At 36.9% G+C, this 72,089-nt stretch overlaps 1 long non-coding RNA gene and 1 pseudogene across 2 annotated transcripts; both read right to left on the reverse strand.

Annotated features, from left to right (window-relative positions):
- Positions 1–24,729: 24,729 nt before the first annotated feature.
- On the reverse strand, positions 24,730–45,081 carry Gm38772. 2 transcript variants are annotated; one of them, XR_868817.2, is made up of 4 exons: positions 44,955–45,081; positions 35,199–35,410; positions 34,731–34,921; positions 24,730–25,074 (listed from the first exon to the last, which is right to left on the reverse strand). It is a non-coding gene; the product is annotated as a predicted gene, 38772 (long non-coding RNA). The 2 variants fall into 2 exon arrangements; XR_868816.1 differs by lacking the exon at positions 24,730–25,074 and adding an exon at positions 33,352–33,535.
- Positions 45,018–45,924, reverse strand: Gm19102 (predicted gene, 19102; annotated as a pseudogene).

A 72,089-nucleotide genomic window follows, 5' to 3' on the forward strand; every position in this document is an offset into this window, starting at 1 on the left:
TGGATATTAGCCCAGAAACTTAGTATACCTGAGATATAAGATAGAATTTGCGAAACACATGAAACTGAAGAAGAACAAAGACCAAAGTGTGCACACTTTGCCCCTTCTTAGAATTGGAAACAATCACCCATGGAAGGAGTTACAGAGACAAAGTTTGGAGCTGAGACAAAAGGATGGACCATCTAGAGGCTGCCATATCCAGGGATCCATCCCATAATTAGCCTCCAAACGATGACACCATCGCATACACTAGCAAGTGTTTGTTGCAAGGGCCATGATATAGTGGTCTCTTGTGAGACTAGGCCGGGGACTAGCAATCACATAAGTAGATGCTCACAATCAACTATTGGATGGATCACAGGGCCCCCCAATGGAGGAGCTAGAGAAAGTATCCAAGAAGCTAAAGAGATCTGCAACCCTGTAGGTGCAACATTATGAACTAACCAGTACCCTGGAGCTCTTGACTCTAGCTGCATATGTATCAATAGATGGCCTAGTCGGCCATCACTGGAAAGAGAGGCCCATTGGACAGGCAAACTTTATATGCCCCAGTACAGGGGAATGCCAGGGCCAAAAAATGGGAATGGGTGGGTAGGGGAGTGGGGGGGTGGGTGTGGGGTACTTTTGCAATAGCATTGGAAATGTAATTGAGGAAAATACGTAATAAAATAAAATATATAAAAAATAAAAGAAAAGTAAAGCCCAGAGCTAAATAAAGAATTTTCAACAGAGAACTCTCAAATGGCTAAAAAATGCTTAAAGAAATGTTCAACATCCTTAGTCATCAGGAAAATGCAAATCAAAAACACCCTGAGATTCTACCTTACACCAGTCAGAATGGCTAAGATCAAAAAGTGCAAGTAACAGCAGAAGCTGGCAAGGATGTGGAGAAAAAGGAGCACTCTTTCATTGCAGGTTAAACCACTTAAACCACTTTAGAAATTGGTCTGGTGGTTCCTGAGAAAATTGAAAATAGTTCTTTCCACATGAAGACCCAGCTATACAGCTCCTGGGTATATCCAAACAATACTGCAAACATATAACAAGGACACGTGCTTCACTGTTTTCATAATAGCCTCATATATAATAGCCAGGAGCTGGAAACAACCCAGATGTCTCTCAAGATAAGAATGGATTCAGAAAATGTGATACATATACACAATGGAATGCTATGCAGCAATTAAAAACAATGACTTCATGAAATTCTCAGGCAAATAGATGGAACTAGAAAATATCATCCTGAGTGAGGTAACCCAGACACAAAACAACAGGCATGATATGTACTCACTAATAAGTGGATACTAACCAAAAGCTAACAATGTCTATGATACAACCTACAGACCATATCAAGCACATAGAGGGAAGGAGGACCAGGGGGTGGACAAGAGAAGGAGAATGGAGGAAGAGGAAATAGAACACTGTTTCCATGGTCAAGAGGCATTTGTGGACAGGAACCAAGTATGGCAGTTCCTGGGGAGGTCCAGCCAGCAACTGGCCAATGCAGATGTGGATGCTTGAAGCCATCCATCAGACTGAACTCAGACAACCTGGTAGGGGAGCAGGTAGAAAGACTGGAGGAGTAGAGAGGTATTGCAACCCTATTGGGAGAACAACATAGGCTGGCCTGATCACTGAGTTCTCCCAGAGACTAGACCACTAAGCAAGGAGTGTTTCTAGAGGGATCCATGGCTCCAGATACATATGTAGCAGAAGATGGACTTGGCCAACAGCACCTGGAGGGGAGGCTCTTAGTTCCGGGGAGGTTTGATGACCCAGAGTATGGGGATGCTGGAGTGGTGGGGCTGGAGAGTATAGGTGGGGGGAGCACTCTCATACAGGCAAAAAAGAGGGGGAGGGCAGTTGGGGCATGGCAGAGGGGTAACTGGGAAGTGGGATAATATGGGATGGGGGGGTTGGTGGAGGGGGTAACTGGGAAGTGGGATATCATTTGAGGTGTAAACAAATGGAATGATCAATAATAATAAAAAAGAAAAAAAAGGAACTCTGCTTTCTACTTGGATTTCTTAGTAACCATAAGCATGCCTACCTCAGCTAATTATTGTGCTTTTCAGAAATACAGTTTAATAACTCACAAGAAAATTGAAAATTAGAGAGTTTTAGATTTTGAGAACTTTTTAAATGCAATATAAAGAGATATGCATTGGAGAAGAAGTTAAAGGGTTTCTCCTTTGGATATTATAGTGAGGTCATAATATCACCTTCAATTCACAGCAGCAACATCACTTTGAATGACAACTATAACTGTCTACTGAGGATATGTACCTACATTTCAGTTATAATTTCTAAAAGCATGGAGGCAAAGGGACTTACTGTACTGTGCCAAACTGATTCTCTGTAGAATGCCGGATGTAATCTTGATTACATGTGAATATGAGACTGGCTTCAGTCACTAGTTGGGGTATCATGTATGTTTAAATCCCAGTAGTTCTTAAAACACTAACAGTTCTAGGATCTTATTTATGTTGGGACAAAATATTTGGTTAATGTGGGACTGTGTTTGTCCTCCCTCCCAGAAGCCCATTTTAGAAACAAATAATTGGGATATACATCTATAATTAAATATGACTATAGGAAAATATGTAGATATGGCTGGATTAAAAATAATGTTATAAAAATAAATAATTACATATTTAGTTAGTCATAATTATATGTTTTGGGAGTAGTCAAGAAGAGGAAGATATTTAGGCCAGTATCTGTATCTTAATTCAAATCCCATATTTTTCTTATTTAAATTCTAATGTCCCTGTGAATCACATAACCATGCATCTAATCTAATTTGAAATGAATTTTGTATGTAAGAATAATTGAAGGTTCTAAATATAGAGCAGCAAAGTCTTCCCTCTTGAGTGAGGAGAACTAATGCCTAACATGGGCAGGCTTAACTTCTAACATATTGGCCACCAGTCTATGAAATTATATCATATCCATGGGATTGCTTTCTTTATTATGGATGCACTGAGCCTTTTTAGTTTAATTCATGATATGTAAATATGTATGTAAATATATAATATTAATTAAATAGTCTTTAAAAACACTTTGCCTCATTCCAACAAATAGAGCTGGCCAAAATAGTTCTGTTCATATTAATGACTTAAATATAAGTGATGTACTTTGCAGGGGCAATTTGTAGGATATATCTGTGTCTTCATGGTGTATGTTTTTAAACTTGATATAACTATCATCCAGGAATTGCATGACAGAGAATTTTTCTTTAGGTTTTTCTCTGATTCTATATTAATTTGCATGTGTCTAATATAAACTTTTAATATATCTATATATTACAAACATACATACATATAAACACACATATATGTATTAATTTCTCATGTTTGCTACTTATATTTTTTCTTCTAATAATATTCTCTTTGTACCTACTTCCTTTCTACTTTAGTGTTTTCACTTGTTCTTGTAACGAATAAATGATGTAGTTGGAGTTGATTACAGTGGCTATATGCCACTGAAGAAATCTCTCTCTCTCTCTCTCTCTCTCTGATTAACTTTCATAAATCATCATGGAGGTCTGTCCTCATGGGTTTCTTTCCAATCTATGTGAAAGGGCAGGCCAAATACTGTGCAGGTCTGGTGTAGCCAATCACAGCTGCTGATGTTTCAAAAGCGTAATAATCGCTTCAAGCCTGGAGTCATTGTCCCCAACACTCCAGCCCTTTCCCTGGCTCTTTCATAGCACTTAACCGTCCTTGCATTATGTTCCTTGAGACTTGGACAGAGTGGCATAGATGTCTTATTTGAGGCAGAATATTAAACAGTCCCTTAGTCTCAGCACGTTGGCCAGCTAGGAGTCTGCCACATACTATTCTAAGGAATGGGAGCATATGAGTGAACAGAAAGGAGAGGGATTTATTTTCATGAAAAGAATTTTTCATAAGAAAGGATTTATTTCATAAAAACAAACTTGAAAAATACTCAGTGTGTAAGAAACTGACAAAAGGAGAAATGTATTTGCTCTCTCCCACTCTAATGTATTTAGTATTCTTGAGAATTTATAGATAATATGAATTCACAGACAAAAAATGCAAATATAGGTGGAAACTGTGACCTTCTCACCGTAATTGCAGAGTATTGGGCTATACTGGGAATTACTGGCTTGCTGGATGATGCATATGACAGCAGTCTTTCAGTTAGTGAAATGCCAATTGAAGCTTAAAAGGGAGAATAAGACAAGGGGGGACTGAGTCCTTTTGTCTTCAAAAGAAGAAAAAAAAAAGCATTACAACACTATACTGAAGGGAACTGAATTCTCCACTTTTAACTCCATTAATCTCTTTTAGGAAAATCTATCTTATTGCAAAACATCTTGATAGCCACTGCAGGGGAATGTATTATGTCTTCAAATAGAAACCACCCCTTTCATTATCCTAAGGTTGTACTGATATGGTTTACCTTCACAGAATCACCAAGACCAGTCCACAAGGACGATCCCAAAATGGCACAGTTGCAAAAAGCAAAATTTTCTCCTTAAGCGGCACTTTCTCTTCATTCTTTCTTTTTTTTCTAAGAGTAGTAGTCCATAGAAGATTTAAACAGTAATTTTGAGAATTTTTGTACAGAAGTGCTTATTCCTGGGATGTAGATAAGTTCCTTAAATTGCTCCACTGAGTCTCTATGGTAGCTTGATCTTAAAGTTAGCATACATTTTGTGATGGCAAAACCTCAACAAAACCAGGACAAAAGGAAAATGCAATGAAAACTAACACCCCTCAAAGCAGTCAGTCAAATAATTTCCAGTCTTAGACCACAAAGCTTTCTATGTTTACAACAAGGCAAGAAAACAGCACATTCAACTCACCAAAGACTGCTTCTTCTGGAAAATATCCAAAATCCTGGAAGTCTTCACTCTTGTAGTATTAAAGCATAAAGCTATTAACACATAATTTCTTTTGATGTAGGGCATCATATGAATTGTGCATCTTTTTTTAAAATTAAATACCTCATTATCAGTCATTGATTTTCTATTGAAAACTCTTTAACAGATGACTTTTGATGATGGTGTATAGTTAATCAACTCATTATGGTGTTCTCTAAAAGGCAGATTATATTAGACGCCACCTTCAAAAAGCCTTGCTGACCTGTTATGGAAAATGGCTGTTTTCTTGTAGGTCAAGTATTTTCTGCCAGTCTCCTTTTCCACAGTGGGCTCATATCTGTGAGGTGTGTGGGAATGGATGTGGCTCAGTTTCATCACTTTAATGGTGAGGTTCACAGACAAAAGAGAACAAGATCTCTGATGCCAACAGCAAAGAGGGAGGCAGGCAGGGGGAACAGATGCTGCTGCTGGCCTAGTACTTTGTCTTAAAAGTGTAGTCCAGATTTCCTCAATTATGAATCACTTATGTATGAAAAAATAACTAAGAAATCCTGGTCACCAGTTGCCTCACATTGCCTTGAATTTGTTCAGATATATAAAAACACAAAATAGAAACTACACACATCTGATTTTAGATGGAAAAACAGAATTAAATGAAAAAATGGAGTCGGACATTAGTAAGAAGAAAATTTATAGTACTCAAATCTTAAATTTCTCCATGATTTTGCCTTTAGTAAGTATTCTGAGAGAAAGAACTGGCAGCAAGAATAATCCAGGATTTAGTTTCTTGGTGAGGCACCAAGAAATGAAGAACATTAATTATTAATTACAGAATTTTAATTACAAAGTCAAATGAATTTTTTGTTATGCTTTGTGGCCTTTTAAATCATGAATATGCAACTAACTCTACCATTGACCCACAGATTTCAGGACTTAAACTGGCTTTACACATGAATCAGATAAGTAACTTGCAAAAATATCTTCTTCTGTTATCTTGTCTTTTATTGACAATCAAATTTCAGGTGTCATATGGCTAGAGTTAGGGCCAATAACCCTCTCTAACAATGACAGATGTAAGCAAAGCAATAGCAACAAACACACTTCTTGAACTAATTCAAGAAAGAAATTTGCATTAATGAGCAGAAAATGTCACAAGTGAGATCTGTTCCCCTGGAGCTCAGAGATGGGAGTCCTGTCAGGCTCAAGAAAATATACTAAGTCTGACTCAATTGTAGTAATTACTCCTCTTCTTCTTCATCCTCCTCCTATTCATCTTCCTCCTTCTCCTTCACCTCCTTTTCCTTCTCTTCTCTCACCACCACCCCATTCTCTATGTATGACTTTTCTGTGATAGTGTTTTATTCTGTAGCCCAGACTGGCCTGGAACACAGTACCCTACTCATAGTCTGATCTCAAACTTTTGACAATCCACCTGCTTAGGCACCTGTGTGTTAGGATTCTGAACATACTTATTTCCCATTAATTAAAATTTACTTACTTATCACCCCCTTTCAAATCTTAAGCCAACCATTTCCCATAGATTTCCTAGAGAGGTTTAGGGGAAGGCACAACAAAAGAGATCTATGGGGTATGGAGTGGGGAGAGCAAATGCCAGTGGAGAGGACTCCGAGACAGGTTATATGGAGGGTAAGCTCAGATTCTTCTAGGGAAAAAGCTTCAGAGAAGGACTCATTCATAATCAATGATGTGCTCCCAACATAGTCTCATCCCAGCCCCAGGCCACCCACCCTAACTGTGGCAGTCCAATCGCAATGGAACTACTGCTATATTGATATTTCCTGAAATGATGCTGGCTTGGAAGTTAATGCTAGACACACATTGTCAGGGGACAGAGGACAGATGAGTTCCTATAGAGCTGTACTCATAACAAGTGACTTGTAAAATCAAGTTTGAATGATACAACACTTTGATATGTTTGAAATTCTCCAAAGAGGGGGAAAAAGACAAATTTTAAAAGAAAAGGAGAGAATATCCAGGATACAATCTACAGAACTCAAGAAGGTTAACAAGCCCAAGGACCCAAATAAAGTTGCTTCAATCCCACTTGGTGGGGGCAGGGGGGAGAAAAGGCAATCACAGTGGAGGAGGGGTGGAGAAGAAGGAAGGTACCTCTGTGGGAGAGGGGACAGGGAGGTGAAAGGTGAACATGATTGTATTGGGGGATGGGGACAGGAGTGAAGCCCGAGGGCCAGCTTAAAAAATGGAAACAGGCAACCTCAACCTCAGGAGGTGGGGGACCCTGTAGAATGTACCAGAGACTTGGGAGGTAAGAGACTCTAAGGACTCAAAGGGAGGGGCCTTAGATAAAATGCCCTATAGTGGGGTCCAGAAACTTGTAGAGCCTACCTCCAGCAGAAAGTCAGGGCATCAAGTGGAGGGATGGGGTTGCCATCCCACAGTCAAAAACTCTGACCCTGAATTGTTCCTGTCTAAAAGAACTGTAGGGACAAAAATGGAGAAGAGACTGAGGGAAAAGTAGTCCAGTGATTGACCCAAATTTAGATCCAGATCAAGGGGAGGCTCCAAGGCCTGACACTATTACTGATGCTACAGTGTGCTTATGGACAGGAGCCTAGCATGGCTGCCCTCTGAGAGGCCCAACAAGCAGCTGAAAGAGCTAGATACAGATACTTATACCCAACCAGTGAACAGAAGCTGGTGACCCCTGTACTTGAGTTAAGGAAAAGCAAGAAGAAACTGAGGAGGATGACCCTATAGGAAGAATAGCAGTCTCAACTGACCTGGACTGCCTGGATCTCTCAGACACTGAGCCACCAATCAGGCAGCAAACACCAGATGATTTGAGGCCCCCAACACATATGCAGCAGAGGAATGCCTGGTCTTGCATCAGTGAGAGAAGGTGCACCTAACCCTCAAGAGACCTGAGGCCCCAGGGATTGGAGAGGTCTGGTAGCATTGGGGGTAGAAGAGCATCCTCTTGGACATGGGGGAGGAGGAATGAGATGAGGAACTGTTGGAGGATGGACCAGGATAGGAATAACGACTGGACTGGAAAGAAAAAAAGAAGATTACAATAATAATAAACTCTACTAGCCAAAGAATGACTTTGGAAAATGCACTAGCATACTGACCACTGGAAAGAGGTCATAAAAAAGATAGGAGATATGTTCATTGAAATGTGACAAAGTAAATATAAGAAAAACAGAACAAAAAGGAAACTAATTTTCTCAATTTTGTTCCTCATCTCATATATGTCCAGGTTTGTGCCAAGTTGACAAAAAACAGCCCACATAGGAACATATTTACTTGCAGATTTCTAACTCAAAAATAGGCATTACTTCATCCATTTCAATGTACAATGTGTTATATAAATAATAAAGTGAGATTGACTACAAAACTCTATTTATGAGTATAAAAACACATTAAAATAATGAAAAACATGAAATATGACTGCATCATTAGTAAAATAAAATTCTTTGTTGAAAGATGACAGATTACAGATACATTATAAGAATGACCGGGCAGTTGTGTTTGAGAACGTTTAATAATAAAATTCAAGCATTATCAATAACGTACAGTTTTGTGAATAAGTGCAGAAATTAAATTTTCTGCATTTATTCACATGACTATATTATTGATATAAAAATTCCATGCTTGTCTCTGACCTCAGGACTCAGGTGAGATCACCATCTTGTATCCCAGGTCTCTCAGAGACCAGTACACACAGAGAGCACACAGGTCACAGAAGCAACAGAGCTTCTTGGACAGGGTCCATTCTGGACTTCATCCTCAGCCAGGAGGCAGAGCTGAGACCCAGACCTCTGGGCACCCTCCCTGCTAGGAGAGCTTGGCTGCAGAGAATGCTCTGACCACTGGAATTCAGGAGGGAGTTGGACTCCCAGGAGTGCTGACAGAGGCTAACAGAATCACAGGAGGAACAAACCCCAGCCAGAGAAAGCTAGAACATCAAACAACAGAGATTACCAGATGGCAAAAGGCAAATATAAGAATCTTACTAACAGAAACCAAGACCACTCAGCATCTTCAGAATCCAGGACTCTCACCACAGAGAGTCCTGGATAGCCCAACACACCTGAAAAGCAAGATTTGGATTTAAAATCATATCTCATGATGCTGGTAGAGGATTTTAAGAAGGGAATTAATAACTCACTTAAATAAATACAGGAGAACACTACTAAACAGGTAGAAGTCCTTAAAAAGGAAGCACAAAAACTTAAAGAATTACAGGAAAACACAACCAAACAGGTGATGGAATTGAGTAAAACCATCCAAGATCTAAAATTGGAAGTAGAAACAATAAAGAAAACCCAAAGGGAGACAACTCTGGAGATAGAAATCCTAGGAGAGAAATCAGGAACCATAGAAGCATCAACAACAGAATTCAAGAGATAGAAGAGAGAATCTCAGGTGTGGAAGATTCCATAGAAAACACTCAAAGAAAATGCAAAATGCAAAAAGATCCTAACTCAAAACTTTCAAGAAATCCAGGACACAATGAGAAAACCAAACCTACGGATAATAGGTATAGATGAGAATGAAGATTTTCAACTTAAAGGGCCAGTAATATCTTCAACAAAATTATAGAAGAAAACTTCCCTAACCTAAAGAAAGAGATTCTCATGACCATACAAGAAGCCTATAGAATTCTAAATAGACTGGTCCAGAAAAGAAATTCCTCCGGACACATAATAATCAAAACAAAAATTACACTAAATAAAGATAGAATATTAAAAGCAGAAGGGAAAAATATCAAGTAATATATAAAGGCAGACCTACCAGAGTTATACCAGACTTCTTACCAGAGATTATGAAAGTCAGACCATCCTGGACAAATGTTTTACAGACCCTAAGAGAACACAAATGCCAGCCAGGACACTATACCCAGCAAAACTCTCGATTACCATAATGGTGAAACGAAAGTATTCCATTACAAAACCAAATTCACACAATGTCTTTGCAGGAATCCAGCCCTTCAAAGGATAATAAAGGAAAAACTCCAATACAAGGAGGGAAACTACACCCTAGAAAAAAGCAAGAAAGTAATCCTTCAACAAACCTAAAAGAAGATAACCGCAAGAAAAGAACCCCAACTCTAACAACAAAAATAACAGGAAGCAACAATCATTTTCCTTAATATGTTGTAATATCAATGGACTCAATTCCCCAATAAAAAGACATAGACTAAAAGACTACATAGACTACATAAACAGGACCCAACATTTTGCTACATACAAGAAACCCACCTCAGGGGCAAAGACAGAAACTACCTCAAGAGTGAAAGGCTGGAAAACAATTTTCCAAGCAAATGGTTCAAAGAAACAAGCTGGAGTAGCCATTCTAATATCGAATAAAATTGACTTCCAACCCAAAGTTATCAAAAAGGACAAGGAGGGGCAATTCATACTCCTCAAAATTAAAATCTTCCAAGACGAACTCTCAATTCTGAATATCTATACTCCAAGTGCAATGGCATCCACATCATTAAAGAAACTTTAGTAAAGCTAAAAGCACACATTGCACCTCACATAATAATAGTGGGAGATTTCAACACCCCACTCTCACCAATGGCCAGATCCTGTAAACTGAAACTAAACAGAGACACAGTGAAACTAACAGAAGTTATGAAACAAATGGATTTAACAGATATCTACAAAACATTTTATCCTAAAACAAAAGGATATAACTTCTTCTTTACACCTCATGGTATCTTCTCAAAAATTGACCATATACTTGGTCACAAAAGAGGCCTTAACAGATACAAAAATATTGAAATTATCCCATTCATCCTACCAGGTCACCACAGATAAAAGCTGATCTTCAATAGCAACATAAATAATAGGAATCCAATATTCACATGGAAACTGAACAACACTCTATTCAATGATAACTTGATCAAGAAAGAAATAAAGAAATAAATTAAAGACTTTTTAGAGTTTAATAAAAATGAAGCCAAAACAAACCCAACTTATGGGACACAATAAAAGCAGTCCTAAGAGGAAAACTCATAGCTCTGAGTGCCACCAAAAAGAAACTAGAGAAAACATCCACTAGCAACTTGACAGCACACCTAAAAGCTCTAGAACAAAAGGAAGCAAATACACCCAAGAGGAGTAGATGGCAGGAAATAATCAAACTCAAGAATGAAATCAACCAAGTGGAAACAAGAAGAACTATACAAAAAATCAACCAAACCAGGAGCTGGTTCTTTGAGAAAATCAACAAGATAAATAAAACCTTAGGCAGTCTAACTAGCAGACACAGGGACAGTATCCAAATTAACAAAAATCAGAAATGAAAAGGGAGACATAACAACAGAAACTGAGGAATCCCAAAACTTAATCAGATTCTACTACAAAAGGCTATAATCAATAAAACTGGAAAACCTATATGAAATGGACAATTTTCTAGAAAAATACCAGGTACCAAAGTTAAATCAGGATCAGATTAATGATCTAAACAGTCCCATACCCCCCCCCCAAAAAATAAAATAGAAGCAGTCATTAATAGTCACCCAACCAGAAAAATGCCCAGGACAAGATGGGTTTAGTGCAGAGTTCTATCAGACCTTCAAAGAAGACCTAATTCCAATTCTCCTCAAACTATTCCATAAAATAGAAACAGAAGGTACTCTACCCAATTCATTCTATGAAGCCACAATTACTCTGATGCCTAAAGCCCATAGAAACCCAACAAAGAAAGAGAACTTCAGATCAATTTCCCTTATGAATATAGATGCAAAAACAGTCAATAAAATTATCCCAAAATGAGTCCAAGAACACATCAAAAAGATCATCTATCATGATCAAGTAGGCTTCATCCCAGAGATACAGGGATGGATTAACATATGGAAATCCATCAAAGTAATCCACTACATAAACAAACTCTATGACAAAAACCACAAGATCATTTCAATAGATGCTGAGAAAGCATTTGACAAAATCCAACACCCCTTCATGATAAAAGTCTTGGAAAGATCAGGAATTCAAGTCCCACACCTAAACATAATAAAAGCAATATACAGCAAACCAGTAGCCAACATCAAACTAAATGGAGAGAAACTTGAAGCAATCCCACAAAAATCAGGGACTAGACAAGGCTGCCCACTTTCTCCCTACCTATTCAATTAGTACTTGAAGTCCTAGCCAGAGTAATTAGACAACAAAATGAGATCAAATTGTAAAGGATACAAATTGGAAAGGAAAAATATCACTCTTTGTAGATGATATGATAGTATATATGTGACCCTAAAAAATCCACCAGAGAACTCCTAAGCCTGATAAACAGCTTCAGTGAAGTAACTGGATATAAAATTAACTCAAACAAATCAGTGGCCTTTCTCTACACAAAGGTTAAACAGAATGAGAAAGAAATTAGTGAAACAACACCCTTCACAATAGTCACAAATGATATAAAATACCTTGGTGTGACTCTAACTAAGGAAGTGAAAGATCTGTATGATAAGAACTTCAAACTCTGAAGAAAGAAATTGAAGAAGAACTCAGAAGATGGAAAGATCTACCATGCTCATGGATTGGCAGGATTAATATAGTTAGAAAGAAAGAAAGAAAGAAAGAAAGAAAGAAAGAAAGAAAGAAAGAAAGAAAGAAAGAAAGAAAGAAAGAAAGAGAGAAACAAAGAAACAAAGCTGTCTTGCTGAAAGCAATATACAGATTCAATGCAATTCCCATCAAAATTCAAACTCAATTCTTCACTGAGTTAGAAAGGGCAATTTGCAAATTCATCTGGAATAACGAAAAACCTAGGATAACAAAAACTCTTCTCAACAAGAAAAGAACCTCTGGTGGAATAACCATGCCTGACCTTAAGCTGTACTACAGAACAATTTTGATAAAAAAAAAAAAAAAAAAAAACCTGCATGGTATTGACCTATGGTCACTTGATCTTTGACAAGGGAGCTAAAACCATCCAGTGGAAAAAAGACAACATTTTCAACAAATGATGCTGGCACAACTGGCAGTTATCATATAGAAGAATGGAAATTGATCCATTCTTATCTTCTTGTACAAAGCTCAAGTCTAAGTAGATCACAGAACTCCACATAAAACCAGAGACACTGAAACTCATAGAGGAGAAAGTGGGGAAAAGTCTTGAAGATATCGGCACAGGGGAAAAATTCCTGAATAGAACAGCAATGGATGGTGCTGTATATTGATAATCAACAAATGGGACCTCATAAAATTGCAAAGCTTCTGTAATGCCAAAGACACTGTCAATAAGACAAAACGGGCACCATTGGGAAAGGATCTTTACTAACCCTAAATCTAATAGGGGACTAATATCCAATATATTCAAAGAACTCAAGAAGCTGGACTCCAGAAAATCAAATAACCCTATTAAAAATGGAGTACAGAGCTAAACAAAGAATTCTCAACTGAGGAATGCCGAATGGCTGAGAAGCACCTGAAAAAATGTTCAGCATCCTTAATCATCAGGAAAATGCAAATCAAAACAAACCTGAGATTCCACATCACACAAGTCAGAATGACTGAGATAAAAAATTCAGGTGACAACAGATGCTGGAGAGGATGTGGAGAAAGAAGAACACTCCGCCATTGTGGTTTCAATTGCAAGCTGGTACAACCACTCTGGAATTCAGTCTGGCAGTTCCTCAAAATTTGGACCAAGTACTACCTGAAGATCCAGCAGTACCTCTCCTGGGCATATACCCAGAAGGTGTTCCAACTTGTAATATGGACAAATGCCCCACCATGTTCATAGCAGCCTTATTTATAATAACCAGAAGCTGGAAAGAAACCAGATGTCCCTCAACAGAGGGTTGGATACAGAAAATGTGCTACATTTATACAATGGAGTACTATTCAGCAATTAAAAACAATGAATTTATGAAATTCTTAGGCAAATAGATGGATCTGGAGAATATCATCCTGAGTGAAGTAACCCAATCACAAAAGAACACACATGGTATGTACTCACTGATAAGTGGATAGCCGGAAACTTAGAATACCCAAAATACATGAACCTCAAGAAGAACCTCAAGAAGAAGGAAGACCAAAGTGTGGATACTTTGTTTCTTCTTTGAATGGGGAACAAAATATCAATGGAAGGAGTTACAGTGACAAAGTTTGGAGCAGAGATGGAAGGAAGGACCATCCAGAGACTACCCTACCCTGGGATCCATCCCATAAACAATCACCATACCCAGACAATATTGCATATGCCTGCAAGATTTTGCTGACAGGACCCTGATATAGCTGGCTCTTGTGAGGCTATGACAGTGCCTGGAAAATACTGAAGAGGATGCTCACAGTCACCTATTGGATGGAACAAAGGTCCCCCAATGGAGGAGCTAGAGAAAGTACCTAAGGAGCTAAAGGGGTCTGCAACCCTATAGGAGGAACAACAATATGAACTAATCAGTACCCCCAGAACTTGTGTCTCTAGTTGCATATGTAGCAGAGAATGGCCTAGTAGGCCATCAATGGGAGGAAAAGCCCTTGGTCTTGGGAAGATTATATGCCCCAATATAGGGGAATGTCAGGTCCAGGTAGTGGAAGTGGGTGCGTTCGGTAGTGGGGTAGTGGTGGTGTATAGGGAACTTTCGGGAGAGCGTTTGAAATGTAAGTTAAGAAATATCTAATAAAAAATTAACTTACTTTTTATACACTATATTCCATTCCCCACGTACCCACCCCCGATCTACCCTTTGGCTCCTCCACATCCCACACCTCCTCCACATAGCCCCTGTCTCCATGTGGATGCCCCTACCACCCACCCCACCTTACCTATAAACTCTCTGGGGCCTCCAGTCTCTTGTGAGTTAAGTGCATCATCCCTGAATGAACATAGACACAGAAGTCTTTTACTGTATGTTTGTTGGGGGCCTCATATTACCTGCTGTATGCTATCTGTTTGATAGTCCTGTGTTTCAGTGATCTTGGGCGTCCAGATTAATTGAGACTGTGAAAATGTTAAATATAAAACAATCCTGGTGTAAAACATCCTGGAAATCTGAGGAACTACAAAAGGAACAAATGTAAGGTAAATGGGAATATAGAAAGAATAAAACTGGTTAAAGACCTTTAAGGTACAAGATGTGTACAGTATACTAAGGAAACTGGATCAAAAAAAATCTCCTCAGCACATAATAATCAAATCCCTATATTTACAGAACAAGGAAAGATGATTAAAAGCTGAGAGAGAAAAGGATTAAGTCATGTATAAAGATAGACCTATAAGAATCACACCTGACATTTCAGATGGAAACTCTACTAGAAATGACTTGATGGAAACCTTACAAAGACTAAGAGTTCACAGTTGTTAGCCAAAAATACGATATCCAGTAAAACTCTCAATCTTCATACATAAGAAAAAAAATCCACAGTAATTCTGAATTTTGGCAGAAACTATCTCCAAATACAGTTGTACAGAATGTGGTAGAAAAACAAATAAACAAAACTTCATCCTGAAGAGTTTAACCACATTCACAAAACACAAGGCATATGTAATATCTGGGTAGTGAATGCAAAACGCCAGGAAAACCCACCCAAGAACAAAATAGTAGGAATAAACCCCAATACTTCTCACTAGTAACACTCCACATTAGTGAACTCAATTCTCCAATTAGGAGATCCAGAAAATGAAACGAATAAAAGAACAGAATCCATCCTTGTCCTGCCTATAAGAAACATAACATCAAGGACATACATCATCTCCTGGTAAAAATATGTAGAAAAGATAATTCAAGTACCTGAACCCAAGATGGAAGTCTGTGTACACATTTTAATGTCTGATAAAATAGATTTTAAACAAAAAAATTAAAAACTGATAGTGAAGGACACAATATATTTAGCAAAGAAAAATTTACCAAAATTATTTTACATTTCTAAACATCTTTGCAAAAAGCTCAAGTATACCCAAGTTCCTAAAACAAACAATACTACAGTTAAAAGTCTTGTATTGATCCTCATACAGTTAGAGTGCGTGATTTCCATACCCAATACTCAGTAATATACAGGTCATTTAGACAAAATCTAAATAGAGAAATGCAGGAGCAAACTGACATCATAAACCAAATAGACCTAACAGATACTTATGCAACATTTCAACCAAACACAAAAGAATATATCTTCTCCCCAGGACCTCATGGAACTTCCTCTGAAATCGATTACTTAAGTGGACAAAAAACAAGTCTTAGCAAGTACAAAAAATTAAAATAAAACCCTATACCCTGTCTGGCCACCCCCAATTAAAATTGGTTATAATCAACAGACATTTACCAACACATATAAGTCAATAAAACACAGGTCAAGAGAGAAATTAAAGAATTTCAGAGTTGAATGAAAATCAAAATGCAATATATACAAATTTGTATAACACAACAAAAAATAATTCCATGAGTAACAATTTACTACATGAAAAATATTGGAGAAATGTCACTTAAGTAACTTAATAACACACTTGAAACCTCTAGGAAAAGACCAAGAAAGAGGAGGCAGGGGAGGAAGAGGAGGAGGAGGAGGAAAAGGAAGTAGGGGAAGTGAAGGAGGAAGAGGAGGAGGAAGGGGAAGAGGATGAGGAGAAGAATCACAAGCATAGGAAAAGGAAGCATCTATAAAGAGTTCATGGGAAGATATGATCAGATGCAAGTCCAAAATCAATAAATTAGAAACAAACAAACAAAAACAATACAAAAAATCAATTAAATGAAGAATTGATTTAAGAAAATCAATAAGAATAATAAAAAAAAAAACAGAAAATGAAAGCCAGAGAGAAGTTACATAGTAACAAAAATGGAGATGAAAATGAAACTATAATAATAGACAACAAAGAACTCCAGAGAATTATAGGAACATACTTTAAAATTCCAGACCACAAAATTTGAAAAATTAATAGAAATGGTAATTTTCTCAATACATGCAATCTACCAAAGTCAAATAAAAATCAGAAAAGCAAATAAAACAGAACTATAACCTCTAGTGAAACAGAGGTAGTAATTTACAAGTCTCCCAACAAAAAAAGGCCAGGAGCAGATATAGGCAAAACAGAATTCTATTAGAATTTCAAAAACTTAATGCAAATACATTTCAAGTGAGTCCACAATATAGAAAAAACAAGGCACATTACCCAATTTTATTTATTTTACAAGGCCACAGTTACTCTGATACCTAAATTACATAAATACTCAACAAAGTAAAATCATAAACTAATATCCATTATGAACATAGATACAAATTTCTCAATAAAATTCTTCTAATCTAAATCCAAGGGCCCATCAAAAACCTCATCTACCATTATCAAGTACACTTCTTTCCAGTATTGCAATGATATTTGAACACACATAGGGTATACATAATCTTCCATTTAAAGAGACTGAAAGACAAAAACACGTGGCCATCTCATTAGATACAGAAAAGGCCTTTGACAAAATCTATTAGCACTTCATAGTAACATTCCTGGAGGGATTAAGGATACAAGATTAGGGATGTATTGAAGAACTGACATACTTCAATATAATAAAGGCAATTTGCAGCAGCCTACAGCCAACATCTAAATAAATGGAGAGAAAAATCATTTTCACTAAAATCAGAAACATGACAAGGTTGTCTACTCGCCATATTTACTCATTATAGTATTGAACTCTTAGCTGGAGGAGTGTCTTAGTTAGGACTTCTCTTGTTGCAATGAAACACCATGACCAAAGGAAAGTTGGAGTGGAAAGGGTTTATTTGACTTACATTTAAATATCACCTTTCATCATGGAATAAAGTTAGAACAATAATTTTAACAAGAGAGGAACCAGGAAGCAGGGGCTGAGGCAGGGACCATGGAGAAGTGCTGCTTACAGGTTTGCTTCCCATGGCTTGTTTGGCCTGCTGTCTTATAAAAACCAGGACCACCAGCCTAGGGATGGTACCATCAATAAAGGCCTAACACTGTCTGGAGAGACAGGAACCAAAGGCTCAATAGCCCAGAGACATGAAGTAATGATACTCTCTCTTGTTCTCTTAGTATGGAGCCTAGCAGAGACTGTCTCCAGACTGACAGTAGTAGATGACGCGACAAACAGCCAAATATTTGCTTGGTTGATCCTGTGGAAGAGGGAAAGGGAAGATTAAATGAGCCAGAGGGGTCAAAACACCACAAGAAAAAACACAGAATCAACTAACAGGGGCTCATAAGTGCTCACAGAGACTGAATCAATAATCAGGGAGTCTGCATGGGTCTGATCTAGGCCCTCTAAATATATGCTATTGTTGTGTAGCTTGGTCTTCTTGTGGGATTCCTAACAGTGGGTGCAGAGGCTATCTCTGACTCCTCTGCCTGCTTTTGGGACCCTTTCCTTCTACTGGGTTGCCTAGTCTAGTCTTAATACGAGGGGAGGTACGTAGTCTTAATGCAACTTGTTGTGCCATGTTTGGTAGAGATCCCTGGAATACTTGGACTTCTCTGAGAGTAAATGGAGGGAGAGTGGATCTGAGGAACAGAGGAGATAGGGAAGAAACTGGAAGAACAGGAGAGAAGGGAAAACTGCAGTCAAGGTGTAATATATGACAGAAGAATAAATATTTAAAAGGAAAAAGGAAATGTTCTACAGGTGTAGGGAGAAAGCACATCTGGAGTTGACTTTGGCCAGCTGGCTCTGGCATACAGGCTTTCCTGCAGCTTGAACTTCTAGAAGCATTTTCTTAGTTGAGGTGCCTTCTTCCCTGATGACTTAGTTCATGCCACATTGACATAAAACTATCCAACATAATCAGTAAGCACACTGAATAAGATCAAGGGGATACAAATAGGAAGGAAAAAGCAAATGCATTTTTACTTGAAGATTATATGGTAATATTCATACGTGACCCTAAAATTTCCACCAGGAAAATTCTACAGTAACAAACACAAAATAGCTGGATAAAATAAGACTACAAATATCAGTGGCACTCCTACATAAAAATGCAAACAGACTGAAAAAGAAATAATAGAAATGCCTTTCCACAATAGCTTGAAAAAGAATAAAAGGCTTTGGGGCAACTCTAACCAAGTGAGTAAAAACATGTCAAGTACAATCTTTAGGACATTGAAAAAGAAAACAGAAGGGACTCCAAAGGTCATGGATAGGTAGAATTATCATAGTAAAAATGTTTATCTTACTAAGAGCAATCTACAGATTAATGTAGTCCCCATCACAATTCCAACACATTTTTACCTAGATCTTGAAAGGACAATTTTCAGCTCCATATGAAAACATAAAATCCAGAATGGCCAAATTTCAAATTGTAATAGATAGATAGATAGATAGATAGATAGATAGATAGATAGATAGATAGATAGGTCATGATTTTGCTATCATGATTTTGGCACAAAAATAGACATGTTGATCAATGGAATCAACCTGAAGACCTAGACATAAGTCCACAAACCTATGAACAACTGATTTTTTTTATAATTAAGTCAGAAATATATACTGTATCTTCAACCAATGGTACCTGTTAAATTGAATGGTTGCATGTAGAATAATTCAAATAGACCCGTACTTATCACCCTGTACAAAGTTCAACTTCAAATTGCTCAGAGACATCAACATAAAATGTAGATACACTAAACCTGATAGAATAGAAGTTAAGGAATAGTCTGTAGTTATTGAAACAGGAAAAAACATTCTGAACAGAATATCATTAAGCAGTACCTTACAAAATTGACAAACTTCTGTAAGGCAAAGGACACCATCGATAAGACATACAGCAAGCTACAGAATGAGAAAGAAATTATTATTTTTTTTTACCGACTATATATCTGTAGAGGACTAATATCCAAAATATATAATTATTTCAATAAAATAACTATCAAGAAAACAACCTAATTTTTGAAATGGGGTACACATCTAAAGAATGAATTCATAGAAAAAGTAAGCACAAATGGTTAAAAGCCACTAGAGACATGTTCAACATCCGTAATCATAAAGGAAAGACAAATCAGGACTACAACGAACTTCACCTTACACCAGTGAGAATGGCCAAGATGAATAAGACAAGTGAAGGCACCTGTTGGTGAGGATGGAGAGTAAGAGGAAAGCTCCGCCATCATTGATGGGAGGATAATCTGTAGAGCTACCATGGAAATCAGTGTGGTGCTTTCTCAGGAACTTGGGAATCGACCTTACTCTAGATTCTGCTAATTCTCTCTTGGGCAAATGTAATCAAAGGGCTTTGCTTCCTTCTACAGAACCTGCCCAACCATGTTTATTGCTGTTTTATTCTTAATAAAAGAAATTGGAAACAGTCTAGACTCCATCAATGAATACATTTTTAAAATGTGGTGCATTTACAGAATAGGATACTAATCAGATGTTAAAAAACTAAATTTGTGTGTAAATAGATGTATCTAGATAAAATCGCCCTGAATGAGGTACCCGGACCCAAAGAGACCAATATGGCATGAATTCACTTATACATGGATGGCCACAGTGATGACCTATCATACTCTGTTTCACTGTCCTATTTTTACTTACAACCATATAATGGTTTTTGTTCTCTGAATGTTGGAAAGACAGCAAAGAGCTGTTTACTGACTACTTTATGTGTGAAGAAGAGACTACGTATTGAAATAATGTGTCATTGTTTTAATTTACAGAACAAATTATTTAGACAAATAGAAGAAATATATTTAAATGCTTGAAGTACAGTGTTCAGGAAATAATTACTACACTAACAACTTCATTAAAAATAAAAATGAGCTCATTTAATTGAATTACTTGTAACTGCTAATCAATTAAAAACACTTCCAGAAAGGTTATGGCATTCTTGGATTTCAAGTTAAATAACTCTCAGGGGACAGAAATCTCATTAACAGGTCCATATTTAAAAATAAAATAAATCAAGATCTAGGGTAGTAAAGATTCAGAGAATTTTGAGGGCATGGTGAAATAAAATATTATAGGGGAAATAGATCTTCTCTACAAACAGTGTGAGGATTATTGCAGTGCTTAAGTTTGGAGTTTAGTTTATATTCAAATCACGTGCCGCTGTGTAGTATAATTCCTAATAAAAACGTTACTTAACTTTTCTTCAGTGGATTTTTTTCTTTACAAGTTAGTCCCCAGAGTTCTTCACTTTAAGCTTTCTTTAACAAATTTGAGTCTATATGCATGTGTGTGTGTATGTGTCTCTCTGTGTGTTATGTTGTGTTATAGTGTGTCATACTAATTGTGTACATGCATATATTTAGATATGCTCACTAGTACATATGTTTGTGAAGTATCTTAATACTCCCTATGCCACTGTTCCTTCAATTAGTCAATTTTGAAAGAATAATTAAATGCTCTGTTTCACTGTTTTCTGGTCTATAAAATGAGATAATGCTAAATAGTTCTCAGTTGTTTGTCCAGAGAATTAAGTATTTGTTATATTATGTGTAAAGTCCCTAAAACAGTGAATGGAATTAATAATGTCCACTAAATTCTAGAGGACATTGCTGCTGTTGTACTAATAAGGAGAAACAGGCTTGCTACCATCATTGCCCACTTTGCACTCTCTGCTTGAAGATTTCCCTTTGGTTTATGTGTAGAATAATTCATCTTCTAAGGATCCAATAATAACATCCTTAATATTATTACTCGTACATCTCTGTAATGTGACTGCAACTTTTGGTGAACCTATATAATTATCTACAACTCTGATATGAAACCATCATGAACACCCTGCTGAGTTGTTTTGTTTGTTCATTTCTTTGTTTCCTTTCCTGCACCTACTTTCTCGTGCTTCACCTGCAGTGACTTATGGTATGTGAAGTTATGTCTAGAAGTTCCCCCAACACACACACACACACGCACACGCACACGCACACGCACACGCACACGCACACACACAAACACACACACACGCACGCACACACACACACACACACACACACACACACACTTCTTCTCTTTTGCTTCTTTCTTTCTCCATAAGGCGTTCTCTCTTCAGAATCACTACCTTTAGATGCATCTGAAAAATGGTTGTTTACTGAAAGGTCAATACTTTGTCTACACAGAAAAGAATCAGCAGTCAACGTAGGCTTGAGTACTTAGCTTCATGCCATCAATGATTGATTCTCTGACTCGTAGAGATCACGTGAGAAAAATATAAAATGTCTCACTACAATTTACCAGGAAACCTCTGTACAATGATTATAAAAGAAGCAGGACAGGGAGAGAGGAGAGAGGAGGCCATGAGCCAGAGGAACAGGAGACAAACACAGACCCTGAGACAGAGATATAATTTCCTGTAGAATGGTGAAAAGCTTTGTAAAGTCTTCAAAACAGAATATCAAGCCCTTGGAAATGTATGTGAATTCATATTAATAAACCAATTGAAATGAAAAAATAATTTGATTATTTTAAAATTTGGATGTCTGGGTAGATCTTTGGCACCAGGTTTCTGATATATAGATATAGATATGTATGAGTAGTAATAATATGGATATCATGGATAGAACTTGAATCCTTAGAGGATGAATTATCGAATTATTCTGCATACAAACCGTGTGTGTGTGTGTGTGTGTGTGTGTGTGTGTGCGGTAGAATATATATATATATTATGTATAGTACCTAAGTGCAAGACTCAAAAAGCTTGCATCTAATGATTCCTATAGTTGGAAACAACTTTCCTTATTGCAAGTATATTATGTCATTGTATAGGTGGTAAAGTACTTCAGGCATGAGTCCCTTCTGCAAAAACCTTATTGTGCTAATCAATCTATATTATAAAATCAATTTTTTGCTTGTTGGAGCAGCATTATTTTAAGCATCAGTTGTACATAGAAATCATTCTAAAATGCAAAGTGCCCTGAATTTCTTTAGCAAGGATTGACAGGTTAAAAATAAAGCAAAGTACCCTGCAATTCACTAATATCTACATTTTATCTGTTAGGGTATGCCAAACTAATATGCATTTTTTTTTCAGTCAATAGTATTTGAAAAAAGTACTTAAAATCCTAAGTTTTATTTAGAGCTTAAGACTAAAAGAAGACAATGTGAAGAGAATTATTATATTCAACCACATGTCTCAATCCTCAGAAACTATTATTTATATATATATATGCATATTTATGATAAATTTATTATAACAGAGTATAACTAAAAGGATGATTAAACTCAAAATGGGCAAAAATCAACTTTGAGGTGAAACTAGACCTGAGGTTAGATAAGTTCTCTGGGGACAGTCTGAAGCTAGAAAAATAATATTTTTTTTATTTTTTAATATTCCCATTTTCATTTGCCATTTTCATTCTCAGCATTCTGGTCAAAATATATGTAGACTATTTTATAGATTTCACAAGTTAAAAATAATGCTGTGTTTGTGTTTGCATAGAATATCTTTTCCCAAATGTTGACTTGGAACCCTAAAGTGAATGATAAAATACAGCAACATCAAATATAATGTGATTTAAAAAAGAAAACAACTTTTGGCAGAGAAAAAAAGATTTGAGCTAAGGATTGCATAGAATATTTTGAAATTATTCATTATTTTGTAACATTAGGTCATTTCTAAACATGTTGTTTTTATATGGAAGAGGAATTCATTTAGCAATACACTAATGGAACATTGTTCCAAATTAACTGCTCACAGGCAGCCACCATAAACTCTCTGTTTATAAATGTTGTTTAGGATACTTTATATATATGCAGACAAAAGGTAAAAATAACTTAGAGGTTTTCTACAGAATTAATGGTTTCTCTTTTATCATCATCTTCTTCTTCATTAATTAGAGAATATTATTAACTTAACTTTTCATTCTCTCTTAGTTATTTCCTAACATCTCGTGGTATAGGACATGGCTTACTATACTACAACCAATCACATTCCATGTCTTGGGTGCCTCCCTCCATTATGATAAACTATTGATTTTCTTTGCCTTTGATGACCATGACAACTCTGAGAAGCACTTGCTAGTATTTTATAGAATTTTCATGTGGTTGTATCTCTCTGGTATTTTCCTCATGATCAGAATAAGACTATGTCTGTAAAGAGGAAAATCACAGAGGTTACAATCAATTTTGTATTGTGTTATGCTACGGTCACATACCAGTAGCCCTCAATGCTAAAGTCTTGCTATTAGTTTCTTCCACTAAACCTTCCTTCTTTTCTCATTCCAATCCTTTGAGCAAGTCACCTTAAAAACAAAACAAAACAAAACAAACAAAACAAACAAACAAAAAACAACAAAAAAAAACCACTTAAAGAATCCCATTAAGCACAACCCAATATTAGAAAATTGAGGAATAGACAATGTATTTAATTCCAAAATATTTTTTCTAAAATAGTATAAAAGAAAGCACAGTCACAGAGATTGAACCACCACGCTGAGAGCATACATGGGACTAGCCCTAGGCCCTCTGCACATATGTAACAGTTGTGTAGCTGTTCTTCATGTGGGACTCATAACAGTGGAAGAAAGGGCTGTCTCTGACTATGTTGCCTGCCTTTAGGACCCTTCCCTAACTGGGCTGCCCAGTCTCCTCAATGAAAGAAGGTGCTCCTGGTATTACTGTGATCTGAACTTAACTTCACTACGCAGCCCTACACTGCAGCTAAGTAGCCTCTCCATCCTGACCTTGTGAGAGTTGAGTATATCCTATCTCTGACTCATTCTGTCAAATCTCTCTCAGATTTGTCACTTTCAAACATTGATGCTTCCTTCTGCAAACGTTACTTTCATTGTTTGGGATTAAAGGTGTATACTAAGGACATGTCTGTATTCTACACAGAGGGATTAAAGATGGGTACTGAAGCTTGATCTCACACACACCTAGAATGTTTTTGGGTGTGATCCCTTGTGAGAACAGCTGTGTTGTGGGATTAAAATTCCTGTATATCTTTCCCTTTTTCTGCTTAAGCTAAAATTTGTACGTAAAAAAGAAACAACTATTAACTCCATAAATATAAGTCTATTTTTTATAAAGAACTGTTGATACAAGTTGATATGATGACCCTTCATAATTGCAGTACTGATCATCTTCCTTCAGCAATTGTCCACTAGAGCATTAAGGTTTTCCAATCGGCCAATCTGATGAACAAGCTGTCCATTTTCTTCCTATTTGTTGAGCTGTCCCCATTACGCATGCAGGTGGGACATATCAGTTTTTTCTGCATCACCTGTTCTGCTGTCTTTCTGAAACTTTTCCTTCCTTTAGTCATGCTTTTCATGTGGAAGGTTCTCTTCCTTGGATTGGATTTTTATCAATTGTGATGGAATCCACAGTCCTTCATTACCTGTGGAAACAATTTAAGAATACAAGTTGATCTGATTCAGCAGTTTTTTCTAGAATTCAGCGTCTTTCATTTCATCTTATTCCCCCTTTTCTGTATATTAAAGTACAACTAGATCTTTATGAATCCACACATAAATAAGACACTTAGGCATTCTCATCCAATGCCCAGCTCCACACCAGCATTCCAGGCTTCTTACTTATTTAAATACAGAAAGAAACAAGCTTTATTGCATAAGATGTCAATATACAGTTTCTCCAATACCTAATTCAATTTTCTCTAGTGTCTCTGTAGGTTGCTGACAGAAAAACCTGTTTAGTGTTATTTGTTGTCAGAATGCTAGATAATTTCCTGAGAGACTTTCCAATTGTCTCCTAGGGACTTTCCCATTGGTAAAAGATTACCTTACATCTCTTGCTAATCTGCATTCTTTAGTCCAATTACTATCCTTACCAGGCCATCAACAAATTCCAGAAGGTTTTATAGAGAAGGATCTAGGAGTGCTTTACCTACACTGCCTTTTCAAATGACCCGTCTCCCACAGTCAAAACAATGGGAATTCGATATCTAGGATTATTGGCCATTACTTCTCCAATTACATAGTTATTAGGGTCAATATCAGCAGCACTTCTAATCCATTCATCCATGGATGCTGATTAAAGTTTTAAAGGTCTAAGAACATTTTTACACTCTGCATTTTCATTTTCGAAAGCTAAAGTTTTAATTAATGCCCATTTCACCTCTGGGTCTGATATTGCTCTATTTATCACAGACAGTAACCTGTGTGAGAAGTTACTAAAAGTCTCTGTGGGCTTTGCATAATATTTGTGAATAACATAGACCTTTTTCTTTGTTCCAGCCTTTTATAGGCACCAAAGTACACTGTATAATAATAGAGTCATCAAATAGCATCTGGTGTCTTAAATCAGCAAATTATTCTTCACCTAACCATTGGTCTTTCACAATATTAACATCTTTAGATCTATTGTGGTTTCCACAATTTCAGCTTCTTCCCACGACCACATCAGCCATTTTGATTGAGTACCAGCTTCCAGAATAGTTGGTGTTAAATCTTTCCAGCCTTGGGTGATAACCTTGTTTTGGTAACCCACGTATTTAATATCTGTCTTACATAGGTCAATGTATTCTATAAGTTACTATTGATTCTTTAAAATGTTTAAGATCTTATATTTTAACAGGATTCCAGACTAGTTGTTCATATTGTGAGTTTTCACCATTTTCTGACATTTGTGTCACAATAACTGGGAAAAATTGTTGGGGTGGTTGCCTTTCATCAGTTTCATTAAGAGATGGTACTATAGGTTCAATAGTCTCTCTGTCTTTCATTAGGCACCATTCTTTCACAATTAAGCACCTCCTGTCCTCCTGTTCTCTTACTTTCTCTGTGGTTTTTTTTTTTCCTCTCAAGACTTTTTGCAGTCATAGCTAAACAGCTATTTTTTTTCTTATTACACAGGTATATTTTCAACTGTTTTTAGAGAAAAAAATATATAAAATTCCAATCAAAAGTATTCCTCTTCCTCTTCCCCTTCTTCTTCTTCTTCTTCTTCTTCTTCTTCTTCTTCTTCTTCTTCTTCTTCTTCTTCTTCTTCTTCTTCTTCTTCTTCTTCTTTCTTTTCTTTCTTCTTCTTCTTTTCTCTTTCCTCTTTCCTCTTCTTTCTTCTTTCTTCCTTCTTCCTTCTTCTTCTTCTTCCTTTTCTTTCTTCTTTCTTCTTCTTTTCTCTTTTCTCTTCTTTCTTCTTCTTCTTCTTCTTCTTCTTCTTCTTCTTCTTCTTCTTCTTCTTCTTCTTCTTCTTCTTCTTCTCCTTCTTCTTCTTCTTTCTTTTTTCTTCTTCTTTCTTCTTCTTTCTTCTTCTTTCTTCTTTCTTCTTCTTCTTTCAGTTTTGTTGTAGTTATTGGTTTTATTTTGTTTGGTTAGGTTTGGTTTAGTTTGCTTTGCTTTAGTTTGCTTTGCTTTGGTTTGGTTTGTTTGTTTTTAGGAGTAACATGATCTTGACTTTATTAGATCAGAACAAATGGGGTTCCAGCAGAAGATCCATTCATCAATTTGGCTTCTTGGTCCTCAGACAATGAGGGAAGTGCACCAAAAAATACATCTCTCAATCTCAATTTCTCAGAATCTCACTTGGGCCCTAAAATGCATTTAATTAATGACATTGTTGTTTCCTTTCCATCTTCAGCATCCTTTTCTATTTTATCTTCCGGATGTACTTTCTGCATGGCCTTTTCATGTCGAGAGCTGTTCCGGTGCTGCCCATCCACGGCAGGGCGTGGTATTGCAGACGCTCTGATTTTTTTTTTTTTTCAAATAACATTTCCATCCCCTAAACTCCTACTCTTGCTCTCAAGAGATCTGAAATGGAGTTTCCCATTTTTAATGCCAGAAGAGTCTATCTAAATATGAAAATTGTCTTGTAGTGGCTAACTCTGATTCTCTGTCTGAGGCTTCTGTGTCATTCCTTGATCTTGGCTTGAGGGTACTGCTATGTTGGAGTCTCTAGAGTCTCTGGATGTCTAGAAAAACTGATGCTTCCTATGGTAACAGGTGACAGGCTAATTTCTCATCAGAGGCTTTCTGTGGGTTGTCTCCTGTATTCTGCAAATTTTCCATCAGATTTCCTCTGCCTTCTGCAACATTGATAGGCTTTCTTCTTCTCTTTCAATCATATTGGGTGCCAGATATAAAAGTAACTCTCATTTGTCAGATGAAATTGTCTTCTTAGATGCTTGCTTCTAAATAAGCTCACTTTTTCTTGTTCTTTCTGAATTCTGTCAGGCTAGCACTAGCTCAACTCAGTTGTTCTGACTCAAAACTCCTATTCAAGCTGACTGATTCAAAATGGCTTCTCTTGGCTTTTTAATGTATTGCTCTGCTTGGCCTCAAACTAACTCTAGCAATTTGTTCTTGTCTTCTGCCTCCTTGTTCTCTGGCTTCAACTGCTTTTGCACACAGTGGCTGATCTAAATTGAACTGAATTCTACTCACTATACTGTACTGCACTTTAGTAAGCTTGCTTTCCTGTCTTTGTGAGAGTGAGCTATACCCTATCTCTGAGTCATTCAGTGAAATATTTCTGTTTTGTTACTTTGTCAGGTACTTGTCACTTTTAAAGATGTTTGCTTCCTTCTCAAACTAATTGTATCTCCATTTTGGAGGATTAAAGGTGTGTGCTAATGGCGTGTCTATATTCCAGCCAGAGGGGTTAAAGGTAAATACCCCAGCTGGTAAACCCATATGTGATTCCTTGCTAGAGTAACCATGTTTTTATAATAAATTCCCCTACATTACTGAAACTTGATATGCCAAGGCTGTTTGATATCCATGGGAGATTTCCAATTTTCTAAAGAGAAATGGAGGAGTAGAGGATAGGTGTGAGGGGAGGTATGGTAAGGACTTCGAGGAGAGGAGTGAAAGGTAATTGTAGTCTGCAGTCAGGATGTAACACAAACAAATAATGGTAAATATAATCCTTTCTAAAACTTCAATTTCTCTTATGCTTCGTATGCAATTTTGCTTAGGGTCTATAGAACTATAAAATTTCTACTTTCTCCAATATGTTTCTTGTTATTTAGAATTCATGTTTTATACTTGTTTTTTTTATTTGATTATGTACAGCTTCCTCCCATCACTTTGCTGTATATCTGTCATATAGATTTTTTTTATTAAATTAAAAACATAATAGTTTCAATGTCCATATTATTTGTACTCAGTTTCCCTCTGGGTCACCATAAGCAAGTAGTCACTTCATGTAAGGTGGCTGTTGTTTGTATTCTACATTAGATGTGTCAGTTCTTCCTCCATGGCTTCATTTTCAGCTTGGACACTGGGTTCCAGTGCTTCTTCTCTTTTCTCTCCTTTCCTTTTTCCTTTTTCCTTCTATTTCCTTTTTCCTTCTTTTTCCTTTTTCCTTTTTCCTCCCCTCCCCTCCCCTTCCTTCCCCTCCCCTCCCCTCCCTTTCCCTTCCCTTCCTTTCCTTTCCTTTCCTTTTTCCTTTCCTTTCATTTTTCCTTTCCTTTCCTTTCCTTTCCTTTCCTTTCCTTTCCTTTCCTTTCCTTTCTTTTCCTTTTCTTTCCTTTTTCCTTTCCTTTCCTTTTTCCTTTTCTTCCCTTTTTCCTTTCCTTTCCTTTTTCCTTTCCTTTCCTTTTTCCTTTCCTTTCCTTTCCTTTCCTTTCCTTTCCTTTTCTTTCCTTTTTCCTTTTCTTTCCTTTTTCCTTTCCTTTCCTTTTTCCTTTCCTTTCCTTTTTCCTTTCCTTTCCTTTCCTTTCCTTTCCTTTCCTTTCCTTTCCTTTCCTCTTTTTCCTTTCTTCTTATTTTCTTTCCTTCCTTTTGCTTCTTTACCTTTCAATATCTTTTTAATAATTTTATTCATGAGAACAATATTACATCATTTCTACTCCTGTCTGAACTGCATACAATACTTGCTGTGGTCCTCCATCTCTCTCAAATGCATTTATGGTGAATCTTTCTCTTTCAGAAGTCACTGATTGCTTGGACTCTTCATCTACGGGGAAAGAGTGCGTGTGACATGTCCCCCATCCATGTTGTCATATCAACTGATATATTTTTTGGCTACCATATTATTGAGACTTCATGGTGCAGGATCCCAGTCTTTGTTAGATGGCACTATTTAGCAGCAGACATCCTAACCCCTTTGCCCCTCTTGAACAATGTTCCCTGAGCCATAGGTGTAGAAGTTGCATTGTAGGTGCACAAATTGAAGTTAGGGATCCCTCAATCACTTTAGTTTTGTGGAACTTTTCTGTAGCCTCTATTCACTGCAAACAAACAAACAAACAAATAGGCATATTTGATGATAAGCTAGTTACACTTTCACGTATGAAACCTCTGTTGATTTCCTCTGCTCTTAAATAGGTGTTGACCTTATTATTACCATATATATGCTGTATATTTATCCTATTTCAATACTTTTACTATTCAATACTTAGTTATTTTTGTTTAGCCACATGATGGCAAACTCGGATCCTTCCAGATAAAGCTGGTAGCTCTCGAGTTTCTAGAAAACCTGAAGTTTGTTTTGATTTCTGTAATAATGTCAAGGTCTTACACTGTTTGTCCTTAATACTTGCCAAACAATGCTTGTAAATTCTCAATAAATTATAATTAAATAAAAGGATAAACATATTAAATAAGAGTATCTGTCATGAAATTGAAGGTTATTAACTTCCTGCTATAAATTGCTTTATCAGGTTATTGTGTAACTCAAGCTTCACACTTCAGTTATAGAGAATTATTAGGAATTTGTAAAGCTGCATATATTGGCTTAGAATTGGCACATTGTTGCATTCACACATGTTTTATTAGTCCTGGAAAGTCTCATAGCTGAGCTAATATCTATGTGAAATATTATAATTTCTAGCATCTTTGCCTATGTAATGATACCTTACCTGCCAAAAATCTTTGCAATTTTTTTCTGCTTCTCTGGATCTATTACTAATACTTTTCTTACCAGCTATTTTTGAAGTATACTGCTGATTGAAATCTACTGTTTGAAGAGGTGGTGATGTGATGCAGTTGAATTCTGCCATTTTTGGATTATTTGTTCAGCTACTTTCAATTTGTATTGAACAATCTGATATTGTTTTATATTATCCCCTTTAAATACTAAATGCAAGAAAGGTAATTTAATGTAAGCTTTGTATTTAGTACTTAAATACATGGTTAGTACAGTATTATAATTCTGTTAATGTCTTCATTATTATGCATGAGTTATGTAAAATATCATGTCTTTTTAAAATTAACTATAACTAAAATTTATAATTGTCTTTTATTTAAACTCTTCTTTTGTCTTCTTGTATTTGTTGATACTTAAATTTTTATTAACCACCTATAGTAAACATTAATATCATCACAGACAAACTTGAAGAATCCTTTTGGGACAGTAGCCAAAGTAGGAAACTAAATGAAAGTGATTAAATTATGGCACAAAGTTTCTGTAAGTATTGATATGAAATGCTGTGGTCATACATTTTCATATGCTATAATTTCAAAATACCACTAGCTACATAATCATCTTAATAGCTTATGGTTTTTATGTAAGTAGCAAAGATATTCATGTCAGTATATAAAAGAACTTCAGTAGTTACACCTAAATCTATCACACTTCTCTTAAATAAGTAATTTCAACATATATCTCACTATCTTCCCACAATATAATTCAAAATTAAGTCTGAGAGAAAAAAATATATAAAATTCCAATCAAAAGTATTCCTCTTCCTCTTCCCCTTCTTCTTCTTCTTCTTCTTCTTCTTCTTCTTCTTCTTCTTCTTCTTCTTCTTCTTCTTCTTCTTCTTCTTCTTCCTTTTCTTTCTTCTTCTTCTTTTCTCTTTCCTCTTTCCTCTTCTTTCTTCTTTCTTCCTTCTTCCTTCTTCTTCTTCTTCCTTTTCTTCTTTCTTCTTCTTTTCTCTTTTCTCTTCTTTCTTCTTCTTCTTCTTCTTCTTCTTCTTCTTCTTCTTCTTCTTCTTCTTCTTCTTCTTCTTCTTCTGATTGGATGAGGTGGGGGTGGAGCTAGATGAGGTCGGCGCAAGGATAGGAGGTTTTGTTGTTTAGCCCTGCCCTAAGTAGAAGCTAGCTGTAGTAAGAGAAGCTGTTGTAAGGGGAGCTGTTGTAAGAAAAGCTGCAAGAAGGAGAACAAGTAAAGAAGCTGTTGCATGAACCTGACTTGGTGGCCATGTCGTTCTTGTCCCAGTGGGCGGCGAGGACGGCCGACAATGGATTTTTAATTTCCAGTGGTGGATTATGCACAATGATGACAAAACAAACGGGAGGCACTCATTCGGACAGGGTTGAATAGATGCAGTATACTTATTAGTAACATTTTCAAATCTCATATTTGTAATATGGTGTAAAATAAGCAAAACTTAAGACCTATGGGAAGTTCCTGGAACAAGAAATAAAATATCCAATGTATAAAAACCTAAATAATTTTATACTAAGCATTCTATAATTCAGCAATGTTGGAATTAACTGAGACATCAGTATGTGAGGAAAAAGTTCAACATAATTACTGCCATATGATTTTTAAATATTTGATATGCAAATACAGGATAGCAAATGCCATGTTAAACAATGCTGCTCATGTTATCTATAAAATAAAATCCCCCATTATTGTGCTCAACAGTAAAGTAAGAGGAACAAAAGGATGAGTTTCAGCTCAACCCTAAAATAGAATAACTCATATGGGAAATTTAAATAGATAAGCTGGAAAAGATTCATATTAGCAGTTTTAGACACCGGACAAAGGCAAGAAAAGTCATGACCTGTGAGAGAACAGAAGAGCCGTGAAGTGCCACCTGCCCTGGCTGTGACCTTCAAGGTTGTTTCTTGCCCACAGTGGGAATGAAAACAGAGCATAGAGGCCTTCTGTACCATGACAGAAGCTGTGCCTATGCAATTTGTTGCTCAAACTGATAGAAAAGTTATATACACGAAGAAAGAGCTCTAATGAAATTCCCACAGGCCCACACCTAAATACAATACAAGCATGATGTAAAATTGGTCAATATGAACCATTGACCACTGCCCAAGATTTAAAAGCAATCATCCAAATTCTCATGGGAGCTGAAAAGTGCAAAGTTCATACCAGCCATAGTCAAGAGACTTTGCTGAAAGCTTGGACAATTCAGTTAGTGCCAATAAAAGAGTCATATTTATAATAAGACTCTGGTAGCCCCAGAGTAAAAACTATATTATGAATATCTCAAAGGGGCTCAAACATAATTCTCAAGAGCACAAGATACATCTATAAGTCTTTTAGGAAGACAAGTATGAACATTTTTTAAAATTAAAATATCCAACTATTTGCCAATCTGCTATCACTCATATACTCAGAAATAAGGAATAATCATCATTGATAATTAAAGAGACAATAAACTATCACTTTTGTGAATATACTTAAAATAAATAAGTTTGCAAATTACAAAGATAATATAATTAGGATGTGGGAGCATCAAATGAACCAGCATAAATGTGTTCAACAGTCAATGTAAAATATAAGCACATACACACAAAAAAGAGATAGAAAGATACAAAGATCAATTTAAAACATGCACGTGAAACTAAATTCGCTCGAATTAAACAACTCAGCAAAACAGAAAATTTCTAAGAGAGAAATAAATTTATAAGTACAGAAATAAAATATATTTGAATTGAAGCAATGCTGGGAAAATTAAAAGCAGTTACTCAGGGATATATGGGACAATATCAAATTGAAAAACACACTTACTTCAGGCTTTCCAGACTGAAAAGCATGGGTACTATTAATATTTGAAAATTTCCTGGCTGTTCATCGTCTAAACTTGCATTTTAGCTTTTGCTTTAGAAGCCCAGCAAATGGATAAATGTGTATAATATGCAGAGTGACATCAAGGCAACTACTAACAAGATGACAGAAAAATATGCAAACTGTTGCAGTTCTTTTACAACCTAAGACAAAAAAGTTAATATTTATTTGAGCTGGTAAAAATTTTAAAAAATTAAAACCATTAAAGTACTTGCAAATCACAGAACCATGGAGACGAATAAGACTCTGCTCTCTATTGAAAAGTCACAAAAGTAATTACACAATATCACCATTCTGCCTGGTGGTTGATAACACTGGAAAATCAAGGAAATACAATCTGAACACACACACAAGTAGCACAAGTTATGGTTAAAGGGTTGTTAGCTTGAAGAAAAAGAAAAGGATACAAAGTTTAAGTTGGGGGGATATAGGATGGGGGCATAGCTGCAAAGAGTTAAGGGAAAGAATTTAGGGTGAATATGATCAAAATACACTGTATGAAATTCTAAAAAATGTTAATAAAATATATTTTATTAATGTATATCCTATTAAAATTGTTGAGCAGTTTGTTTAAAATAAAAGACTAACTCTAACACAAACACATATACATAAAACACCTACATGCATATACACATACACACACACAAATATCCATGTATACACACATATCCATATACACACATACTTATGCTCATATACATATACATATATATACAGACAGACATCACACACATATATACATGTACACACACACACCTACCCATGTACACACATGTACACACACACAAACACACACACGCACATGGGCACACAGACATGTATAAAACAATGAGGTTAGAAAAGAACACAGTATTCACAAAGAGTAATCCCTTACTGACAATGTTGCCAAATACTTAAAAGACTTCCTTAATAACAAAGGCCTCTGCCATGTGAACAAGAAAAGAAGCAGTGATCCTGTTGGATTCGAGATACAGAAATATACATCCATAAGTCCAAACAAATATAAGAAAGAATGAAAGAGTAATAAAGGAAAGAAATAACAAAGAGGCCGGGCGGTGGTGGCACACACCTTTAATCCCAGCACTTTGTAGGCAGAGGCTGGCAGATTTCTGAGTTCAAGGCCAGCCTGGTCTACAGAGTGAGTTCCAGGACAGCCAGGGCTACACAGAGAAACCCTGTCTCAAAAAACAAACGAACAAACAAAAAAGAAATAACAAAGAAAGATGCAGAAAGGACAATAGTACTTGTAATTGAGAGGCAGAGTAAGAGAGGTTAAGGAGGATTTGGGTAAAACAGTGTGTTCTGAATGAGTCAGGAATGCTGCAATCAGAAACTCACCAGCTGTGGCTAGCAGCACAAGATCATGAGTCCCCACTCTGAACTGAGTGACTATGGCCAGTTGGTGGCTTCTATGAGGAGAGTTGGTTTACTTTAAAAGCATGGCTTCTCACATGTACGGCATGCTCCAGTGGAGCACAGCACACCCCAAAGTATATTAGTAGCACAAGTTATGGTTAAAGGGTTGTTATCTTGAAGAAAAAGAAAAGGATACAAAGTTTAAGTTGGGGGGGATATAGGATGGGGGCATAGCTGCAAAGAGTTAAGGGAAAGAATTTAGGGTGAATATGACCAAAGTACACTGTATGAAATTCTAAAAAATGTTAATAAAATATATTTTTATTAATGTATATCCTATTGAAATTGTTGAGCCGTTTGTTTAAAATAAAAGACTGACTCTTAAGTTTAGATATAGGTATAAAGAATCTAGATAAACTACTTTTGAGTTTAAGATTTATTTTAAATTACGTTTTTGTGTATGTTTGTGTGTGGTTTGTGCACATATTAGTACAGGTGCCTGTGAAGTTCAGAAGAGGGTGTCAGATGCCCTGGAGCTGAAGGTACAGGTGCTTCTGAGCTTCATGATGTGGGTCCTGGAAACTGAAGTCAGGTCCTCTGCGGGATGCTTGGTTACCTCTACCACTGAGCCATGTTTGCAACCCCTGTAGAACAAATAGTTTCTAAAAAAAAAGAAAAGAAAAAAGATAAAGAATTTACATATTTTAAACAGACATTTTCCTTTCTGAGTAACAATCATTAAGACTATATAATGTCAGGATACGTACAGAGAAAGAATAATGGACAGGATTAGAGAAACCAGAAATATACTGACTCACAGACATGTTTAACTGTGACTTGACACAGACACTGAAGTAGCAATGGTAAAATATTTATTTTGAGAGTAAGTTGTGCTGGAAAATAAACGTTCAAATGAAATGAATCAAAGACGTTTACTTTATGTTCAAAACATAAAGAAAATTAACTATAAATGTTTATAATTACTATGAGCAAAAATCTATACACTTCTACAAAACTATCCTTCTAGGGAAATGTGCACATTTGGACCACATGAATATTTATTAGGTAGGAATAATTGTGAGACATTAAATTAGTTTTTAAGTATATTGGACTCTACCATGCAAAAAATCTTTTAGGATTTATGTATCTCAAAATAAAATATAAGCTTGAATAAAAAATGTTAGCAAGAAACTTTTAGGCAACATGCCCAATGAAAGGGAACAAAGGACTTAAACAGACATTTTATAAGCAAGAATATGAGGATATCATCTAAATATTTTAAAGTGTTTACTTTCTTTACTTAAGAAATACAAGGTTGTTGCAGAATATCTGATCATACTATGAACCCTGATATTGTATTGTTTACTGAAACAACCTGTTTCTGTTTGTGGTGTGGTTCAGGCCTTAGCATACACCTTTAATCCCTTTGGCTGGAATACAGATACACCCTTGGTATACATCTTTAATCTCAAATAATGAAGGTAAAGTTAGTTTGTAGAAGGAAGCACTCTAATTGAGTCTAATTGAGTCTGAGAGTGACTTCCAGAATAGGATGTGCTTAACTCTCCCACAAAGAGAAAAATAAAAGGAAGCTACTTAAGAGAAAGCAGTGTAGAGAGAGGAAGGTAGTCTTATTGGGAGAGATTTACAGAAACAGGTTGTAGAAAGAACAAGTTTGACACAAGTGAAGGCAGAACAAGCCAGAAGATGAAAGGGGGCCTGAAGACTAGAGTTAGATATTGCCAAAGTTAGTATGAGGCCAAGTGTAACAATTCAGGGGAGGCTGAGCGAAGTCTGATTGGATCTGTTAGCATGGAGAGGAGTTCTGAGCCAGAACAGCTGAGCTGACTAGCCAGTCATGGTTCAGAAAGAGCTATCTGTAAAGGGTGAGTTTATGCATCCATACATCTCAGAGGCTAAAAACATTCGCTGCCTAGGTAAAGTTGTATGAAGGCTAGAAGCTTCCAGTACTAGGACTAGACTAGCAGGCGCAAAGTTAGCCCCAGCGAAGACAATTATTTAAGGCAAATAAAAGTTACATTTACACAAGGTAAAGTGGCAGAAGTTATTATATACTTACCAGAGTCAATAGTATAAAAAAAAAAGAACAAACATAATTGGGTGGGCATGGAGGTCATTTGGGGATGGTAGGTCTGGACAGAGTAGGGGGAGTGAATATGGTTAAAAGTCATTGCATGTAACTTTCAAAGAACTAAATGAAATATTTTTCTAAAGTCTTGCATTATCAAGCCAGTAATAACCCACAACTATTAGAAATCTAAATGTCAGTTGAAATACAAATGTCACAAAATCCTAGTGTTGTCACATAAATTTCAGATAAGTTCATTGGGGACTGTAGAGGTGGTTCAGAGGTTACGAGCACGTATTCTCATACAGGGAGGCTGTATTTGCTTCCCAGCAACCACACAGCGGCTCATAACTGTTTACATATAGTTTCAAGAGATTTGATTCCCTCTTCTGGCCTCTGCTTATACCAGGTATGCACATAATGCAAATACATACATACAGTCAGGACAATAAGATAAATACATCTAAATATAAATAAAAGTAAATTCAATGTGTAACTTCATACAGACACAATTACTGGGTTTTGCCCAACATGAATGTTTACAGTAAGTTTGTTTCATAACTGAGAAAAAAACAGGAAAATTGTTTCCAACTGCCTAGTAGATAAACTATGATGCAGTCAGGCTTCCATTATCAGTACTCCTCACTAACAGGAATGGATGAAGTACTAATCCACATTACAGCATGAATGAATAAACTTGCACAATGCTGAAGGACAACCCAGCCTGCCCTGATTATCAAGCAAAATCCTTAGAAAAGACAATAAACACTGTTCTTACACTGGCTAGAAAAGAATGGGCTCGTTCAAAAGCTTATATCTAGGAAAAACTTCTAGAATAAAAGTGAAGCAAGTAAATTTGTTGACATTGTATGCTTTCCCAGACTATAGACAATGTTAGACTTCTATCTGGCTTTATTTTCCTTTATTTAAACACTTTGGCTATTCCAGTAGCCAGTTATCCCCCCTTTACAAGGAATGGGTCTTTGTATTTCCTCACAGGGTATATCACAAAATGTTATTACTTGTAGCTCAGACTTTATTGAAACCATTAGATTTGTTTAATTCTTGAAGGTCTTTAAAATATTGATGTGAATAAAGATTTCTAAGAGTGTTAGTCAAAGAAATGACTCATAAAAGTTAAAATTACAAATTAAAAAATTATAGCAATATTTCAAAGACTGTGAAAAAGTCTGTAGTACATGTCATGTCATATGCCACATTGCTATATTTTATATATATCACAGTGTATGTCATATATTATGAACATGTGATTAAAACCAACAATGAAACTCAGTCAGCCCAAAAGACTCAGCAGGGATTGTAAAAAAAAAGGGGGGGGGGATTGGGCCAAGTACATGGAAGACAAAACTAGGGCAGTGGATGAATATGATCAAAACACACACACACACACAAACATACAGAGAGAGAGAGAGAGAGAGAGAGAGAGAGAGAGAGAGAGAGAGACAAACATGTATACACACGCATGCACACACCAATATGAACATTTCAAAAATAGAATAAAAAGCATTTCAGAATAAAACAAGTAATGAAACATTTTTAATGCCATATATGCCAAAGTAGTAGTTTAGACACAGAAAAAGACATCCATGTGTGGTCATGGCACAGTTTAATCCAAGCACACAGGAAGCAGAGTCAGGCAGTATCTATATTACTAGCCATGAGCAAGCCTTGTCTACATAGCAAGTGCTACATAGTATAGTCATGCCCTGTCTAAAACAATAATAATAAAAGAAACAATTTGAAAAGTCTCTTAACAAAACAAAGTTATGCAAGTATTATATAAATACATGAATGGCAATAATCCTCAGTAACAATATAGAAAAAATGGCACAGATGACATTGATGTCCATTATTTCATATTTATTAGAACAGTGAAAAATCAAATGCCAAAAATTTCTGTATAGATTGATATATAAAGCAAACAGAAAATGCATTATTTGTGGAGGAAAAAAAAAAACAAGCATTCAGTGATCACCAAAAGCAACTTAGTATTTTTCATTTTGATTAACAAATTTAAAAGTTATTTTATTAAATGATACAAATAATTTCAAGTTTATTTTTAAAAAAAGAAAAATAAAAGCATAAAATTGTGACCATCTTAAGAAATATACCAAATCCACAATAGCCTGAGCTACAGGAACAGATACTTGAAGTCAATCCAAATAACAAATAAGAAGTGGTTTAGAAATCAAATCAGACATGCGCAGACTCAACAGAAGCAGAAAAATACAGTGAACACATGAAACACCATACATAAGTCAAAAAAAAAAGTTGGCAAACAAAACAGCAGACATGAAATGTTAGATCTTATGTGACTGCATTCATACAGAAGTCTGGAAGAGCCAACTGTCTGCAATGGAACCCATAGAAGGAAAGAGAGAGGGAAAAGAAGAAGAGAGAGAGGAGAGAAAAAAGGAGGGGGGGAAGGATACAAAATTCATTCAAAAGGAAATGAAGAGCTTAGACATTTTATCAAAGTAATTCCTCTACTCTTGTCCATTGACTTGTTGATTCTTTGTATTTTCACAACTGGAACTTTAAAAGAAGCCCTGGTCATCAAACTTATAACGGGTGGAAATTCTTCCAAAATGTTATAGTCAGTTGCATATAAGTTTACACTTGTATGGTACATAACACTTTTATCTTTTCGTTATACTCAGTCCACGGATTTAGGTTTTAGTTATGTCAAGCTACATCAGCAACTCCTAGCGAGATACCTTTCTACATTATTGACCTTTTTGCTGAAGAAAAAAAAAGAGCAAACTTTTATTTTACTTTGCAACACACTGTTAATTAGAGGAGCACAGTGCATGGTCTCATTATGAGTTCTGAAATCAATCATGAAAAAGCAATAAAAGTTAAGTAGACTCTTCAAAATAGCTCAAATAAACTCACACTCTGTAAATAGAACATGCAATTGAGCCACCTCTCTGTGCTCTCTGCAGACACCTCTTAGGACCATATTTTTTTGGGGGGGGTATAGCTGTGGCTTATTTGAACTTTTTACCTTAACCTTTCTCTTATTTTTTCTTTTTTGAGCCTTTCTAGAAGGTCTATTTACTTCTCCAGAATGCAAGCTAATAAGATGTAGGAAGCTGTATTAAAGCCATTATCGTGGCACACACCACAAGCCAAAGCTCTATTAAAAATAAAGTATAAGGCTGACGTCTTCTACAAACATTAATGGAGGAAGGAAAAAAAAAAAGAATTTGCGCATGAACTAGAAAGCATTTGATTTAAATGATGAACAAGGATTGGAAAGATAGCTCAGTAGCTTAAAGTGGGAGAACATGAGTTTACTCCTCAGAGAAAGCTGTGAAAAGCAAAGCATTGTAGCATAGGCTATATCCTCAGTTGTGCGGAGTAGGAAATAGCAGATGAGCCAGCCTACCCTACTTGGTAAATTCCATGTCAATGAGAAATACTATAATTAAAAAACAAAAACAATCAAAGGTTGTCCTCTGGCCTACACAGCCAGAAAAATCCTACGAACTCACTGAATAAAGCTCCAGGCCCTCCATAATCAATAATCCATTTGTTTCCTCTCTATATCTAATTTTTCCACTGCGTTCTATATGATATTTCTTAGATTTATCTCTTATATCCCCTGAGGAACCCAATCATTATGGTCTCCTTCCAAATAGTTCACATGAGACACCAAACAGACAACCACAGTCTGTAAACAGGTTTCATTTTACACCACTATCAGCAAGGCTAGTTTTTGCTCTAGCCAGTAATCAATGCAGAGACCGGCAACTGTTCAAAAAGCAGGCAGTGACACTAGGGTGTTTGCAGCTCTAAATGGCACATCTACATGACACCTCTTTCCCAAGGCTTGGAGATTGTCATAAGAGGGGGCAGAAAGACTGTGAAGAAAAGAATTGTCAGACTAGAGTGAAAAGAGTGTTGTCCAGATATGAGTAGGCAGTCAACCATATGAACTCTCAGTGGCTGTAAACGAATTCATGCACAGAACTTGCACAACATTGAGCCAAACAAACACCCATCACGAATTGGGAGGGACGCATGAAGCCACACCACTAGGTAAGGAGCTATTGGCAATTGATGGCTGATGGAAAAGAAGGAGTCAGTTTTGGGTTTTGTGGTGGTAGTGGTGATCGTTGTTTGCTTTGTTTTTGTTTTTGTTTGTTTGTTTTTAACTGAAGTGTGTAACAGGTTGCCTTATCTAAGTCTACCCCAGTTCCTGAATAATAACATGGAGGCTTATTTTTATTAATTAATGCCTAGTCCTTAGGCTAGGCTAATTCCCACCTAGCTCCTAACACAAATATCTTGTTTATACCACTCTGAACTTCTGCTACATTGCTGGTAACCTCCCCTCATTTTCATACTCCTGACTGCCTCTGCCTCACAGTGGTAAATCTCCTGGCCTTCACTCTTTCCCAGAGTTCCTCTTTCTGAATGATGTTACACCTTCCTACCCCACTTTTGCTATTAGGTCGTTGGCTTTTTGAAATTTTAACCAATAAGAAGATGTCTTAGGCCAGTAAGGAATATCAGAAACATGTTCTTTTACACAGGTCACTCCAACAGATGTGGCATCTGATGGGCTATCAGTGATCTAGCTGGCCCTGTACATGTGCTCATGCAGGCAGCTCTGAGTGGACTCAGTGGCTTAAAATTATATAAAATTGGGAAATAATAATAGGGTTTGGTAGGAGAGGAACTGGAGCTGAGAAAATTAGGGGAGGAAGAACTCATAAAGATATATGCATTACGAAATCCTCACATATAAAAAATTTAAAATAAATATTCTACACAAAAATAAAATATTCACTACATATTTATTTAACTACATAAAATAATATTAAATATTCTAAACCCACAAGAAGACAAATTACATTTTACTTTTCATAAAACTATCTTCAAAGTAATGAAGGAAAGATGAAGACAAAAGGAAGGAAGGAAGGAAGGAAGGAAGGAAGTAAACAAAATGGAAAGTAGAGTTTATTATTCTGAATTTCTCCCTTCCCCGTCTAGTGTATTTTATACAAGTAAAGGGAAAGAAGCAATATGCTTGGTGAATGTGCAGTTAGGTGTGAGGGATGGGGTGCCTCTGCAGGCTGAGGTATCCCTTTCCCCTGAGGGACCAGCCACAGTAAAGTATAGAACAGAGTTTATTCAAACCTAGGGCAGGGGAGCTGAGAGGGTAGTAGAGTCAGAAAAAGGTGGAGAGAGAGGAGAGGTCAGCTATGAGAAGGTAGAGATAGGGGAGAGAGGAGTAGGGGTGAGAGGGAATAGAGGGGAGGGAATTGAGCAAGAGCAAGAAGGCAAAAGAGAGAGAGGAGCAGGTGGGCAGTTCCTTTTATAGTGAGTCTGGAACACCTGGCTGTTGCCAAATAACTGTAGGGCAGATCCTAGACAAAATGCTAACACTGTCTGCTTACCAACGTTATGTCTGTGGTACTTAGGAAGCCTTGAGTGAGTAATGTCTTGAATGAAGAATATGTACAATTAACATGGCACAGCCATATCAAGGATCCCATAGCCCCACAGACCAATAGAAAAACTATACATCAATTCCTCTGCCCTCCTCCACCTGTAGTTAACCTCAGAGGAATGACAAAACATGTGTATGTCTGTGAATGCTTTCTCCCCAAGAGATATTTATTCCGTGAAGGATTTCTCCTACAGAGACTGTACCTACTGAGAATATCTAAGCCTGACTACTTGGTTGGCTGCATATAATAAGTTTTCCTTTTTGGCGATCTGTATGCAATAACCCCACTGCCATGTGCAGTTGTACAATAATGTCACTCCCATGTTCAACTTTATATAATACATTTGCTGATCTTCCTGGGGCTGAGATTTCTCCATCAGAGAAGCCTGTCCACCTAACCCCAGATTTTCTGTGTGTCCATGTGTCTGTGTGTTTGTCTTTTCTTCTTTTCCTAATGGTGCCTGAACAGCCCAAGCCCTTGCAGTTGTACAAGCATATGGCACTTGTCCTCTGTTTATTAATATATTTTGTTGGGTTTTTTGTTTTTCTTTCCCCCCATAATTCACTGACCCAACTTAGTACTTTCTATACATGCATATGAATACATGTAGAAGACTTGACTTAAATTTTGTCAACCTGTCCGGGACCATAGCTCTAAAAAAACTGATTTTTGCCTCCTCTTGCAGCCATCAACTGTAAACAGTTCATTTACCAAAATTTAAACAAAATTGTAATTTAAAAGTTTCCCTCCACAAAAACTGAAGTTATAGGGCAGAGCCACTATCTCTTCTACTTATTTCCTCTTCTTCATAGCACAAACTTGTAGATTGTGGTGTTCAAGGGATTAAAAGACAAGATTCTCTAAATACAACTTGATCTGTAAATGACCTTGTTATACAGATTTTATAGCAGGAATAGTCATAGTTCTTGATGTTAAAATAAAATCTTCTAATTTAAATTCACAAATAAGGCCACTGACTTTAATTTCGTGTGAGGCAAACAGCATGTTCAATACTGAGTCATATAACCACAAACACACACACTCACACACACGCACACACACATATACACTCACACAGTCACAGTCACATACACACTCACGCACATATATACTCAACACATTGGTGAGTGTCAGGGATGTTGTATGGGTCAGTTTCTGGTTAGCGTCTATCCAGATGTTAGAGGACTGCATTCCTGCGTCATGAGTCGTAGGATGAGATACTCTACTCAAACCAAATAAGTCTGCACAGCACAGGTGGTCCATCCTGAGCTAAGGTATAAAAGCTCCTCCATCTTTGTGTTTATCTCCAGTCTGTTCTTTGCATAGGGGATTCTATAACCTTGTTCCTGGAATTTATGGTCTGTTCTAGGAGATGGTGACATATGGCCTAGTTACTGGGATGAATAACTTGGGCAGGGGGAGGGAAGGTATGGTTAGTTCCTGGAAGAGATAACTTTCCTTTTGAAGTCAGGCCTGGTCCTAAAATGGAGTTTATGTCCTCCTCTCACATATAGAAGGGAAGAAAGGCATCATAGAAAGAGCAAATTCCCAGAGTATATAGTAAGCATGCTTTATCCAGTATCCACTAAAGAGGTGTGGGAGGGTTGTTGGGAGGAAGCAGGGGAGGGGAGAGAGAGAGAGAGAGAGAGAGAGAGAGAGAGAGAGAGAGAGAGAGAGAGAGAGAGAGAGAGACAGAGAGAGAGAGAGAGACAGAGAGACAGAGAGAGACAGAGAGAGACAGAGAGAGACAGAGAGGGACAGAGATAGAGACAGACAGAGAAACAGAGAACAGGGATAGAGACACAGATAAAGAGAGACTAAAGGAAAGGAAAAATTATACTTTTGAGTTTTTTTCTCAGTAAAGCAGTCTTTTGCCCCAAGGTAAACTTTGTAAGTAGCAGCATGGGGTGGGGAGTTACCTGAGAGGTAAGTGTAAGGACATTTTCTCATTAAGAGGATTATTATTCCTCCGTTCTCTTAGCACATCTTCAGAAAGAATCTGCTTTCCTGTCCATAATACTTCCCTTAACACTAAAGGGAGGAGCGAGGATTGCAGTACTGTTTTAACCCTTAAGAGCTGATCAGGATGTTGTGTTTACACTGGCGGCAGAGAAGTATAAACTTAGATTACATTCTTTAGACAAAGAGGAAGTAGCTTACCCTTAATGGGAAAACAAAACAAAATTAAACCAAACAAAACCCTGATACCTTTCCCTGTGGCATTCTGCTGGAAGAGCATTTTAATGTCTCCCTTTCTAGGTTATCAGAGAAGTTGCAAGTGGGTCCTAATCCAACCTAGAAAGAGGAGCTCATCTGCTCCAAAGCTACTAAACTCATCCTAGCTGCTTACCAATACCAATATCACTCTACACAAACTAGGACCTGGTCTCACATTTTTGTATACATGCACATAACTTGACCGTAATAACTGTTTCCATGAATAAGCTTGCCATTAGACAAGTATAAAACTATGAGGCATACCTTTATCGATACCATAATAGCAAAATGAAAATTATGTGATCCATAACTCTTTTTTTTGGAAATTTCCCATTTAAAGTTTTTCATATATGAAAAATTATCATAAATCCTTGTCACAGAGAAACAAACATTTTCACAGCAATGAGAGATCCATACTTTCGAATGTGTCCTCCAGTACCATTAGACAAATAGGAATCTTGAGTTTCTAAAACATCAATCACTTGCTTCAAGTCAGACAACCTTGGTCACCTTGAGTTCTAGCTCCTTGCAGGCTTATTGATACCGTTCCTTATGATGTCATTATTGCTTATGATCTCATTGCTTATTATGTCACAGTTTGTTCTTATCATCAAAAGCATTGAAATGGCTTGACCCTTAGGATCAGGCACCTGACACTTGAGCTGCATACACCTTTGAGATCTAGGAAGTTCACTGCCTTCCCATCCTTGAGAAAACTGACATCCCAAGTAGCCACGGAGAATCCCACACCATGTGCAAAGGGAGCAATTTTCCCAAGCACTCTTAGCGTGTTAGATCAGAGCCAGCAGCTTCATCTATAATGGGTTTATTCTCTGACTTGTCATCCACACCAAATATGTCCTTTTGTCAGAATTGGTCCTGTCAATAAATTTATCTTGGCATCAAAACAGACACCTTGTCCTTCTGGAGCTTCACCAAAGAGATTCCCTTCCACCTAAGTAGCATCAGTTTTCAGGAAGAGATTAGATGGCTTCCTAATTTGATTTGCAGCCTGCTTTTTCAAAGACTGGAGGAGGCCCAGATTTTTTTGCCATCCACTGAGCTTGTTTGTCCTTTATCCACTCACTGTTAGCCCAATCTGTTCCTTAAAGATAAATTCTGAATTTAAAGAGACCAGCTCTTCAAAGTCAATACCCTTGGGGTGGGGGTGCTGCCTACCAGCAGGAGGCCACTATTGGATAGTCCCTCAGGAGGGCCAAGCAGATTTCTTGGCTTCAGCAATCCTCACCATACTGTCTCCTACAGCTGCATATGCAATTTGCTTTGGCTTTAATTTATACTCAATCACCTGTTCAACACACTTTCCCCAAGACTTTAGAGCCTTTGTTAAATGGACATTTCCTTTCAAATCATCATGAAAGATACCTGTTTCCAATGATCATTTAAAATAATATCCTTTGCATCTGGAACTGTCTTCAAAAACAGGAGAGAGCATTGTCCATGGGAGATTACTGGTCTGTGCTACCAGGGCCATCATCTTAACACAGAATAGATGGCATGCTGGCATATCACAAGTGTTTCTTCTGAGTATATGTGAATCATTAATATATTTAGTACTAGTTCTGAAGTGGCAAAAATCTGTTTTCTCTTTAGACAGCTCAATAGGACGGATACTAATGAAGAGAGAACATGTGGGTTGACTTGATGTTCAGTACAGGTTCCTTTTGGCCTTGTCTCCAATCATTAACCAGAGCTCCCTTCACATAAGTCCTTTCTAAGCTAAAATAAAAGGCAATAAATTATATTATTTTTAAACAAGAGATGAAAGATAGAACAATATATAGAAGCAGTTAAAGAATAGGCCTAAGTGATATTTTTCTTTGTCTTTTGAAATACCTTTCAACATGATTTTTATTCATATCACAGAATATCAACATAGCGTAAGGTACGCTATGATAAATAAGTATAAAATAAAATAAAGTTATAGAAATAGTTTTATTCTCTCGGTAATTTACATCTCTCTTGGATTGTCTTTGTTACTAGCCTTTGTAGTTTAATGTGTTGATTTCTTTTCACTGTAAGGCATGTGAATTTTATGAGTTTAGAAAAAAAAATCTGGAGATGTTTAATAGGTGAAAATATGCTGGCATTATTAAAGCTAATTGCCCAAAGATTTACAAGTGGAGACACATTTAAAGGCACAATCATTATGGTAATTGCTGCAATGAATACTGTGAACTTTTCAGTATATTGTTATGCAATGCCCTAGGGAAGTGTCATTTCTAACACATTATTTTTGTATGGCATCCCTTAGACGTTTGCTGGTGAATGCTACATTTACTATTAAGCATATATTTCTATGGTTACCTCTTATTCATTAAGTCAGCCATCATCAATGAAAGATTATCATTCCAACATCACAGATCTAAATCACCATCTAGTTAAATTATGGACATTTCATTTAAATATCAGTAGGTCTAAGAAGACTGAAAAGCATTTTAAGGAGAAAGAATAGACAAGTCACTTTAATATTTTGAAAAGTACAATTGGTTCATAAATATAAATGAAGAAGCCAGCACTTTCATATCTTGAATAGTATTTCTTTAATCTTAATTCTCCACTGTGAACCATGGATTATAGCAAATATGCAAACTCCATCACAAATTGTTTATATTCTTCCAACAGAAGAATTCAATGACAGAAATTCAATATGCAATTCATTCGAAAGTAGCTGGTATTTAAACAGCCCTCACAAGGGTTTACATCCCATGAGGTTGTAGGTGGTGCCTACTGTAAAGTCTGCCTTTACTTAGGGATGTTTTTATTTGAATTGATCCAAGTGACCTTAAATTTTTTCCTAGCTTGACTAAGTTTGAGATAGTCTCCTCCCTGACTCTGGGACTCCAACCTCCCTTTACTTATGAGAATTTACTCTGAAAAACTTATAAATGTAAATTCCTTCTCTGCCCTTTGAGATGTAAATCTCTTTAAAAGCCTCTTACCAGATTTACAGCCCAGAAGTGTCTTTCTCAAGGATCTAGAAACAGCCCTTTCTAACAACAGCCATCGAAGGAAGTAGTACCCTGTGACCTACTTTCTATGAGGAGTGAGATCTTCTCTCTACAGTTGCCTTGCTCCAAAGCTCTCTTATCATAGAGTTATGGGAAGGTCACTTTTTCATTGGCACAAAGTTGTCCAATATTCACCCTTTTCTTGATTCACATGACCAGGGCAGAGACAGATTGTGTCATCTCAATCAGAGTTGCTAGCTTTAACTCTTAGATAACACATTGTACATCACACATGTGTGTATATGCGTGTGTGTGTGTGTGTGTGTGTGTGTGTGTGTGTGTGTGTGTGTGAGTGTGTGTGTGTGTGTGTGTGTGTGTGTGTGTGTGTGTGTATGTGCGTGTATGTGTTAGAGGACTGTTACAATGAAGATATGGGTAAGATCTGTCAAAGCTATATTAGGAGATGAGCCCTGAATAGAGAGAAAAAGAATTAAAATTCAAAGAGGAGTTTCATTTTTGGAGGAGGTCATTATGTGTAGTATGGATGGGTCCCAAAGAGAGACACAATCATGGCCAGGCTCCTTTACTTAGGCCTTGAAGAGACAGAAAATATCTCTGGACAACAAAGAGGATTTCTGATCTTAGCGTTTTTCTGGGTTGATGACAAACTTCATATCACATGACCTTACCTAACCAAAGAGATCACACAGGGAGACACTAAGAGAGGACATAGTTCAAAGTTGCCTTGTCCTGGGGATCTGAAGGACTGAGGGTCGGGAAGACTGTGTTGTGTGTAAAGTGTGTAAAGCAGGCACTTGTCAATTCTTTGTCCTGAAGAGACCAACTGCAGGGGGCTTGGCCTGATATCTAGAGAAGTAAGGCAAATAGTTCTGTGATCTAACAAGAATGACCATAAAGAGTCAAAAAGGTCACAGCTTTGTGCAGGAGTTTCAAAACATCAGAGAAGTAAGGAAGCCAACAGAAACGCAAGATGATAACACAATTGCTGGAGGTTGGGTGGTGGCTGTTGCTGCTGCTGCTGAAACCAAGTGGTCAGATGCGTGATGAAAGGTATCCCTATTACAGTGCTGAGTATTCAGCTCTTTCAGGGTTCTGTGTGAATTGCACCCATTCTGATGAGCCTATGAGTCTTAGACTATGGTTCTGACATGACTTCAATATCACCATATCCTCTATAGTCCCAATTGGCCCTGATGACTTTATAGGACAGTATCCTTTCTGCTTCTAGGAAACAACATTAAATAATCTGCCCTTCATGGGAGAGATGATGCAATCATGGGTCCCCCACCACTACCCCAGGTACAGAGTCATCCTCCATCTTAAGAATAGAGTAAGACAACTGTTTATAGAGACATTCAAGGCAAAGCCTCAGTGCTTTGTACAACCTGGCATGATTTAGGGTAGGACACAAACTGTTCTAAAATGGAACATAATCACACTACTATGTAGTAGGTGCTTGGAAAAAGTAGAAAATTCCACATTACAAAACTCATATTATATTTCTTACTCCTTTGTATAAAAATGAAATTAAAGCCTGGAGATCAACTGTCCATAAAAGGTTAAGTTCACAGAGAACAGATTATTAAGTTTCTACAAAAGATACCATTACTGCCAATAAAAGCAGTGGTCATGACACAGATAGAGCCCTGTTGTCAAAAAATCATCTCTTCTCTCAACTGTAGAATGGATTCACGAGACTTAATTTGGGTTGTTTACTCGAATGCTTGTTTGGATTTTGCTTTTGTATCATTATTGAGATCTTATTCCAACCTTCTTTTGGCTCTCTGGTCTCTATGAACTATGGCAAGAGAAATCAGAATCATATGAAGTGCAGCATAGAACACAGTTGAAGTTTATTACAATGTAAACTGAGTAGTCTTGCAGGTGAGAGAGGACAGTACTTGAAAGGACCATTGTGGAAGAGAATATTCATGGGGTAAGAATTGAGACTGGCTATAGAGATCACTGTTTCTACTACTTTTATATGTCAGTTTCACTATTGCTTGAAGTTTTTAAGACAGTTTACAGAAGTGCATTTTCCTGTCCAACTGACTAACAGACCCATTGGGTCTGACTCTTAAAGGAAGTGACAATGGTATATACCCTGTTCTTAACCGGAAAGCCTCAGCCACATAGCAGCCTTATATCCTTTGGGAAGTTTAGAATGTCAAGTCTCTACCCACTGTCAGAGACATTTATTAGCTCTCATTGTTTTGACTAGTAATCAAAGTTCTGTAGCTTCAGTCTTCTTTGCCTACTTGGGAGAGACTTATTCTCAACGTCTTCTTAGCTGCCAATATCTGACTAATAGGAGTCTGGCCTAGGACTCTGTAACCTGGCCTGTCTCAAGCTCATGGTAATCCTATCTCAGCATCCTTTACTGACCCAAATACATAATAAGATCTATACATGAATCTCCAAATCAGAAAATGTCCTACAGGCCTGCCTAAGCAAGTGTGGGACAATCATTGCTCAGCTGAGGCTCCCTCCTCTCCAGGGACTCTAGCTTGTATCAAGCTGACACAAAATGAGCCACTCAAGGAAAGAAAATTGTTTTTTGAGATATCCTCTCTCTATGTTGCTCTGGTTGTACCAAAGCTATCTATGTAGTCCAGGCTAACCTTGAACTTACAGAGATCTGCCTGTCTCTGCCTTCCAAAACCTGGGATTAAAGGCCTGTGTCATTTTCCTGGCTAAGAATATATTTTAAGTCATTTGCATTTGCATATGTCTATGAGTATGTATAATATACAAGTGAATGTATAAATTGTATAAAATGTGTGCATGAATGTGTGTTTACATACACTTGCATATGTTCAAAGCTATTTCTCAAAATATACAAGAAATTTTAAAACAATGGTTTCCCGTTAGAACTAAAAAGGGAAAAGCAGACAATCATAGCATTGTACATTTTATTTTTTTACACCAGATTTTTTCCTTATAATTTTTATTAGTTATACAAATAATCACACTCCAAATTATTAATTCTTCCAAGATGTGGTTATTTCTTTACTGGATTCCATACCCTATCCAACAGGAGTTTTCATTTATGATGGAGAGAAGGCCTGGATATTTCTTATCAGCACTACTCTGTGGTAGCAAACTTGTGAGAACAAAATGGACAAACACTCACAATAGAGAAGCAAGCAGCTGAAAATTCAAACTTCTATTTTCTTCCTTTATTGTTTTATTTGCTAGAGCCCCAAGTGATTACACTGGGAGAGAATGATAACTATGACTATAAAAGAAAATAATAGAGATGTAAGTGGGGGAAGAAGGCAATTATACCTCGTCCTACAGAAAGAGATTAAGAAGAGAGTAAACTTAGAGGAAGAGAAAATAATTTTACTGAATGGCTATCATTGCTGCAGCTGCAGATTGGAACACTAAATGCCAATGACTGTAGCCGAAGTGCTGGTCCCGTCATACAGGCCAGAAATCCATCACTGTATTTCCAATTTCCCAAGTACTCTCCTGTGGAGAGAATACAAAGGCTAAGTGCCAGACCTGCACAAATTGTTCCTTTCTGTGAACAAGGGCCCTACACTGTGAAAAGCTTCAAAAGAGATATTGTACCCTTCCCCCTCAATAAATCACTAAATCTCTTGATCAAATTGTTCATTGTACAGGGCCAATTACAAAACAATACATATGGCTGGTCCAAGTCATATAAAACAGAGACAAAACACAACGGTACTTTTATCCATGCTCGTGAGTGTGAGCACAGTTATGTGAAAGTGGCTACAGCATATAAAATGAACACACATGAAAAATCTAGAATGTGAAGTATCAACCTGGTTACCATGTCACCCCTCATCATGAGTGCCTGTGTTCAACAAGGAGAAGACACTTAATATTTTAGTTTATGTTAACAAAGTTAAAATTATGCTATGTTTTTCATGTCATTTTTCAATAAATACAAGTGTAAATATGAAAATTTGTAACAGTTAACGAGTAAACAATGAGAAAATTTCACTGATATTAAGATGATATCAGATTTTATGAATCTAGATTTTTGTATTTTGAAATGTTAGCACCCCATAAAGCTCAACAACATGCACAAGCTTTGTCTTTTGTTTTTCCCTCCATGTCAATTTAATTCTCTTGACCTTCATTTAGATCCAGGGAAAGGTAGGCTTAATGGCTTTGCTTTATATAATTTTGTAATCTGCACTGCAGAAAGTGTTAGCAAGTAAATTATTCATTTAATAGTTCCATACATTCTCTGTCCTAGCCACCTTTATTAATTGGCTTTTTATCCTATCATCTTACAATCTTAGCTTTCAATTAGTTTTAATCTCAAGAGAGAACGAGGGTAGTATTTAACAATTCCTTTTGAGATACTTCAGGTTTTCATAAACTATACAAAGATGTGTTGATCTTCCTGACTCTATCTCTTAAGTACTGGAATTTTATGTGTGCTCCACAACACAAAGAAAGAAATCCAATGTGTAATAATGAGCTGGGGAGACTGTTCAATGGATAGAGGAATTTGCTTCCAAGAATAATAACCTGAATTGGCTTTGTAGGGAAACACATCAAGAAAGGAAAGAACCAACTCCCACAGTTTGTCCACTGACTTCCACATGTATACTGTGCAGGGTTGTGTACACACACACACACAAGTAAATCCTAATGAAAGAATATTAATTTAAAAAACTTAATTTGCATGACTGATCAGCACACAGAACAATTGAATGAACAACTAAAAATAGTTGAAAATACTAAGTTTTATATTTTCCAGACTATTCCATATATCCTGAGATTGTGGGAAATTTTTCTTACTCACACTATCCTATAATGAGTAATTTAAAACACAGAGTTCTAAATAGAAAAAAAAAGTGCAAGGGCATATGTCTTAACATTATTAATTTTAAGATCACTTCTTAATATATTTAAAAATAATGCTACCAAAGGAATATCAAAAGGTGACTGAAAAAAATCACTTAACATTCCTTATCTCATTAAATAGTAGTCTACTCTCTCTTACTCTTCATTTGCATATTATTAAATAGAGCTCATATATGGCATGTGCATGAAACAGTTCTCACTTCCTTGTCAGTTTTGAACTCCAAGGAAAGTCAAATTACTGGTGGACTTTTAAAGCAGTATAAGTAGAAAAATTGTCTTACTTTTCTAACTTTGAGCAGTCTATCGATTATGTCTACAATATGGCCATCACATTTAGTAATTGAAATATAATTTAACAATTACCCTTTAAAAAATTGGTCAGAAAACAAATGAGAAAGTCAGAGACAGTAATGGAGTAAGTTTATGAATGCACTAATTAAATAGACCTATGTTGAACCACACCCCAAAAGGGAATGATCCATGAGACTCAGCCAGGCAGAGAAGACCCCATAGGAGCGAGCCAGCCTCATGATTCCTTTTGTTGATTCTCACTGGGGTTCTTGGCTATCTAATATTTCCTGAAGCATAAATTTGTTCCACAGGTAAACTATTGGAAAATTAACCTTCTAGGCCATAGAGAAAAGGAAAAAAGTGAAAAAGTATCTGGATATGAAACCAGAGAATCACTTTCATCAGACTCTGTGAAAGAAAGAAAGGGAACATAGTAGCCTGTGTTTGGCACTGACATCAAGCCTGAGATCTAACATCTCTACCTAGGCCCTTTCAGCACACCAAACATTGGTAAGACCATTGGTAGGTTTGAATGAAAGGCAATCCTTCAACCTTGCTCTTGCCTTTCATTCAGAAATCTCGCATGCTTTTCTGCGGAAGATATTGACCTCTAACAGGGACATATTCATAAGTGATTAAAAAGTTATAAGGTCTTTATTCTTTACACTCAAAAGGAGACTTGTAACAGCGATATAAACAAATATATAACAAACAATGTCACATAGCAGCAATACCTGGTAAGAGGTGAGTGAATATGTTACATGCTTTGGCTAAAACTTCTTCCCTGTAACTCTGGTACAGATGTCATCAGCAAAGGTGGATGCAGCCTAGCTGTTTTTCACAGGAGAAGCGCGACCAATTTATATTTCAAGGTAATGCTGCTTACAAGAATAATATATTTGAGATCATTTTGTATAAATTATCCTTAGGGTATAAAGAAGATTTTTTTAATTGCTAAATATTAATAGATGCTGTCATGCTAAATAAACTAGAGTATTATGTCAATAGTAATATAATTCCCTGCTCTGTGTAGTGTATCTTAGAAGAACATAAACGGAACCAGAAAGAAGTACTATTTCTAGTAGCTACGCTAAGAATTCCTGTGTTCTGATGGAAAACATGAACATGTAAATCAGGGCATGTGTTGCTCTGAGATGTGCTTTGAACAAAACTGTGGATTTCATATACTTATGAAAACAAAGACAGGTGATAAATATTTCTTTCTGTATGGTATTTGAGGCCCACAATAAATAGCTGGAATAGATTAAAGTTAAAATAAGATAATAAGATACTCCAGTAATTGCCCTAGAGAAGACATTAAAGCCAAGTATTAGAGGGTCACCCCAGCTAGGGAAGCAGGCAGGGCAACTGTGGATTATTTCCTCTTCCCATCCTTCAGATCCAATCACCCTTTCTCATCTCTAGTTCTTCAATAGACCATCTTCTGCAAGATTCCTACCTCCTCTCCACCCATGTGCAGTGGATGTCTCAGATCTTCTCCCACCTAAGCTCTCTCCCCATACACATTGCTCTATCACAGCCACCAACTCCAGCAGACACTACATAGGAACTTCTTCAGCTAGTTGAGCTAACTGCCAATCCTCACCTCTCCTTTAGCTTCTCAAAAACTAATCACACACCCACACACACCTACACAATGCCAACAAATATTCAGAATCAAGAAACACTGGTCATTGATTTATCTCAACAACTATGGCCTTAATTCCCCAATTGAGATATTTATTAGTAGAATGAATATGAAAAGAGGATCCATCTTTCTGCTGTATCTCAGAAACACACACATCAAGGATGTTGGAAACCGACCTGTGGCTCACATGAACTGAGTTTTACTTGGGAGGCAAACTGGGGCTAAAAAGAGAGGGGAACTAGGCGGATGAGAGAGAAATGGAGCCAAGACAAGGCTCCTGATCAAGGCTCAAATGTTTAATAAAAGTCTGTGCTTATAAAGGGGGAAACCCATTCCCTGCCACGCCAAGTTTCCTGCTGTCTTGATGCCAAGTTGTGAGCACAGCCTTTTAGCAATAAGTCACCAAATTCACAGGTTGCAGTTAACTCCAAAAATATCTCAGAGAACCCATGTGGCCTCAAGACAGGTGGTAGGCAATGTCACATCAAAAGAAACTAGCTGAGTCTGAAGAGCTGTACCTCAGGTGGCCCCACCTCAGTGGCATAAAGTCTGATCCAGCCTGCCTAGGTTGGAAGAAGTTACAACGTTCCAAGCTCAGATAAGGGGCAAGATGGTATAGCCATTTTAATATCTAAGAAATAGACTTCAAAGCAAAACTAAGCAGAAGAGATAGGGAAGGCCACTATACATAATCATCAAAGAAAAAAATCAACATTGAAAAATCTAAAATATATGCACCAAACCCAAATACACCCCTGTTTGTAAAAGAAATACTACTATACCTCAAATCATATATTTACGATTAAAAAAATTTCAAAAAGCAGAAAGCATACAAATGCATTGAAAATGAATACCTAACTACAGAATGAAAAAGGTATCAAGCCTGAAATGGAAGAATTTCCAGAAGTAAATACACAACACACACTAAATTATGGTACAAAACAAAGTCAGTTCTCAAAGACAAGTTTATAGTACTACGTGCTTACATTAAATAAATAAATAGATAAATAAATAAATAAATAAATAAATGGTGAGAGATTTCATACGGGGACATTAATATAACACCTAAGGTATATAGAGCACAAAAGAAGTCATATCTAAGAAGAGAAGCAATAATCAATCACAGGTCTAGAATTAATAAAATAGATACAAAGAAATAGCAAAACCAAGAATTGAAACAAATATCTGGTTCTTTGAACAAAAACATCAATAATATTCACAAATGTTTATCCAACTTAACTACAAGGCAAAGAGAGAAAACACAAATTAACAAATGTAGAAGTCAAGAGATAGAAAATACTGACACAAGAAATACAGAGAATAAGGACTCACTTAAAAATAAGTTAAATCACTAGCCAAAGAGTACACACTGTGGGACTCATGGTTATAGCTGCATATGTAGAAGATGATGGTTTAGTCAGACATCAATGGGAGGAGAAGCCCTTGGTCTTGTGAAGGCTCTATGCCCTGGTAGGGGAAAGGCAGGGCCAGGAAGTGGGAGTGGGTGAGTTGGTGAGCAGGGGGTGGGGGGTGGGGTGGGGAGAAGGGAGGGGACAGGGGGGTTTTGGAGGGGAAACTAGGAAAGGGGATAACATTTGAAATGTAAATAAAGAAAAAGTGTTAATAAAAATAAGCTAAAAAAATAGGTAAATTCTTTGATATATACCCCTTGCCAAAGTTAACGCAGAACTGATAAGCAATTTAATAGACCTATAACACCTAGTGAAATAGAAGCAATTGTAGAAGTCTCCCAACCAAATAAAAATGATAAAACAAAACATACACACACAAATAAAACACAAACAAAACAAAAACAAACAAGCAAACAAACAAACCCAGGGCCAGAAAGCTTTAGCAAAGAATGGTATCAGACTTTCAAAGAATACTTTCAAAGGATATAATGCCAATACTCCTCAAACTATTTCACAAAATAGAAACAGAAGGTACACTGCCTATCCATTTTATGAGGCCACAGTTATGCTGATATGAAATGCATATAAGGTGAAACAAAGAAAGAATTATAAACCAATTTCTCTTATGAACACATCCATGAAAATTATCAAAAACATATTTGTAGACTGAATACAAAATGTATCAAAAAGATTCCTCACAATAGTCAATTAGGCTTTCTTCCAGAGATGCAGGGATAGCTAAGCATACATAAAATGATAAGCATAACCCACCATTTAAACATACCCAAAGACAAAATCCACATAGCCATCTCATGATATGCAGAAAAGTCCTTTGACAAAATTCAACATCCTTTAAAGATACAAGTTCTAGAGAGATACGTGAAAAATACCTTAACATAATGAAGACAGTTTATAGCAAGCCAATAGCTAAAATAAAGTTAAATGGAGAGAAAAGGAAAGCAATTCTATAAAAGTCTGGAACAAGGCCCCAGGGGTGGGGTGGGGGTTGTTTTGCTTTTCGAGACAGGGTTTCTCTGTGTAGCCCTGGCTGTCCTAGAACTCAATTTGTAGACCAGGCTGGCCTCGAACTCAGAAATCCACCTGCCTCTACCTCCCAAGTGCTGGGATTAAAGGCGTGTGCCACCAGGCCAGGCCCCATCAAAATTCTAACATAATTTTGCACAGATCCTGATACCTAAATAATCCCTAAAGCAAAGATTTCATTTAATGAAATATCTGCTGTCTCCTGTTCATGACCACACTGTTGATAATAGCTGAAACCAAATTATCTATCATCACATAAATGAAAACAGAAAAGACATCATACTTGAAAATGTAATGTTTTATTATTATTATTTCATAATTGACAGAATAATTGAACCTGAAGGACATTGAGACTGATCCTAGAGGAGAGAAGCACTTTTTAAATGAATAGTTCATGTTATTTCTGGGATGCATATAATATAGTCATAAATTCTGGAATTAGTTGCCAGGAGCTGGGGCATAGAAATGTGGAGATTTTACTCTACATAAGAAGAACCTAATATGGAATAAGGTTAAATTTTAGCGATTTTGCTATATCAACACTATTATGTCAATACTATTACAACTTGAAACTAAAAAGATGGTGGGTCACACATTCTTACTTCAGTGAAAATAACAGTGGTAAGCAACTTCTAAAATCAATTAAAGGTAGAGAGTTTTATATCTGAGCATGGTTACTCTGTATGACACATTAATGTGGTCTTGCAAAATGTCCCTCAAACAATTGTCTATGAGTTACTTTATGTTATGTTTTCCCAACCTAAGGTTGTCTATTTTCAAACTTCTCAAATCATCATGCAGCTTTATCCCTACAAGCCAGCGGGAAAATTGATATATTGGTTCTGAAATACATAAGGCCTGACACCTGCAGTAAGTCTCTGACAGTTTCTCTTGCTACTTGACAAAAATATTCCCCACTCACTATTTTGCATTTACTTCAAACTTTTTTTCAAAATTCATCCCGGTCTTTGGACCAGCTGCTCTTATTGTGAACTTCAAAAGTTTCTCTAATCACAAGCCTGCCATGGCTGTGTTTTTAAGTTCTGAAAACAACCTGGGATAAATTTAGAAATCAAGAACAAAGCACATATGAGGCTCTAGATTTAACAGCTTGTGCCTTTTAATGGCATCTGTCATTATGTCTTTGAAAAACTATTTCTCACCACAATTCCCTATGGTACAGTTGTGAAATAGTGGCCCTTTTATCTTCTTCACCCAAGCGTTTCATGTGAGCAAGATCATAGGATGAAACTAGGGATAGTATCTTTGATAAAGAATTGGAGTTTTTGTGGATTGAAAAAAAAAAAAAAAAACCCTTAATGTGCCTACCAACATTATGCATGTAAATTGAACAGAACATTTTCCCCTCCTTTGAGAACACAAACTCAATACTACCTGATCAACACATTAAACATTCTGCTTTCAACAATTATGGAATATACAGAGCAGAGAAGGGCAGAGAAGTGGGTAAGATGTAAGAAAATTGACAATATCCATTTGGTTCATAACTTCTATTAGTTTAACTGTGCCGTTTTAAAGAACTCAAGGAGTTAGACTCCAGAAAATCAAATAACCCTATTAAAAAATGTGGTACAGAGCCAAACAAAGAATTCTCAACTGAGAAATATCAAATGGCCAAGAAGCACCTAGAGAAATGTTCAACATCCTTAGTCATCAGGGAAATGCAAATCAAAACAACCCTGAGATTCCACCTCATACCAGTTAAAATAGTTAAAATCAAAAACTCAGGTGACAGCAGATGCTGGTGAGGATGTGGAGAAAGAAGAACACCCTTCCATTGTTGGTGAGATTTCAAGCTGGTACAACCACTCTGGAAATCAGTTTGGCAGTTCCTCAGAAAAAAATTGGACATAGTACTACCTGAGGAACCAGCCATACCACTCCTGGGCATATATATACCCAGAAGAAGCTCCAACATGTGTTAAGGACACATGCTCCACTAGGTTCATAGCAGCCTTAATTACAGCAGCCAGGAGCTGTAAAGAACCCAGATCTCCCTCAACAGAAGAATGGATACAGAAAATGTGGTACATTTACACAATGGAATACTACTCAACTATTAAAAACAATGAATTTATGAAATTCTGAGGCAAATGAATAGAACTACAAAATATCATTCTGAGTGAGGTATCCCAATCACAAAAGAACACACATGATATGCACTCACTGATAAGTGGATACTAGCCCAAAAGCTCCAAATAAACAAGATACAATTGACAGAGCACATGAAGCTCAAGAAGAAGGAAGACCAAAGTATAGGTGCTTCTGTTCTTCTTAGGAGAATAAAATACTCACAGGACCAAATGTGGACCAATGGTTGGCTGCAAGCATTCATCTCTGTATTTATAAGGCTGTGGCAGGGCCTCTCAGGAGACAGCCATGTATGCTTCTTTCAGCATGCACTTCTTGTCATCCACAATAGTATCCGGGTTTGGTAACTGTATATGGGATGAATCTTCATGTGGGACAGTCTCTGGATTGTCTTTCCTTCATCACTGCTCTACACTTTATCTCCACCTACATATGTAGCAGAGGATGGCCTTGTCATGCATCAGTGGGAGGAGAGGTCTTTGGTCCTATGAAGGCTTGATAGATGCCCCAGAGTAAGGAAACTGAGGACAGGGAGGTGGGAGTGGGTAGGTGGGTGGGGGGAGGAACATCTTCATAGAAGCAGGGGAAGAGAGGATGTGATGGGGTAGGGGGTGACCGGAAAAATTTGAAATGTAAATAAAGAAAATATCCAATAAAAATGAAAAGAAAATTGACAATAGTGTTTTATTTTAAGATAGTGATAAGCATGTTTAGCTTTCATTTGGATTAGAAATAGAATTTACTCCTTCATTGGGGACCCTGTGCTCAGGCCACTGGATGGCTGTGATCATCTCTTCATGTATTTGTCAGGCACTAGCAGAGCCTCTCAAGGAACAGCTGCTGTTTCAGCAAGCCCTGGTTGGCATCCATAATAGTGCCTGGGTTTGGTGAGTGTATATAGTATGGATCCCCAGGTGGGGCAGTCTCTGGATGGTCATTCTTTCAATCTCTGCTACACACATTGTCTCTGTAACTTCTTCCATAGGTATTTTGTTCCAATTTCTAAGAAGGATCAAAGTATCCACACTTTGGTCTTCCTTCTTGAGCTTCACGTGTTTTGCGAATTGTATCTTTTATATTCCGAGCTTCTGGGCTAATATCCACTTATCAGTGAGTGCATATCATGCGTGTTCTTCTGTGAGTAGGTTACCACACTCAGGATTATATCCTCCAGATCCATCCATTTGCCTCAGAATTTCATAAATTCATTGTTTTTTATTCCATTGTGTAAACGTACCACATTTTCTGTATCCAGAGAATGAACCCAAGGAGTTGAAGGGGTTTACAGCCCCACAGGAGGGACAACAATATGAACTAACCAGTATCCTCAGAGATCCTAGGCACTAAACCACCAATCAAAGAGTACACATGTTGGGACCCATTACTCCAGTTACATATGCAGCAGAGGATGGCCTAGTCAGTCATCAATGGCAGGAGAGGCCCTTGGTCCTGTGAAGGCTCTATGCTGCATTGTAGGGGAATACCAAGGCCAGGAAATGGGAGTGGGTGGGTTGGTGAGCAGGGTGAGGAGGGAGGGGATAAGGAGAGGGGGTTTTCAGAGGGAGACCATGAAAGGGGATAACATTTGAAAAGTAAAAAAAGAAAATATCTAATAAAATCTTAAAAAGAAAGAAAAAAGAAATAGCACTTAACAAGTTATGTAAGTTCATTTTGGGGAATCTAAAAACTTATAAAATTAGTGACAATAAATCTTTGTGTTTGCTTCCCAAACAAAATTGTAGCAAGAGTTACTGAGGTAAAGGACTGAATGACTCTTTTCCTCTATAAATTTGTCACCATGCGTTGCCAGAATAGATTTTGTTTTTTGGGTTTTGAAGTGATTATTAAATTAGTAAAATAATATATGAAGGTCTGCTTTTAATAGATATTCATAGTTAAACAATGGGCTTCCACTGAAATCCTTCTTTTCAACAAGTACCTCTCCTATTTTAATGTCTTAATCCCTCCCACCCACCCATGCCTGATGACCCAGGGAGTGTTAATAGGGTTGATCAGGATTATTTGCTGGAGCCCATGCAACTTATTAGTGAGTGACTATACAACTGAAGAAAATAAATCCACTGTCTCTAGTGACAATTAATTGCCCATAGTCCTTCAGTGTAGAGTGAAGCCTTGGAAGCTCCTCTTCCAAGGAGGAGGAAATGCAGATGAGCTGAATCTTTTAAAAGTCCTGTGCATGTCACAACAGGTGCTGTAAATGTACGATTGCCAGCAGTGGTCACACCAAATACTGAGGACACTGGGTCACGCAATTTCTCCTCATCTTTCAGCCTTCTCTTCCACAATATTCTCCAAGTCTCAGAGAGAAAGAGTAAATTAGATGCCTTGCTTTAAAACAAGCACATGAATGTCAAGTTTCCTCAGTAATTAGACCAGATTTACGTCTCTTAATTCATCACCGTCCATTGAAAACCTAAGCTTCTTTTGTGAGTAGCTGTCTATGGGTTTAAAAATATTTCAGAGTCAGTTGGAAAACACATAGAGTTATGGAAAACATACCTGCACATAAAGGCAGTTAGAGCCTATAATTTCACAGATCTGCTCTTGACCAAGGTCAAAATGCCAGCTACAAGTTCCTTCTTTCACAGTGGAGCTCAAATCCAATCAGACAGAGTTGGTTATCACCGTGATGCCCATGCCATGACTGCATGAATGTCTATGTTTTATTTGGCAAGTTATTGTAACCCAGAAGGTTTGCAAACGGGTAAACCTGTTGATGACTTTTATCTGAAAGCATCCTGAATGAGACCTCCAGGCACTATGAAAACTATCCAGAAGAACGTAACCATCTACCTCAGTCACAAGTTGTTTTATTTACGACCTGTAGTTAAAGCGAGTGGTACCTTCCACAATAGGTTCTTACCATCTAGTTCTGGTGAACACCTAGAGCAATGGTAATAGCCTGCAATATTTTGGGTAGTTTCTGGTACGTCCCTGGTCAATATCTCTTAGGAAATTGTCCTAAACCTAGCACAAAGATTTCCATTAAATAACTCATTCTGTTCACTTACACAGAGCACCTCTATCAATTCTTTCTTATTATCATAATTTAATGAGAGTATAAAGTTATGTTTCTCTATGGCTTATATATATGAGAGAAAACATGTTGAGCTTGACTTTCTGTAGATTTCTCAACAAATATTTTCAGTTTCTCTCACTTTCATGCAAATTTCATTCTTTTTTTACAGCTGAATAACATCCATTCTGTATATGGATCATAATTTTAAGTTACCAGTGATGAACTCTCGCTTGCAGTCTATTGATTTGTGATATAAATATTATGATACTGCTTTCTGATGCTTTGCAATGATTGTTAGTCAAAGATTATTATTTACATATAATTCTATCTACATTAAATCATAGTCTATAATTATATTAGATTGTATTTTTACACAATATTTCAAGTATACCACATAGTGTTTAAGTTGTATGTATTACATTGGAGTATTGGTGTGATAGTCATTAAATTTCAATGTAACCTAATTTACTCTGTAAGACTGAATATTGCTTAGATTTTTATTTTAAAAAACAAAAACAGTTCTGTTAGCTGGATGTGGTGGTACAGATCTGCAATACCAGCAACCCTGAAAGCATAGGCAGGGGATTAGAAGTTCAAGGGTATATAAGTGAGACCTGCAACAAAGATAAAATAACTTAACTAGATAACTACCAGAGCATAACACTTCACATTTAATATCTCATTTAATGTTCTACATTACACATCTCAAGTTCATTAAGTGGCAGAAAAGACATTTTTATTGTTTTTATTTAACTTTTTAATTGATTCTTTGCGAATTTTACACTATTCACTCCAATCTCACTCATTGTCAGATCCCCATGTACCTACTCCCTGCCCTTGCAACTTCCCCCTCTCCCTCTAAAGTCAAAACCAAAAATCTGTTGTAGACGCTGCAGTGTACAACAGTGTGTCCCACCATATACTCTTATTCACACTTCTTTGCTTGCAAATGTTCATTGCAATTGATCATTGGTCTTGTTCAAAGCCTCTGGCTTCTGCCACTCTATCAATGACAGATCCTCAGAAGGACTCCTGTAAGATAGCCTATTGTTTCAGTGTGTCATGGAGATTCTGCAGCTTTGGATCTGTGGGACCCCTTCACGTGTTCCAGCATTTCATCAATGGAGTAGATGTTGGAGTAAGCCAACACAAAGGCTTGGATCTGAGCCTTGGTAGTAGCTCAGTTGGTTGTTCTGCCAGTTCTCCCACACCTATACCTGGGTGAGCTCTCCAGTTGTGCCCAGCTAGCTCATTCAATGACACATATGGCAAGAGGGAGGGCCAGTTCTCCTCTAATTCCTGTGGGGCCAGATCTCCCAGGGTGCATAGGCGAGGTATGGGGCTAGTTCTTTATAGCAGCCCAGACTATCACTATCATAGGGATATCTGTCTGGGCTTTTGTGGTAAGAGACTCTCCCCACCAATACCCTTTCTGCTCCTGCTGCAGGGCCCCAGACCAAGATATGGTACTTGGTGGCAGCACAAACAGAACCTTAGCATGGCCTTGTGTGGTACTGCTGGCTACTCACATCAGGCTTTCCCTCACTAAGCTTGAGTCTCCAGTTCTTCCTTTCTTTGTGCTCACATCCTGCTGCTTTCTTTTTCTTCCATCTCTCCACCATTTCATTGTTCATCTTAGAGACACCTGGGATCTCTGGGTATTTGGGGTCTTTTTGTAAGTGGTCTTAGGTGTGCTATCCCTGCTCTTGAGGCATAACCCTGGGTAGAGATCATCTGTGGTCTGCCAGTGGGCTCCTGATGAGTGGTTATTTCAGACTTCCACCCTGCCCAGGCCCAGAGATGACAGGTGAGGTTGGATAGGGAGGGGATGGTTCTTGAAAAACCAGAATGAGTATATAATAAACTCCTTATTATGGTAAGATAACTATTTAATCTAATTATCTGTTTTGGAGATGATTCTAGTATCTAACATATATTTATGTCTTGCCATTTATGATTATATTAAAAGAATGTATTCCATTTAGCTGTGAAAATAGTTTTCTCATATCAATACAAATTACACAATTGCTCAAAAAGTCAAGTGATTACCTTAAATTGATTTTCTAGCTCATAAAATGCCTTAGGTTTATCTAAACTAAAATCATTTGAAGTAATGAAAGTAATTTCTGTGTAATCTGACAATATAATTCCAAGTATCCTTTGGCATGCCATCACACCGAGGGGGCTTTGGTACAAACTTGCATTTTCTGTCCCTTTGGACACCTGCTCCTTTACCAGTGTTCTTCAGGATTTAGAATTCTCTATGATGGGCACAGTTCTCTGGAGATTTCCATAATGATATTTCTCCAATACACAGCTTTACAGAGGTTACTAAGCTTCGGCTTCTTGTTTCATACCCACTGTTTCAGTTTGCTTAACCACAGTTTCAAACATCTTCCAGTGGGCCCAGCTCTATGTGACCAAACCTGTTAAAAACAAGTGTTTCTAAATATGTATATTTATCAATGTAATGGTGATTTTGTAATTAAAATGATATTTCTCCACTAATAAGGAGAAATATAATTGTATTTTACTAGTTAAAAGTGAGATGATTTAGATATCAAATCATGTATAAATTAGTCTCCATTAGCCACCTGGGTAATGTCTAGTTTCCAGACGTAGAAGTACAAGCTCAGCTCTCACAATGACGATCAAGTGGAACATTTCATTTAGACTCCAAGTAAATCATCAGGCATTTAAAATGTTTTCTATAGGAGCACTTTTTAAGCAAAAGTTTGTAATAGATTTGTAATGGCACATCAACTGGGTTCCATATTCCCACTTTTCACTACGCTATTCAGAAATACAACATAAAAATATTAGTCACACATCACCATCTGTGACCTTGAGATTTATGCTGATCATCATTAGATAAATTAGCCTTCCGATTGCTGTAAACTGCAGATAAATTAGATCTCAAGAACCATTTTATTTTCAACATAATTTGATCTCAAAGGGTATTCTTAATGAGAGCAGAGTAATGATTCTTAAGAAGATTCCAATTAATTTACCATATGAGCTGGAGGGAAATAAACCAAAGCACTAAAGGGAAGCAAAAGTTACTTTTTAAAAAGAAAATTCAAAATTAATATTCCAAAACATGTCATAGTGAAAGCAATTATACTTGTAAAGCTTTTCACCAGAAAAGTAATAGAAAACATCAAGTGGCTTGCTAGTATGACTATGAGATATTTTCAGTAATTAGACCTATAAGAAAATAAGTATGCATTTAATAATTATTCTATAACTAATGAACAAAACCACATTAAACATATCTTTTCTGAAGTGAGAATTAAAAATTAATAGATTTTTTTTTTATCTCTATGGCTTGCTATGCACATCCAAGGCAAATAGGTTACAAGTCCAAAGAAGATCACAATCAAAGTAAGTTGTTCCATGATTATCTCTATAGGACAGGAAATGTGAATATGGTTGAGTGTAAAAGGCTCCCTCTCCATTCCTGTTTTTGGACACTTGAAACTCAGCTAGTGCTGCTCTTCTGGGTAGCTGAAGGACCATTGAGAATGGGCCCTGGCTGGCATAGGAGGATCCCTGTGGACAGTCCTTTGAGTGTATTAGCTCAGCCCACACTCTCTGGTCCATTCACTCTTCCCTTGAGAGCTGTGCTAGAGTATACCCAGTTACTTTTCACCTCCACCAGTTTGGACTGAGCTGTCCCTGCTACCATGACTTCCCTGTCATAAAAGACTGAAATTTCTGAAGACATGAACCCAAATGCATCCTTCCTCAGGGCTGGAGAGATGGCACAGTGACTAAAGTGTTTACCATCAAACATCAATATCTGTATAATATACTGTATAGAACACCACATTTTATATCTGGGGAACCCACATGGTGTAGTGTTTTTGCTGCATATTAATAACTCCTGGGGCCAGATAAGAGGTACAAAAGAATGCCTGGAGTCTCACTGGCCAGCTACTGAAGGATATACAGTGGCAAATATGAATCCATATCTCAAATAAGGCAGAAGTCAGGGTTGATGTGCAAGGTGGTCTTCTGACCTCGACATACATGGTATTCTAACACTGCCACAGATCATACATGTAAACACACCCTAGATAGGTAGATAGATAGATAGATAGATAGATAGATAGATAGATAGATCTGCTCCTAAGGTACTTCAGAGTAATATTATGACATAACAATTTCAGCAATAAAAATTAAGTCATACTCACTATGACTTCTTTTTTAAATGGATTAGGCATTAGCAATCAACTTCCTATTGTAAGATTTTACTATTATTTGGCTTGAAACCTCTATATTTTGTCTAATTCATTTATGAATCAAATCTTCCTTAGAAACTTTTGTTTTGTTTCCATGGTGGATGTTCTAATAATGTTGAATGCTCAACTAAGAAATATGTTCTGATTACATCTCCTTCCTCTACAAATTTTAAGTTAATTTAGAGAAAATTGTTGCCTGGATTCATTTTGGTATGAATTTTTTGAACTTTTAAGTTCTCTCTCTCTCTCCCTCCCTCACGCTCTCTCCCTCACGCTCTCTCTCTCTCTCTCTCTCTCTCTCTCTCTCTCTCTCTCTCTCTCTCTCTCTGTGTGTGTGTGTGTGTTACAAGTTTCTCATTAAAATGTTCCTCTGAGTTCCATCCAATAGCTGACTGTGAGCATCCACTTCTGTGTTTACCAGGCACTGGCATAGCCTCACAAGAGACAGCTATATCAGGGTCCTTTCAGCAAAATCTTGTTGGCGTATGCAATGGTGTCTGTGTTTGGGGGCTGATTATGGGATGGATCCCCAGGTGTGGCAGTCTCTAGATGGTCCATCCTTTCATCTCAGCTCCAAACTTTGTCTCTATAACTCCTTCCATGGGTGTTTTGCTCTCAATTCTAAGAAGGGGCAAAGTGACCACACTTTGGTCATCATTCTTCTTGAATTTCATGTGTTTTGCAACTTGTATCTTGGGTATTCTAAGTTTCTGGGCTAATATCCAGTTATCAGTGAGTACATATCACGTGAGTTCTTTTGTGATTGGGTTATGTCACTCAGGAAGATACACTCCAGATCCATCCATTTGCCTAGAAATTTCATGAATTCATTCTTTTTAATAGCTGAGTAGTATTCCATTGTGTAAATGTACCACATTTTCTGTATCCATTCCTCTGTTGAGGGACATCAACTATTGGATGGAACACAAGGCCCCCAATGGAGTAGCTAGAGAAAGTACCCAAGGAGCTAAAGGGGTCTGCAACCCTATAGGTGGAACAATATGAACTAACCAGTACCCCCAGAGCTCGTGTCTCTAGCTGCATATGTAGAAGAAGATGGCCTAGTTGGCCATCATTGGGAAGAGAGGCCCCTTGGTCTTGCAAACTTTATATGTCTTAGTACAGGGGAACACCAGGGCAAAGAAGTGGGAGTGGGTGGGTAGGGGAGTGGGGGGAGGGTATGGGGAACTTTTGGAATAGCATTTGAAATGTAAATGATGAAAATACCTAATTAAAAATATTACGATAAATAAAATAAAATAAGATAAAATAGGCATCATGAGCTGTATATATATATATATATGTTCCCCTGAATTTCTTGGTATGGTTGCTAATGTGAAATTTCATTTGTATGAATGCTAAAATAAAGAAGACTAGAGATACTGCACCACTGCCACTGGCAAATGATGCTTCTACCAGTCAGCTGACAACAAACTTCTCTCATAAATGGACTTTGACTGCACGATGGCAGGAACCAATGCTGTCAGCCTTATATTCTCAAGTGTCACAGCCATTATGCTGATCAGTGTTATCTGTCTCTCCCATTGAACTACATGAGGAATGATAGTAGGAGATTCAGAAAGGGATGGGCATGACTATTGAAAAGCAAATACAATGAATAGCTTGGGGGAAAGGGAAATTGAAAACATATAGCAGAATTGTCACCTGGAGTTAAAGAGATGGAAAACAAGCTAAGAGAACAGAATCCTCTTCCAGAGGATCCACATTCTATTCTCATTATTCACATAGCCGCTCACAGCTCTCTAGTTGCATGGGATCCAGTGTTGTCTTCTGGCCTTCACAAGCACCAGGCTTTCATATGGTACATAAAGATGCATGTGGGAAAATCACCAGAGAAACATCCAGCCAGAGAATGAATCCCCGTTGGCAGAGCTGAGCTAAAGAGGTCCACTGAACATTGCCATGGAAACCAACATGGTTATCTTTTTACACATGAAGATTACTAATTGTCCACACGAGTAAAGATATAAAAAGTAAACTGAAACTACATTTCTCTTTATATAGATTTAAAATTTTTCAATGTGATATTTGTGCACTGAATTAAAACCACAATAAGATGATTGTACATCACAACCAACTTAGTTTTGGTCCAAAGTTTCAAAGACAGTGAAATATATGCAAATCAATAATGTAGACAAGATGAAATAGACTTCAAGACAGAAATATCTGGTCACATCAATATATGCAGAAAATGGTTTAATAAACTTTAGCATCTCTTCATGACTAAAACCTTTAATAAATTCAGAATTAAAAGAGGATGTCTGAACATAATAAAGTTTATACATGACAAACAGGTATCTAACATTATACTAAGTGGTAGAAGACTGAAATTCTTTCCTCTAAACCAGTGTAATGAGCCAAAGAAGCCCATTCTTTCTACTCTTATTGTAAGTAGTACTTGAAGTCGTACTACGACAATAATACAAGAGAAATACACAGAAATGACAAAAATAGAGGGGAAAGGTTGAATTGTCTGCTGATTCTGTGATGACATAACAATTTGTTTAAAGGACCTTATAGACTCAGTAAAGATGGAAGATACAAAACAATTTGAATGAGAAAAAAGAGGATATCTAGAAGTGTTTAGAGAGTGGAAAAGATGATTTAAGAATATTAGAATTTCAAAATAAAAGTAAAATGGAAAAATTAGCTTTTTGTACAAAATTACAAACTTCTTGAGAAAGAACCCAGGAAAAAAATATCCCATTCATAGTCTTAAAAATAAAGTACCTAAGAATAAACGTAATCATGTTCTCTAAAACAAAAACACTAAGACCATTATCAAAAAATAATTGACATAGTCAGTAGATGATGGAAAGACTTTCTGTAGACTGGTTGACAGAATCAATATCCTAAAAATTACTCTATCACCATATGTAATTTAAGGGTATAATGCAAAACTCATCTAAATTTCAGTGATATTCTTCACAAAAGTAGGAAAACAAATCCTATAAGTCATGTGTAAATATAAAATATTAGCCAAAGCATCCCTAAACAGATAGAATGCTATTGGAGATATCCTAAAACATGACTTCAAATCAAATTATACTACAGAATCATAGTGACACAAATAATGTTGGTCTGGAACAGAAGCAGGTATGAATACGGGGGGTGGGGGGGTGGGGGGGAACTCATTCGTCAGAACACACTCGAAAATCCTGCCTATCCATTTGCAGAAAGTTAAATCCCATGCAAACCTCTATAGCAGCAGTTCTCAACCTGTGGGTGGCATTAACTTTGGGGGTTGAATGACCATTTCACAGGCATCTCCTCTCTTATTGAGATTCACAACAGTAGCAAAGTTACTGTTGTGAAGTAGCAATGAAAATCATTGTATGGTTTGGAGGTCACTATAACATGAGGAATTACACTAAAAGATCACAGCATCAGGATGGTTGAGGAACCACTTCTCTACGGAGGTGTTAATTTTGAATCAAATGCCTTTATTAAAAACCTGAATTATTGAAATTAATAAAACATACTTAAATACTTCACAATACCACTCCAGGCAATAAATGATATTCTTATCAGGAATAAATAGCAAAGGAAAGAGTCCTGAGATTTAATAAGTTAAATAGGATCAAATTGAGGTGTTTCTGTACTGCCAGTGAATCTGAGAATAGAGTCAACAGCCCAGAGAGCAACATAATATGTTTACCAGCAGGACTTCAGATAGGGGTTAGTTCTTGAAAGGCATCAGTAATAAATATTCTCACCACAATCAAAATGAGTACCATCCAAAAGAAAAAAAAATCAAACATTGGCAATGATATGAAAATGGGATGATCATTATTCACTGCTGTTGGATTTCAACAGGTATAACAACAATGAAACTATGTATCTCAATAAGTTCAATAAGAGACCTAACATATGACCTACCACTTCCACTACTGTGAAAACATGTAAATGGGTCTATATATGATGCTACAGAAATTCTTGCACCTGTCTACTGCAGCTCCCTTCACAATATCAAGAATATGTCATCAGCTTATGTTCTCATCAAAAGATGAGTGGCATAGTCTCACAAGAGACAGCTATATCTGGGTCCTTTCAGCAAAATCTTGCTAGTGTATGCAATGGTGTCAGCGTTTGGAAGCTGATCATGGGATAGATCTCTGGATATGGCAATCACGAGATGGTCCATCCTTTCGTCACACTTCCAAATTTTGTCTCTGTAACTCCTTCCATGGGTGTTTTGTTTCCTATTCTAAGAAGGGGCAAAAAGGGGGAGTGGGTAGGTAGGGGAGTGGGGGTGGGTGGGTATGGGGGACTTTTGGTATAGCATTGGAAATGTAAATGAGCTAAATACCTAATAAAAAAATGGAAAAAAAAAGATGAGTGGCTAATGACGATGCAATACCTATACAAAGAGAGATTGTGTTCAGCCACAAAGAAAAACTAAATATAGAATGTCCTTGAAAAATGCATGGGTCTGGGATGTAAAAAAACAAAACAAAACAAAACAAAACAAAAAAACAAAAGAAAAGAAAAGAAAAAAAAACCTACCACTATTTTTTTTTTTTTTGATTCTGCTACATGATTGGCTAAGTTGAACACATTTCTTGCCACTCTGTTAGTAAATTCAGTTTTACCATTAAGGGCTCAGATGTTGCTAAATGTAATAAAAATGGAATAAAGACGTGCTTATCAGAAAAACTATAACGTTTACATCACCAACGCTTCCATCTCCTTTGAAGCACACTTATTTCTGCTTGACTTTCTCCCGGAGAACTCTGACCCACTAACACAAGGCTGTGCACTGGGCTTATTGTGGAACTATCATGCAGACACTCCTTTGTTCTATAATCGTTCAGTTCTTCGGGCTTATTACATGCTGTCTACCCTGTTGCTGGAGCCACAGTTTATCTATTCTGACTTATTTCCTTTACAAATGATTCTCAGATTCCTGTAAAAAGGAACAGGAAATTTAATTTTCTGTTGCTTAAAGCATACAAGCTCTTTTTGCTGCTTTGACATGCATCAGAGTCTGAATGAATAAAGGACTTTAGGTTGCAAATATACTTATCCTCTCAATGTTGAAAATATTATCTTATATTCTTTTTTTCTATACTTTCATTTACCAATCTGATGTCATTGTTACTCTCTATTCTTTATATCTACTTATTCTTTGAAATACATTGGTGTTTTAATTATCTCTGATACACTTCTTTGGTGAAGGAAGATGTGCTGAGGGGGTGTTTTAAGACAATGGAAAAATGAGATCTCAGCATTCTATATGTTACACACCATTCTAGTCCAGGGACGAACACTGAAAGATCACTTGGGAGATGCTCTTGAGAACACAGTATACAGCTAGGGCTATGGGAATCAGAAACTATAGAATCAATAAATTGGACATTAACCTGGAATTATAATTCAAACATTTAACTCCCAAGATTAGGAAGCTGAGGAAAATCAATCATAACTTGGAGAAGAGTCTGTGCTACACAGCAAGGCATGAACTCTTAAGTAAAAGAAAAAAAAGGAATAAGCAATTAGACTTTATATGTAAGGACAGAAGGACAGAGGGCTACCTGGGGTCTTTGCAGTTAGAACATCAGAGACAAATCCACTTTTGCTGTGTTTCAGTGCAGAAAATAACATTATTTTTATAACACATTTCACTTAGGAACCCTAATTAAGTACTTGCAGCCCATTTAGAAACCACATCATTCCATTTTCCTTTAGTATAACAAGAATCTATTGATTGAGAGTCTTTTGAAGAATGAAAAGTCCCATAGTTCACTGTGTTCACAGGCATGCTGTGAGCATCTGCTTGACTCTAGTGAGGACTTCCGGTGAGACAATTTCACAGTGAAGGAAAGACACGCAAAAGGAATGAGAGCAGCTTTGTCCTTCTCATTTTTTCTCTTTGGTATATAATTTCTAATAGCAG

The sequence above is a fragment of the Mus musculus genome, chromosome 6 (assembly GCF_000001635.26).
Source record: "Mus musculus strain C57BL/6J chromosome 6, GRCm38.p6 C57BL/6J".
Lineage (NCBI taxonomy): Eukaryota > Metazoa > Chordata > Mammalia > Rodentia > Muridae > Mus > Mus musculus.